Here is a 72,089-nt window from a genome sequence, read left to right on the forward strand (position 1 = left end):
AGGTCCGAATTTACCTCAGTTCGATGTCGGGGCTCGGAATAGTCTGTAGACGACTTCCGTTCCTGGCGGGGTGTTGTGCTCGGTAGAGCAGCGTCGTGCTGCGATCTGTTGAGACTCAGCCCTACGCCAGGTGATTCGTCCGAGGACGATGTCGTTTGTGCGTCTGTTACACGCACACAATATGTGTTGTGTACAGTGTTTAGTTTTTGTTTCTAGTATAATACACGAACGGGGCGCTATAAACCGGTAGTTCTGGCGAATCGCGCACACGTTTATGACGCGTCCAGCCCGACGCAAGTCGACGTCGTTACGCCAGCAGGAAAGTTTTTGTGAAATAGTCAAAAAAAACTATAAGCGCAACAAATTTAATAATGTGTGCAACAATAACAGAAGCCGCACAACTAATCTATACTTATAATAAATCTGTAGAGAGGTCAATTCTGTACATCCAAACTAATATTATAAATGCGAAAGTAACTCTGTCTGTCTGTCTGTCTGTCTGTCTGTCTGTCTGTCTGTCTGTCTGTCTTTTCTTCACGCCTAAACTACTGAACCGATTTGTGTGAAATTTGGTACAGACATAGTTTGAAATTTGAGAAAGGACATAGGATAGTTTTTATTACAAAAAAAAAAAAAATTATTCCGGACATATAGCGCCATCTATTGGTCAAATCAAAAATCTGCTGGTAGTCACTATTCCACGCGAACGAAGTTGCGGGCAAAAGCTAGTTGAATATATTTCCAAAATAACTATTAGGGGGTGATTAGTGATCGATACTGATGCCAAAAATGCAATCAGAAAAATTTTTGTCTGTCTGTCTGTCTGTCAGTCTGTATGTTCGTTATGGAAACAAAAACTACTTGACGGATTTCAATGAAACTTGGTACAATGATTCTTCATACTCCTGGTCAGGTTATAGGATACTTTGCATCACGCTACGATCAATAGGAGCAGAGCAGTGAAGGTAAATGTTGGGAAAACGGGAGAAGTTACTCCATTTTTTAAGATTCCGTCGCGTGTGCAACCCTAATGGTTACAGCTACACAGAAACCATGTATGACGGAAATGTTCTTCATAAAATTATGTAAAAAATATCCCATGACAGTATATATCTATCTTTTATGGTTGACTCACAATAACACGTAAAACTCTCTCGGTAGCTTAGCAGTTCGGAGTTTTCTGATTATATTTGTCTACTATTACGTTTATAACACTCTCACTCACACGAATTAAAAATAGTTAATAGTATTACCTATTCATTAAAAAAAGATTCATATAAATCGGTGAAGAAACACCAAAGTTATACACGAAAAACGGATAAGCCATCGCGCGTGAATACTGAATCACGCTATAAGGATCATTTTTGGGCATCTGTCGCCGCGCTCGACGCGGCTCGCGGCGCGGTGGCTGCGCGAGTTTCATACAATATTTAGCTCTTGGTGCGATTGATGCGAATAGGCGTTCAGTGTGTTCAACCTTATTGCGCGACTTTTAGGTTTTAAATAATTTATTTTTAACTTTCTTTTGTTGTTATTTTATAAAATAGGTTGGTACCTATTAGTTATTTTGGTAGTGTTTAAATATTCGTTCAAATTACAAATTATTAATAGTTTACATTTTATTTCTTAAAGTAGTAGTAGGTACGCATAGATTTAGATAATTGGAGGGGCTGGTGTTTATTATTTCTTTCTCTCTTTGCACGAAGTCCGACTCTAACGCGGACGAAGTCGCTGGCAGAAGCTAGTTATCTATAAGATTAAAATGACCATTTTCGACAACATCTGGCCTGAGTAACGCACACATAATTTTGAGATATTATTGCGAAACGTAGTTGTCATCAACAATAAAAAAAATTAAAATGGGGTGTAACAATGAAATAAATGGAGAAAAGAAAGTGTCCCGAGAGATTTTGAATACAATTTGTCGAGAAATCTGGTTTTCTTGAACCAAACCACTTAAAGGGCTCGCAATGTTTTTTTTTTAACCTTTGCATTTTGGTGAAGGTATAGAAACGAAATAGATATAACGCCGATATCATTTCCTTGGGAACATTTATTTTATTTCAAGAAGAAAATACACACACAAAGTGATTAAGAATAATTTTTATTTAAATAAGAATATCTACACTATATTTACCTTAAACCTAAACTACTCTACTAAAAAAAAAATACTATATACAAAACAATAAACATATATTAGGCGAAGAACATTGAATTTGCATAAAAGAACATTGACGAGGCGTCTAAGTATTCCTCCGCAGCAGGTAGTAATTAAGTGATTATTATTAATGTTGTTTTCAGATAGATTTTTAGCCTTATTTCATGCTTAAACTGAGTTTTTTAATGATTACTCATTTAATTTTATATTTACATGCGCGCCATTTTCTTGCATTTAATAATTTACTCGATGAAGTGGGATGAAAAGTTACGTGTTGCACTCGAGTGTAAAGATTTTTCACTTTGTGCTCTTTTGATTCTCAAGCTATCGCTCAGGATTTGTTTTCTTCATGATTCTTATACTAAAAGCAACTTTACACTCTTGTGCAACAAATAACTATTATTGTACACTATTAAGACAAAACAATATTTGCAGATAGGTCAATATGAACAAATATGGCAAATCAGAAAATAGTAAAGAAAGAAAGGAAATACAATACAGAATCAATCAAAATGTAAAAATAAAATAATATACATATTTACAACAATGCAATATTATAACACTACAAATACTAGCAATTACAATTTTACAAATATATTACTAAAGAAATAGTGTTCAACAAAATATGGGCGATACAGGCAGCTACTTCACTCAGTCATTAGTGACTACCATTGTAATCATTATGGATTCTACAACAAGACTTACGTTACGAATACAATAATGTTAGACAGGCAATCTGTCAGTGAGACAATTATTGTAGCAAAAAGTTAATATTTAGATGTTTGTCATCATCAGCCTATTTTATGTTCAGCCACTGTTGGCTGCCTATGTTTAGAAGACAGTGAAAGCAAAACTTGTAAATATTCGACAACGTAATTTCTCTTCTCCTATGTGTCTGTGGTGATGAGGCATTTGAATATTTTATGCTATACTCACTAGGAACACATAATCAGGAATGTGTGTAACGTGAAAAGTAGAAGTACGCCCCCTCACCTTCTCACGGCCTTTCTAACAATTTTACTTTAGCTCCTTGCTGCGTCGTAAGGAAATCGTGAGTGAACGTGGACCTATCAGGCGTGACGCGCATGATACATGGACGAGATTGCAACTCAAGAAGGCGACGACGCTACGTATATATAGTCATAGGGTCGCCGTTCGTGGATAATCTCAGGGACCGTTAGCGTTAGAAAGCAGAAAAGAGAATGACCAAAAGTCGTCTAGCAGTGTTTCCATGTTGCAAAACTAAAATAATACATTAATTATGGTCATATAATTTAGAAGCTATTTTTTTAAGCAAAGGAGAACTATTGCTATGTATATTTCGATTAAATTGTCGAATTAAAAATATTGGCTACGAATAATGTACTTTTGGGTTTAATTTACGTAATAATTGTTTGTCTGAAAATTCGTAGTTTAAAGATGGTGTCGATCATATATTTGGCCGAATCGCGCTATAGTTTCTTTATTATTTTTTCCACCAGTTAAGATTTAGAATTGTAAATTACATATTTGCTACTGGAATTTCACCTTATATCGATCTGCAGATGTCCTTCAACTTAGACCTCAGGATGTATTTATTAAACCTTTTAGTAAAAAATCGTAGCTTTAAACAAAGCAAACGCAGTATAGATTGCTGATTACATAAACAAGGCTAACCGAGGGTTGTCACGTCTTTTGCGCGAAAAAGGAAATAAAAGTGTTAAAGACTCATTACGAATAAGATCCAACATGTTCATAACTAGTATTTCTGTTCAAGAGGCAATTTTATGTTCTGAACGATTTACCGCTGTCACGTGCTAAAGAAGCAGAAAAGTACATTAACACTGGTTTGCCACAAGAGCGGGTACATATTAAAAAAAAATACCTTGAATTGCAGAGGCTCGACTAATATAATCCAAAAAGGTATTATTGATACCTACTACTCAAAACATCCACTAAAATTAGAAAACGTAAGTCTCCTATTTTGCAGTATAATTAAACCTATAAAAAAAATTGATCAATAGAAACTCTCAACGATAGTTCTTAGGTTAAGATTATTAACAAACATATGATTTAAGGGTTCGCAAAAGAAAAGGGATTAAGAGACATTTTTAAATACAATAAGAAAAAAACCAAAACCAAAAAAGGCGCGCGTGGCGTTTCCGCCTGCCCTATGAACCCTTGCCGAAAGCAATATTGCACGGGCACAGCGGGACCAGAAGCTGTGATGTAGTGCAAGGCGGAGGAACTGCAGGTGCTGTCCGACCTACGCTAGTGGATAGATCATACGTTTCATTCTATTAATCGAAATCAACTGTTAAATCTCTTAAGGGGGCAGGGTGCAGGACCTCCCCGCCTGAGTTAATTTGCAGCTATCTTATGTGCCCACCGTGTGAGCTGCTTGACTCGAGGAACTCTACGAGAACCTCCTGAGTGACCCCCAGGTATCGCAACCTAAGCATAAGCAGGTAGCGAAATGCCTCGTCATGTAATTAGTGACGCGCTTGAATGGATTAACAAATTTCCCTTACACTTAGACCTGTTACCCTCCTCCCGATTTTGGATAAGATACTGGAACACGTAATAATTGCGTGCGCTTCCTGCCTTTACCGCGGTATTTCAGTCACAACACGGTTTTGTCGAGGGGTAAGTCAACGGTCACAGCGTTGAACGCGATTCAGGAACGGGTGGCCAACTCTTCGGAGAAATACGTTCAGGTTATACTGTTAGATATCTCGGGGGCATTTGCTGCTCTGCTCTTTAACATGGCGATGGACGCTATTCTCGCATCCCTGCCGCAGGGAGTCGGTTATGGGCTGGAGTCTGAGCGTGTCTCAGATTGGCTTATGCTGATGACCTGTTCGTGCTTGCGGGGTCAAAGGTTGGGATGCAGATGTCCATAAACAGTGTGTGGAGCACTGGCAGGACGATGGGGCTCTTCGTCAGTCATGCGAAAAGCGCTGTCTTGTCGATGGTGCCTGATGGGAAGCGCAAGAAGCTGCATTACCTTAGCGACCGCACTTTTAAGGTGGGGAAGCGATGGTTGAGGCAGGTGACCTGCGTGGAACGATGGCGCTATCTTGGTGTGGATTTCCGGGCGTCTGGATGCGTGACGTTAGAGCATGACATCAAAAATGCCTTGAACAACATCAAAAAGGCACCCCTCAAGCCGCAGCAGCGGCTAGAAATCGTGAGGGCACACCTGATTCCGCGTTTCCTGCATGGTCTGGTGCTGGGAAACATTACGGATGAGAGGTTGAAATTGCTCGACGTCCAGATCCGGAGTGCAGTGAGGGAGTGGTTGAGGCTCCCGAAGGATGTGCCTGTTGGGTACTTCCACGCAGGGACCAAGGACGGCGGCTTGGCGATCCCATCGTTGAGGACGTGCGTACCGGATCTCATTATTAAGAGGTTCGGTCGCTTGAACTCGTCGCGGTGGTCAGTGGCCAGAGCCGCCGCCAGATCCGAAAGGATCCAGAGGAAACTGAGGTGGGCCGATAGGCAGTTCCTCAAATTCAGCAAGGAAAGCCCCAAGTCTGGGGAGCGGACGACCGCGATGTATTGGCGTGAAACCCTGCATGCATCGGTGGATGGCTTCGAATTAAGGGAGTCTCCACGTGTGGCCGCGTCCACGAAGTGGATGCGGGAGCGATGCACGCAGTATACGGGCCGCGATTTCGTGCAGTTCGTGCACACCCATGTGAATGCGCTCCCGTATCGGGTGCGTAACTCGCGCGGGCGCAGGGAGGGTATGCTGTCGGAGTTGAACTGACGTGCAGGTTGCACGGTTAGGGAGACGACGGCACATACCATCCAGCAGTGTCACAGAACGCACGGTGGACGTATAGAGCGCCATAATTGCATTGTGGACGTCGTCAGCTCTGCCATGGTGGACAAAGGGTGGAACGTGCTGAAGGAGCCTCATATCAGGACCTCATTGGGCCTGAGAAAGCCTGACATTGTTGCGTCTAGGAATGGGGTGGGCGTGATAGTGGATGCACAGGTAGTCTCTGGGCAGCGGCCTCTTGATGAGCTTCATCGTGAGAAACGTAGTAAATACGGGAATCATGATGAACTTGTTGAGAAGGTAGCTGCCTTGTTGGATTTGCCTTGTAAACAGAGCGTCCGTGCCACGTCATGCACTATTTCCTGGCGTGGCGTTTGGAGCCTCGGCTCTTATAAAGAACTGAAGAGCTTGGTCGGGCTTGATGAAGGTGTTTTCTCCGGCATCCCGTCATTGGTGCTAAGAGGTTCTCACATGAACTGGACGAGGTTTAAACGCATGACCACCCGAATTGAGTAGGGCAGGGAGCGAGTGTTCGGGTTCCTGTGGTGTAGGGGCGACGCCGGGCCCATGACATGGTCAAAAGCTCCCATAGTCTTGACCCGTTAATTTGTGTAACATCAAGACCAGGTCGCCTTACGATCCCACCGGCGCAATGTCTATTGCTTGGTGGCGGTATGGGGACGGTGGGAGTCCCGCCCGCCACAACAATCCATGATGATTATGTAAGTAGTCACTAGGGACGCTGGCAAGTGAATAGGTGTTAAAAGGCGCTAGCCAAATGCCTCGTCATCTAATTAGTGACGCGCATGAAAGGATTAACGAGATTCCCACTCTCCCTATCTACTTGGCTGCCGTCGCCACAACTGTTGTGACGAGCGGTCGTGCGTGGAGCTCCGTGCGCGTGTATTCGTCGATGTCGAAAATCGGCCCCTCTCTTACTATCTTGTGGCAAGTCCCTCGACAGTGACACCTAGCGTGTAGTGCGAGAAGCATCTGTGACAGTAGCACTCCATCAGTGCGAGAGTGGCGTTTAATAGGGTTAGTGTGACAGTGACACTTCGCAACGCGGTGGCGTTTTACTGCGCTGAAAAGGCTGCAGAATTTGAGGGCAATCACAGCCACAAGTAACTCTCAAGGATCAGTGTCTGGACCTGTCGCCACAACGCACAGTAGATCGACGCCATACAAGCGTTGGGACATAGGATATTTAAATATCCAAATGTCAATTTTTGAAAAACGAGTTATGCCATCGTATTTGTCTTCTTATTAGCTGTTAAAAATGTTACTAGCATTTTCTGATTGGACTCTTACATCGAGAGCTATAGCGCAAAATGTGATTTAAATGTATGGGAAGTGACTTAAAAACTGATGTATCTCGAGATTCCCTTCGCCTTTCGACTTGATTTTTTTATATGGTAATAAGACATATATTTGGCACATTTTCTTCAAACAAACATGGTGCGATAAATGTGCCCGTTTTAAGATACAAGTATAGACCGATTTTTGCAATATCATCTACATATTTATTTATAAGTTTCACATATTTTATCTCTGAATCTCACTTCAGTGGTGACTCACTGATATGGTCAGGCCATAACTCATTGGTGCACCGATAATATAATCTCTGGAAATAATTATATACTACTAATGAGGTAATTTGTTAATTTTTGGTAATTTGTTATTACCTAAATTTTAATGAGGTGACTAGCTATTTTTTTGGAAAATTAGCTAATTACTTATAAAAGACCTTTTTATTGTTTACAATAAGAACTCGAATCGATTTTTAACATACCTACCCTCATAAGTGCCAATTTTGGAAACCATATAAATAGGCGCATGGTTGACTGAAATTAAATTAAATAAAAGCAGTCGTTTTTTATGAAAAACAAAAAAATATTTTATTGTCACGCTTAGTTACTAAAAAAATAATAAATTACAAATAATAAAATATGTAAAAACATCAAAATATACCTACAATTCTATTACTAAGATATTTATTGAAGTACTTAACTACAATTTACTAATAACTAATTTCATAATGATAAAGTAAGGACAAAATTTTAAATTGGTTGACACTAATATTTAGACATGATAAAAACAGTAAAAACAAATATTCAATACTAGTTGTTGCCCGCGACTTCGTCTGCGTGGGCAATATAGAATTTTATATAGCCTATGGAATGTCATTATCACAAAGGATCACCAAAGATAGAAGGATGCATTCATAGATATCGTAACTCGTAACACGTGCTCTGAAATGCGACAGGATGGATTGACATATTAGTTGGTTGTCAAATCTAATGTCAAATATTATGATTGCGTTCAGAAATTTAACTTAAGATTTATAATTTAATTTCTGACAAAACTTAAGATTTATCTTTCGATTTCTATATAGTCTTATTAAAAAAATAATCGGACAGATTAACAACTGAAGTTAGTTAAAATTGAGTTTCTCGAAGCCGACCACTATTTAGAGAGAGACTATGCAATTTTGTCGCGTTTGTTGAGTTTCAGAACGCGATATTAGATCCTCCAACGCGCACGCGAATTTGAACTTTATGCAGCGGTAATAAATTACAAATTGACTCTCCATTTTATTTAGAAAATGTTTGTATGGGAAATAGAAAAATGCTGTTTTGAAGATTTTCCCGGCAATTATTAGAATTTTTCTCACCTTTTAAACCTTCCCTGGACCTCCACAAACATTTTAAAAACAAAATCAGCTCAATCGGCCCAGCCGTTCTCGAGTTTTAGCGAGACTAACGAACAGCAATTCATTTTTATATATATAGAGATAACAAACAAAACGAAGAACAGCATCATAAAGCATCATAAAAATCAATAGTCTAAAAGAAAGTGTTAGTCACAGAAAATATCATCATCAGATTCTATTTCAGATTCTTCAGAATCGCTATCAGATATTAAATTCATCCCACCAAAAACATTAAATGTAAAAAAAGCCAATCCTCTACGCAATTCCTCCACCGTAAAAAGTTTTGAGATTGCATAGAAGCCAAGTCCTGTTCAACTTTATTTGTAATAATAAATCAATATTTTGTAACCATATCAATAGTTTCGTTCACTTTACAATAATATTGACTTGGCCATGAGCACAATAAACTACAAATATAATACAGCATATCTTGGAGAGGTGAAAGTCAATCATGAAGTTTAATATCACAGAATTAAATACTTTTAGTTTTTTCAATTGTTACTAAATGACCGACAGTCAGTATCATCCAAAATCATGAACTGCACATTTACTATGGAGCATGTTTGGTCCATGGTGATCTCAAATTCCAATCAGTCCAATCGTAAAATCATGTCCATATAGAATGTATCAATTCAATGGTATTTACACATTATTTCAGGGAGCCACTATTAACTTGTGCTCATGGCCAAGACAATATTATTGTAATGTGAACAAAACTATTGATATAGTCACAAAATATTGATTTATTATTACAAATAAAGTTGAACAGGACTTGGCTTCTATGCAATCTCAAAACTTTTTACGGTGGAGGAATTGCGTAGAGGATTGGCTTTTTTTACATTTAATGTTTTTGGTGGGATCTAATTTATTTTTTGTAGGTCTCCTTCTTCTCTAAGTATATAATAAATTAAATTAACTTACATGCAACTAACTAAATATATAACAAACTAAATATGTAGACCTAAACTAGCACGTAAACAACATTTTTTTTAAATAAATTAAACAATTTCGAAATTGTCGAATTTTTTAATCGAATATCTTTTAGAATAAAAGAGATTTATTTCAGAGGTAGATGGCACTATCACATGAAATTGTTTTTTTTTTAACTAAAAACCGTAGCGCGATTTAGACCAGGACAACGCCATCTATCGAGAGAGCATGCAGTATTTATCGCACTGCATTAATATGAAAGATTTTATCATTATTCATTTTATTTTAACCTAGCTTTTTTATTCATATGTATGTATATATAATACATAATAACAATATACCACACTACGTAACAATAAAACAAATAGTAACATTTTGTACATAAATAAATAACAAAGTTATCAATGCAGTCAAAATTCATACACAATGTTCTTGAAAAACCGCAAATATAAATTTGTTTCCTATTTTTTTATTAAGTTTTAAGGTTTTTATAATTTTCCCTTTATATGTAGCTAATAACCTATCTTGGTGCCAAATTTGAAGGTTCTAAGTTTGCTAGAAGTAACTAAGGGATTGTTCACACCAAACGTATTGTCCGCCGCTGACTGTGAGTATACTCACTGTCTGCCCCAGTGTGAACGTCGACTCAATCTGCAGTACGCGTTCTCACCAAGCCGACAATAGGCTATAGCGTACGATGCGCTACATGTGTGAACAAAAGAATAGGCTCGTGTAGGTTCACACTAGATGCGTACGCTGAGCGGCTGACTATTCTACACATAAAATGGCTCAGTCAATTTCATACTTTATATTTCGAATATAGACTTTATCCAAATAAGTTCAAGAAATATTTTCGTATGACAGTAAAACATTAGATGAGTTACTATCTTTAATACGTTTAAGTTTATATAAAAGGGACACTAATTATCGACGTGCTGTACCGAGGCGCGGCGGTGCGTACGCGGCGGAGCGGCGCTATTCGGCAACTGCGTCCGCGTAGCCAATCCGCGTCCGCCGTGCATAGTCGCGTAGTAAAATAATCGGCCACTGAGAGTCAGCTACAACAGACGACGTAACAGCGTATAGTCGGTTCGGTGTGAACGACAATTTCAATATATATGGAAAAGCAATAAACTGCGTAACGCGCGCTTACAGTCAGCGGCCGACGATACGTTTGGTCTGAACGATGCCTTAGACTTTTGATGATCGGTCAGTGAGTGAGTCAGTGACAAAATGGTGTAACTTTGATGGCTCATAACTCGTAAACTATTTATTCAAATGTCTTGTAATTTTGAGACTGAGCATGTTCTAATACTTACTCTTGATCATCGAAAACCTTAACTCCAAGCTTTGTTCACATGGAAGATACAGGGGGCTGAAATAGCCGCGAAACGCTTCGAGAAAAGATGGTACGGCCGTGCCCGCTTTGCTCGAGTCTTGGCTGGGGCACTGCCGTGCCCTCAGATAACGTCACAAAATTCTACTTGATTTTCTTCTGTGACTATCATTTCATAAACTTCTTTAAACATATTTCTCTTTACGTTACGATCCAATTTTGGTCGTATGGTTGTCAAAAAAGGATCTGAAGTGAGAAGCAGGTTATGAAGTACATCTTCATTACAATTAATACTACTACTTTTTCTCGAGTGAGACTCTCTAAATTTACGAAAATCTTTGTTTCACGCTTCAGATGCTTCTTCTGACAAAAAACCGATTGGCACTATAGACAAATGCTCAATTATATGAGCTCCATGAATAAGCAACTTATGAATACTCACAGGCATATAATACCATGGATAAAGATTGGTAAACATTTTTGCAGTATCTATACAGAATTCATTAAATTTGTTTACAATAATTTTTTCACCAGAAGAAATACATTCTAGGATCACACCAAGTCTTTGCACTAAAGCAACGTCTAGTCCAGTTATATCAGCAGTTTTGGCTGGATCTTGAAAGAACCTTCTAGCTGAGTTTCCGTTGTTTGTCGTCCCACTGCCTTGTTTTACAACGTCTAATAATAAACCAGTTTCTTTTCTGAATCTGTCTTGAATGTTCTTTTTTCTTTCATCTACAAATTTTTTGGCATCGTCTCCTCTTGATTGCCAAGATTTAATGTCTAATCTATATGCTATATGAAGCAAACATTCCATGGCACGGATCCATGCATGAAGACTGCTTAATCCATATTTATACATATCTTCGTCCACTGGTTTTTTCTGAACCAATTCTATATTGTTCATTTCCTTCGGACGCGCCTTACACAAATCGCAAACTGCTGTAGAAGTGCCAGAGATATAGGATGCCACTTTTCCATCTATCATTGTCAAGAGCAATTTATGCTTGATACTCGTAGTTGCATTTTCACATTTCGTTGGATTTAAACTTTCTATTTCTGTTTCTATATTAGTCATTTCGTTTTTAACATTAAACTCCGTTTCTTTCATGAACTTCCACATAATGGGTCGGCAGAAAGACGTTGATGAAGGCCGTTGGTTTTGCCAAATAATACATCCATCTTGAGTTGTGAGCTTCAATGGCACAAGACTCGCCATGAACACGCTTTGTAGTTCTTGATTTGAACAATCCGACTTTTGTTGATGTACACTTTGATTTGAGGCTCCATCAAACCCCCATTTGCTTATTAGCAGGAGTTCATCTTTGTCAAGACTTATGTCCAAACACTGAATAAGTCTATTTACAGTTAAATCTAACAGAGCTTGAAGTTTAATCTTAACAGAAGTTTCTGTTATTGTTACAGCACTGTTGTCAGGGTACCACTTTTTCTTCTCTTCTTGAAGTTTATAATAACTAGGGTATTTACAAATTCCTTCCTTTTCACTGAAATCTCTTAGTGTTATGTATCGAAACTTTGATAGTCTTAAAGTGACATATAATGCCAAAGCTTTTTGGGATGATATTTCTTTCATTTCTCCAAATTGAATAAACTGCTTTACTTTAGAGACTTGCTCTGGATTTTCTAAAAGGTACTGCAGGATTTCAGCCACATCTTTTTTTCCAGATGATTTGAGGCTCGTTTGAGCAGAGAAGACCAAAAAAACTAAAAGTATTTAATTCTGTGATATTAAACTTCATGATTGACTTTCACCTCTCCGAGATATGCTGTATTATATTTGTAGTTTATTGTGCTCATGGCCAAGTCAATATTATTGTAAAGTGAACGAAACTATTGCTATGGTCACAAAATATTGATTTATTATTACAAATAAAGTTGAACAGGACTTGGCTTCTATGCGATCTCAAAACTTTTTACGGTAGAGGAATTGCGTAGAGGATTGGCTTTTTTTACATTTAATGTTTTTGGTGGGATCACATTTTGCGCTATAGCTCTCGATGCAAGAGTCCAATCAGAAAATGCTAGTAACATTTTTAACAGCTAATAAGAAGACAAATACGATGGCATAACTCGTTTTTCAAAAATTGACATTTGGATATTTAAATATCCTATGTCCCAACGCTTGTATGGCGTCGATCTACTGTGCGGCGGATACTCTCAGTCTCGAGACGCAAGGAGGTACCGCCTATTGGGGGTCTGATTGTCGGTCCATCACCAGCGCCGGCCACCCCTCAGGACACTGCCCCCCATCAGGACCAGGCCAGCAAAGTCGCGCCGCTAAATGACCTAGTCAATGCCTCTGTGGAGTGCCTGGCTGGTACTGGCGTACCCAAGGCATCATGGAGGCTGTCCGGAGCAAGTCCAGCAAATTAAACAAGGACGACATCGCTTCAATAGGCGTCTACACCGAGCGACTGTCAGCAGTTATCACGCACCTGACAGTACGTCTGGCCTCCGCTGAGAGTGCAGCGCGGCGCCCAGTAGCAGTCCACGAGGTTATGCCTCCTGCCGGCCCAGTAACGCACACACTGTCCTGCGACGTGGCAACACCAAATTACGCGGCCGTATTAAAGATGCCAAAGGGTAGGCCACTTGTCGCCTTAGAAAAGAAGGGTCCGGCGGTAATCTTTTACCCAAACACAGAGAAGATCAGCTCGTCCGAGGAGACGCTTAAAAGACTGCGGGAAAAGATAAAGCCCGGCCCAGAAGGCATTAAGGTGCAGGCGGTGCGCCGAGTCGGAAACGCAGGGGTGGTCGTAGAGACTACCTCCAAAGAGGCAGCCACAAAATTGAAACAAGCGGCTCCAGCAACATTAAGAACGGCTGACCCCAAAGCACGCAGGCCACTTGTGGCCCTCCGAAATTTAAGCGGCAACCCAGAGGTGGAAGCAGTTCTCGAAGATCTGCACAGGGTCAACCTAGCTGAGGACAGCAAATGGCCCAGGGATCGCTTACTGAAGGAGGCTAAGTTCGCCTTCAAAAAAGGACGCCAGGGAGGCAGGACTACAACAGTAGTCTTAAGCTTTGGTTTCCTAGGAAAGCGGTGCCGTCATGTAGCGGCCGTAATACAGCGGTAAATGACGTCACTAGAACGTTGTCTATGTAAACAAAGTGGGGCGGTTTCCTAGAGAGCGGTAACTGACGCCGTAACTTCAAAAAGCGGTGCCGCCATTTGCATGACGGCCGTCTTGACGGTGTCGGATAGTTTGGTGAACGTTTTATTGAAAGCGGTGAAGTTTTTTTAATACGTATTTGTGTTTTTTTTCTGAATAACGTCAAATATGAGTTCCAACTCTTGGAGCAGCGAGGACGACGAAATTTTAATAGATTTCGTTCGTAACCACGAAGCAATAAATAATATAAAAAGTAAAGATTATAGAAAAAGTCAACTAAAACAGAATTGGTGTCGTGAAATTTGAGAAATATTAAATAAAATAGGTTAGTAAGTATAACACAACTAACAAAAAGATTATGACGGTGTGTTAAAACGGCCGTGGAACTTTCCACATGTCATCACCGTAAAGACGACCGTCTATTTGCGTCCGTCATATTACGGCCGCTATATGACGGCACCGCTTTCCTAGGAAACCCAAGCTTTAGAATGCTCGCCGCTACTGCGCGACAAACTGGTTAGCTTGGGACGGGTATACATAGGATGGGACGCTGTCGAGGTCTGTGACTTCGTCAGGATCACCTGCTACTCGAAATGCCAACAGTATGGGCACCCTGAAAAGAACTGCAGAGCCACAGACACTACGTGCGGCAAATGTGGTAAGGCCGGGCATAGGAAGGACTGCAAGGCCAAGACTAGCTGCTGCGCGACCTGCAAGAGGTTCAAGCGGCCTGAAGCTAACGGCCATAAGACAGCGGCACCTGAGTGCCCAGCTAGGATGCACGCAGAAAAGCAGTCCGTCGGCATGACCCAATATGCCTAGGAACGTTATTAGAATAGGACAGCTGAACCTCTGAAGGCTCTGAAGCGGCCACTTTAGAATTGCCGGTGATAGGGCGCACCTTGGGATTAGACTGGTCCAGGAGCGGTATTGAACAGCCACAGGGCGTCGGCACGCCATTAAGCGAACAGCCCCCTCTCCATTGGACGAGCACCTTCCCCAGCCAGGGGACAAGCGGAGCGCTGTGCTGACTTCGCCAGAGGACGTGCAGGCGCCCGTGCGACGCAGAGTCAATGAGCGTAGGGTGGCGCGTGATGGCGTGCCCCCCATCGGCGGCCTCTTCTCTCGGCCAATCGGTCCCAAGGAAACCCCCACCTCTTCAGCAAGTTCGTGCAAAGACGGCCAAGGAGTCTCGGACGAGCTGGCGGTCGCCCCCATTGAAAAGCTTGCAGGACTCGCAACCGCCTCGTCCAAAGGTATCATGGAAGCAGTGAGGTCAAAGTCCTCAAAACTAAACAAGGACGAGATGGCGGCTATCGGGGTAACACACTGAGCGACTGTTGGCTGTGGTCACCCACCTTAGGCTCCGTCTAGCGGTCGCCGAAAAGGCTACACTGTCCCTGCTCCCCTGACTTCGTCGCCTGCACTCGAGGCGAGCGGACGTGTGCGGTGCTCCGTGCGCGAATATATATTTTCTGGCTGTCTCATTGGTCGACACCGAAAATCGGCCCCTCTCGTACTATCTGGGGGCATTTCGTATATAAGCCCGCGGCCATCTTGGTGAGTGAGCGAGCGCGAAATCTATGGGCGGAGCGTGGTGACATACCCTTCCCCCTAACCGCGACGCGTAGTGATGTGCGATAGCAACGTTTCCGTGACAGTGACACTTGTGTTGTGTGCTCAAGATTGTGACAGCTCGAGTTTTACATGGATTGTGACAGTGACACTTGTCATTTGAGCCAGGTTTGCTTTCTTATTGTTGTTTCTTATTTTTCTTCAAACTTTAATCGCTGCACTAATTTATTAATTAATACATGAACAAATTGCTTACTTATTGGACATGGCCGAGTCGAACCCTGCTCAGCTGGAGCAGGAATTAATAGAGGCCGAGATGGAGAGGAAGGCGGAGGAGCTCCAAGCTTTATCGGAGCTTCGGAGGGCAGGCGGCTTTGCACCCCGGACATCACTGGCACGCACTCCGCCACAGGGCTTCGCAACGCCTATGAGCGAGCATTTACTAGATCAGCCTATTTCGTCGCCGTCGGACGAGCTCTTTCCCCAGCCAGGCGACAAGCGATCCGCAATGCTGACTTCGCCGGAAGACGTCCAGGCTGCAGTGCGGCGGAGGGTCAACGAGCGTAAGGTGGCGCGTGACGGCATGCCCCCCATCGGCGGCCTCCTCTCTCGGCCAGCCAGCCCAGCTGCTACCCCACGCCAGCCCCAAGCCCAGGTCGACCAGCTCGCGGATGCCCCCCTGGAGCAACTGGCCGGAATGGCAACGGCCAGCACACAGGGGATAATGGAAGCAGTGCGAAGTAAGAGCAGCAAGCTGAAAGAAGATGTGATTGCCGCCATTGGCTCGCACACCGAGCGCCTGTCTGCGGTGGTGACGCACCTGGCGCAACGACTGGCTGCAGCAGAGAAGAGGAGCGTTCGACTAGAAAACCAGCCTAGGACGTGCGCAACACTAGACGCGACGCCTACCTACGCCTCGGCCTTGAAGCTACCACGCCGCCAGGAAACCATCCACATGGTGCCCAACCCTGGCCAAATGCTGGCGGTGTACCCAGCGGAGGAGTGCTGAGCTGAAGACGGCCGAAGACACTAAGGCGGCGCTCAAGAAGGCGGTCGATCCGACCAAACTCTGGGTCCAGGTGGCCAAGGTGCGTAAGTTGGGCAACGCTGGCGTACAGGTGCAGACCACCAGCCAGGCGGCTGCCAGCCGACTAAAGGAAGCCATACCACTCACGCTGCGCGTCGCGGAGCCGAAACGGAAGCAGCCCCTCATCTGCCTCAACAGGCTGGAGGGCAACCCAACGTATGAGGAAGTACTAACTGCCCTGCACGAGCAAAATATGAAGGACCACAAGAAATGGCCCCTGGACAGAGTGCTCAGAGAGGCGAAGGGGCTATCCAAGAAGACCAGGTCGCAGGGTGCGGCCATCGCGGCCGTGTTTTCGTGTACGACGGAGCTGCGGGAGGAGCTGCTGCAGCGCGGGACTGTCTACATTGGCTGGCAGGCGGTAGAGGTCACTGACTACGTGGACGTCACCTGCTGTAACAGATGCCAGCAGTTTGGGCATCCAGAAAAATACTGTCGAGCTGCGGAAGTGACGTGCTCACGCTGCGGCATCACGGGCCATAAGAGCGACGCCTGCCAGTCAACTTCGGCCTGCTGCGCCACCTGCAAGCGGTTTGGCAGAAAGGAGGCGGCCTCACACCACACAGCGGCGCGCGACTGCCCGGCCCGAGTATACGCGGAGAAAAGGAGCGTGGCCATGACCAATTATGGCATCTAAGAAATTTATCAGATTTGGCCAGATAAACCTGGCGGGGTCCGCACTGGCCACAACGGAAACCCCGGCATTGCTCAGCGAGCACGGGCTGGATGTCCTGCTAGTCCAGGAGCAATATGCGCTAGCAGGGCACATCATACAAAAGGGCCCAGATGCCAAGGCGGGCATCGTCATGAGGCGCAGTGGCGCCGCTTGTGTGGTACTGGACCACCTCAGCAATACCCACTGCATGGTTGTCCACCTGGAGGAATGCAACATGCACGTGGTGAGCGCATACTTCCAGTTCGGCGAGCCCATCGACCAGCACCTGCACCACCTCGACATCCTATTGGAGGCTCTGCGAGGGAGGCGCGTCCTAATCTGCGCGGACGTGAACGCCCACTCACCGCTCTGGCACAGCGATCCCCGACACTACACAGGAAGAGGACACGACGCGCTCCACCGCAGAACAAGCCTGGAGGCTTTCATCTCCGCGCATAACCTCGCCGTTCACAACGTGGAGGGCCAACCCTTCACATTCAGTGGCCCGAACGGCGAGTCCATGATTGATGTCACCCTTACCACCAGGAACGTCGCGGTGGATGAATGGTCTGTCCGAGTGGGAGTCAGATCCAGTGATCACAGACTCATCTCGTTCCGGGCGCTGTCGGGGAGTCGAGACACCAGAGCAGCCTCAACCCCTGGGTCAAGCGGGGCGCCGGTTCGTTTTCGCGATCAAGGCGTGGACTGGCCGCGCTTTCGACGAGCTATCCATGCGCAAATGGGTCAAATAAATTTTGACAAACAAGCGTCCCTTGTCTGTAGGGATTTTACGAAAGTGATAAGTGAGACGGCTGCATCGTGTTTGGGTATAAAAGGACCACCAAAGGACGTAGGGTATGAATGGTGGAATCCGGAGCTGGAGAAGCTCCGGAAGTCACACTGCAAGGCTAGGTGTAAATGGCAAGGATCTAGAAGGGAAGGGGGACCGAGAGAGGAGCGCCTGCGTGCGGAATTTCACTGCGTGAGAGGTAGGTACAGAAAGGCAATGGTGGAGGCGGAGCTGGAATACTTCCGCGGAATTGCCGAGTCGGGCAACGACGACCCGTGGGGGCTGGCTTATCGGGCTGCCAGTGGCAGACTCAGGCCTCCCCCCCGTGTCCTTAATGGCATCAGACTGGCGGAGGGCTTTGCATGCACTGTGGGTGATGCGGCGACTGGGCTGTTGTCCGTGTTATGCCCGGACGATGACTCGTCTCGGGACACACCATACCACGGGCAGGTCCGTCTCGCCGCCTCGCTCATCCCGCCAGGGCCGGCTGCGCTTCCACTGTCTCGTGATAGTCTGGGGGTAATAGTTAGGAGTTTGCCCAACACTGCTCCGGGGATGGACGGAATCAGCGCGCGAATAGTGAAGAATGTATGGGCTGTCGCACCTGCAGAATTTGCTGCAGTGTACGGCAAGTGTGTTATTGAGTGTTGTTATTGAGGGAATATTCCCAGACGTATGGAAGGAGGGCCGACTGCTTGTCCTGCCTAAGGGTAATGGTAAGCCGCTTACTGACCCTAAGGCGTACCGACCGATCACGCTGCTCCCTGTACTAGGCAAGATTTTAGAACGCGTCATTCTTAGACGCGCTCCCATGATTGGTAGCAGGATCTCCGTCGCAGCACGGATTCTCTCCGGGAAGGTCTACAGTAACAGCACTCCAGGACATAATGCGCGGGTCCACAGAGAGTAGCTCTAAGTACGTTCAAGCGATATTCTTGGACATCTCCGGTGCTTTCGACAACGCCTGGTGGCCGATGATCCTGACTAAGGTTAAGCAGGCGGGTTGCCCGCCTAACATCTTCAAGATGTTGACGGACTACTTCGCTCGCCGCGGGGTGGGGTTATTCGTCGGCGACCGGGTGGTGTGGAAAACCTCCACTATGGGATGCCCACAGGGTTCGGTTTTGGGTCCATCGTTGTGGAACGTACTCATGGATGACCTGCTTCGGCTACCACTACCTGAGCACACGCGTATGGTGGCCTACGCGGATGACGTGACCATCCTGATCGAGGCCCAGTCCCGAGCCGGGATTGAGGCGGCAGCCAAGATTACAATGGACTTGGTTGCGGCATGGGGTGCCAGGAACAGGCTGGGGTTTTCCCCTGGGAAGTCATCAACGATGACTATCAGGGGAAGGCTACAGAGAGCCCCCATTGTCAGGCTGGCTGGGAATTCGGTCAGGAGTGTCGCGTCGGCTATGATCTTGGGTGTGGTACTCGACTCAAGCTTGTCCTTCGCGCAGCATGCGGTATCGATAGGGGAGCGTGCGGCCAAATGCTTCGGGAAGATGGCGAGAGTCTCGGCATCGTCCTGGGGCATTCGATATCCCGGACTGCGCGTTCTGTATAGGGGCACCTTCGTAGCCACGGTAACGTATGCTGCAGCGTGTTGGTATAGGCGGGCGACACTTCATGTCGTCCGCAGCTCGCTCCTTAGGAGCCAGAGGCCTAGTCTGGTGCTGCTGACGAAGGCGTACAGGTCTACCAGTACGTCGGCGCTAGCGGTTCTGGGTGGGGTACTCCCGGCCGACCTGGAGGTTATCCGTGCTGGGAGACTGGATGAGGAGCGTTTGAACGGGACCACTATGCAGGGAGATACGGGCTCCCGGAGGAGGGAGTTGGCTCGACGAAGGAAAGAGATCTGGAATGAAACGATTGATGCATGGCAGAAAAGATGGATGCATGACGAGAAAGGAAGGGAGCTATTTCGCTTCTTCCCGGACGTGGCGGCTCGACTTAAGTCGCACTGGGTAGCCCCAGACTATCAGCTGTCCCAGATTCTCACGGGTCATGGATGTTTCAGGAAAAGACTGTTCGATATGAAGTTATGTGAGGTGAGCGAATGCTACTGCGGCATGGAAGAGGAAGACCTACACCATGCGCTGTGGGTCTGCCCCCTGTATGAGGAGATGAGGCGTAAGATGATGGATGGGATTAGTCGTGAGGAGGCCGGCCCGATCTATTACGGCGATCTAGTTAGCACACCGGCGAACTTTGCAAGGCTCAGGGAGTTTGCACATACGTGGCACAAAAGGAGGAGCGCACTGGAGCGATGCGCGGAACCGGAACCCGAACCAGCAAACAACACCACCAGCAACAACAACAACAACATCGCAGCCACAACACCACTAGCATAAGGACGTCGTCGCGGCGAACACACCAGAAACGCGGCTACTAACAACACCAGCGCAGCCCGGCGACGAAGTACTGTTTCTTTGTGCTGTCAGCAGACCCAATTTTGGGAAGAGTGCTAAAGGGACACACATGGTCAACTTGTAGAGATCAAGCAGCGCCTGCGGACGCAACCAAAATAGATTGCCAAGAGAGCTGGATGTCCGCAGCCGCCTCACGTTTCGGCCCGTATAACGCTGAGCGTTGGAAGGGCCATGGGAAGGTGGAGGGAGTGTCCCTATCTACTGGACAGCGACTGCTCAGCTCGCCGGAAGAAGTTCAGGAGGCGGTACGACGGCGGATACTATCAGTCTCGAGACGCAAAGAGGTACCGCCTATTGGGGGTCTGATGGTCGGTCCATCACCAGCGCCGGCCACCCGTCAGGACACTGCCCCCCATCAGGACCAGGCCAGCAAAGTCGCGCCGCTAAATGACCTAGTCAATGCCTCTGTGGAGTGCCTGGCTGGGCTGGCCACTGCCAGTACCCAAGGCATCATGGAGGCTGTCCGGAGCAAGTCCAGCAAATTAAACAAGGACGACATCGCGTCAATAGGCGCCTACACCGAGAGACTGTCAGCAGTTATCACGCACCTGACAGTACGTCTGGCCTCCGCTGAGAGTGCAGCGCGGCGCCCAGTAGCAGTCCACGAGGTTATGCCTCCTGCCGGCCCAGTAACGCAGACACTGTCCTGCGACGTGGCAACACCAAATTACGCACCTCACTGCATCGCGGGACTGTCCTGCCCGGATACACGCCGAACAAAGACTGATCGCCGCAACAAATTACTCCAACCATGACTAACAGGCGACCGGTGCAGAGACTTCGCGTGGGGCAGCTAAACCTACAGGGGTCTGCAGTGGCTACTGCCGAATTGCCGCGACTAGCCGAAGAAGAAGCCCTGGACGTCATTCTGGTCCAGGAGCCATACGTCGCGGTGTGCGGCTCCCCTGCCGCGCTTCAACAGCTGCTGCTGCCGGAGGGGCCCTGCCCAAAGGCGGGCATGTATCTAGCCCACACGGAGGTGGCATGTGCGGTGCTGCAGCACCTGACCAAAACCCGCACTGCATCGTGTGCCACCTAGTCTGGAGGGATGCGTCAGTCCACCTAGCCAGCGCCTACTTCCAGTACTCGGCCAACATTGACACCCACCTAGAACACTTCGGGAGAGTGCTGAAAGACCTCAGAGGACACCGTGTGCTGCTGGGGGCTGACGTCAATACGCACTCATCCCTCTGGCATTCTGCGCCGCGCCACTATATTGGGAGAGGTCATGAAGTTACCCGGAGGCGGGAACTAATGGAGGGCTTTCTGCTGGCGCACGACCTTCATACACACAACGTGGAAGGACAGCCGTGGACATTCTGCACTGCGAATGGGGAGTCGAAAATTGACGTGACCATCACGACGCGCGGTGTAGACGTCGCCGACGCGACGTACCATCGACTCGTCACCTTGAACCTGCACGGCACGAGTGCTCCCCCCGCAGAGCAGTCGGTCGTGCCAAAGAGGTTTCGGGAGCGTAGTGGGAACTGGGGCCAATTCCAGGCTAGGATTCAGGAGCGTGTGGGGAGGTTAGCAGCCTCCCCCCTCCAAGATTTTATGGTTGCTTTTGATTCATATATGGAAATGTATGGTCGAGCCTCCGGCCTCCCACAGGAGCCGGAGGTAGCGACCCTTAAATCTTTAAGCCCGGACGCTCGATCTCCGTCTCCCTCGAGACGGGGGGAAAGCGGGTATCCTTGTAGTTTGTGTAACAGGACTTTTGGCACGAAAATAGGGTTGGGTGTGCACAAGCGGCGCGCTCACCCTATGACGGTCAATACTGACGCAGCGCCGCCGCAGTTAAAGCGGAGGTGGAGCTCCTAGCCCGGACGCGATAGTGGCGCCACTTGCAGCATTGCAACAGCACCATCTGTAGTGTAGTGTAGTGCGACAGTGACGCTTCCGTGACAGTGACACTTGTAGTTAGGATTGTGACAGTGCGATTGTACTGTATTAATTAATAACGAACTGTTTAGCTTTTGGTTTCGTGGAACATAGGGGATAAGAAAGATTCATTAATTTAAAAAAAGGAGGTTATGCTTAGGGGGTGGGTGTGTAATGTGTGTATAGAAGTAAAGACATTGGGTGGGACTGATGACGCTATTAATCAGGAAGGGCTCGGCGTGTCCGCCTGCCCGCTGCCAGCACAGTCATGGCCGAGACGGATCCAGCTCAGCTGGAACAGGACCTTATTGAGGTCGAAATGGAGAGGAAGGCGGAGGAGCTCCAAGCTCTATCGGAGCTTCGGATGGCGAGCGGCTTTGCCCCCCGCACATCACTGGCACGCACTCCACCACAGGGCTTCGCGACGCCTATGAGTGAGCTTTACTGGATCAGCCTATTTCGTCGCCATCGGACGAGCTCTTTCCCCAGCCAGGCGACAAGCGGTCCGCAATGCTGACTTCGCCAGAAGACGTCCAGGCTGCAGTGCGGCGGAGGGTCAACGAGCGTAGGGTGGCGCGTGACGGCGTGCCCCCCATCGGCGGCCTCCTCTCTCGGCCAATCGGCCCCAAAGAAACCCCCACCTCTTCGGGAAGTTCGTGCAAGGACGGCCAGGGAGTCTCGGAAGAGCTGGCGGTCGCCCCCGTGGAAAAGCTTGCAGGACTCGCAACCGCCTCGTCCACAGGTATCAGTGGAAGCAGTGAGGTCAAAGTCGTCAAAACTTAACAAGGAGGAGATGGCGGCTATCGGGGTAACACACTGAGCGACTGTTGGCTGTGGTCACCCACCTCACGCTCCGCCTGGCGGCCGCCGAAAAGGCTGCACTGTGCCTGCCCCCCCCTCCTGCCCCCCCAACAACCTGCCGTAGTGACCCCCGCTCGACCAACGTTCGCCAACGCTCTGAGGCTCGGCAGTAAAACTGCGCCGGTCCCAATTCCCCCCTCAGGACCAGCGGTCGCAATTTACCCGGCAGAGGACCAACGGGAGACCTTAAGAACTGCAGACGAAACGAAGAAGGCTCTTCGCGCGGCCATCAACTCGGCGCAGCTAGGGTTTAAATCCACAGCGTCCGGAAGATGGGCAATGCGGGGCTGCTGGTAAGTACCACCTCGCCGGCAGCTGCAGCGGCCCTTAAAAGCGCGGTGCCGGCTACCCTTAGAGCGGCCGAGCCCGCCGTGCGCGAGCCGCTGGTCACCCTCACCGGCCTGGACGGCGCATCGCAGGTAGATCAGGTCGTCAGGGATATTAAGTCCCAAAACACGCGGGAGCTCGAAGACTGGACGGAAGACCGCATTAAGGGGGACCTGCGGGTCCTATTCAAGAGGGACCGTTACGGTGGCCGCTAGAAGTGGGTCTGCCAGTGCTCCCGGGACTTGCGCAGCATCCTCGTAACTAAGGGGAAACTTTATATAGGATGGGACGTGTTCGAGGTCACCGACCATGTATCCCTTACCTGTTGTAACCGGTGCCAGCAATATGGTCACCCGGAGAAGTACTGCCGGGCTAAACACATGGTGTGCGGGAACTGTGGTGGAGACGGCCACAAGGCGACTGAGTGCCAAAGTGCCACGGCAAGCTGCGCTACCTGCAGGAAGTTTGGGCGCCCAGGACCCAGCTCGCACAGAACTGCGGCCAGGGACAGCCCGGCGCGCATTCACGCGGAGTCCCGCGCCATAGCCGGAACCAGCTACTCCACCGTCCATGGCTAGGGTAGCACAGCTAAACCTGCAAGGCTCAGCCCTGGCGACTACAGAGCTGCCGGTGATCGCAAAGGCCATGGGGGTTAACCTCGTGTTGGCACAGGAGCCCTACTGTGGAAGTTCAGCGCCTACACAAAATCAAAAATCTTCAAGCACCTGTAACTTCTAAAAAAGCCTAATTTGTTATCTCACTTTTAATATATATTTACGAATTATTTTATTATGAAAATATAATAAGTAAAATCCATGTGCAAAACAAAATTTTCAACATGTACAATAAATCAGCTTAATCGGTTGAAAATATCTTAAGAATTGAGTTCAAAGAATTCACCGTAACACACATACATATAAAGCAAGTTAAATAAAAGCTTTTAATAAAGAAATAAATAAGTAATGACGCAGCCACGACGCATACACACAAAAGTATAAGAAAACAAAAAAATGCGAACTAAATAAATTACAACATTAAACGTATATTAATGGAGAAAGTGAAGGAACTTTTTAGGAGTTTACATCCGCCTCGGAAGAAGGTTACGCATCCGGACTTACAGATTTAAGGGTCGCTTCCTCCGCCTATTGTGGGGGGCCGGCGCTCGACCGTACAGTTCATTATATTGATCAAAAGCAATCGATAAACCAGATGGGGGGCTAACCTCCCTCGTTCCGAGTTCATCCACAACTATCTTATGTGCCTACGTCCTATGATGGCTTTTGAACACTGCTGGAACGGGGACCACAAAGACATGAATAAATTGATAACGATTGATAACAAGTCCAAATCTGTATCGCTACCAAACGACGGGGGTAAGATGTTTTAATTCAGAGTGGGCGAGCTATACTTGTGTAAGCTATAAATGAACTTTCTTTGTATGTGTAACCTCAACAGCACTTAACAGTAGCAGACATATACAGACTATGTGTGCAATTTACACACGCAAGTTTGTCTCATCCACATAAGATAAAAATGGCCCCAAACATTTGCTCATCACCCGGTGACCCCCGGCATACCCAAGACTGACAGAACAGTGCATCAACACAAAGTAGGCTTATGATGATGACAAACAATAAATTGATTTAATTATGTCAAGTAATGCCTTCCACTAACGAATTAGATTTGCTTATAATACACATGAAAGTTAAGAAGTTAAAATTACCTTAAATTAAATATTCTTAAATTCTATAATATGCAGCCTAGTGTTCTATTTATTTAATTTAACACAAATCACTTTTACTAAATACTGGGCTAAGAATGAAATTATCAACCAAAGTCAGAATCATTCATTGAAACTTGGCTAATTGGATTAGCATATTTGAAGACGTTACAAATTGGAATAATAGATTTCAGATTGGAATAGTACACCATGAGTGTTTGTTTTTTGTGTTGACTGTTATATTCTGACTGTATTATGTGAAAACATAGAAATGTCTGGTGTCTCTCTACTGCTACCCGCTGGTAACACTTCATAGGGGTTGCTAGAATCACATGCATAGCCATGTTGAACAACAAATGTGACAACGGACGTCACCGTCCAAACCATACTTGTCCCCACAATCTATCTCACGTAATTCCGTCACGAACATAATAGTTGTGGTGTCGCAGTCAGCATTCTACACTACAGGATGTCAGCATACTGAAGTAACATGAAGGGAGTACCGTCACTCGTGCTCCGTGCGACACAGCTCGGCGCGGCACTCGCACGCGTGTGCCCGCCAGCTCTCTGCGCCGGCAGCGAGCACGCGGCAGAACACCCCTCACGCGCCCCCAACAACCCTGTAAGCGTACACACGTGCGCAGTTAGCGGTGCACTAGTCAAGCATATGTCAGGCTTTGTGTAGCTAGTCTTTAACTGTAGATGCATCTCATACAGTAACTGACAGCAACCCAGGAGTAGCACTAAGCGTTTCCCGGCTATGTCACCTCCCACCCTCGTGTATCATCGATGTGGACTAAGCTACAGGTTTAGGTTTTCGATGACTATAAGTAATAGAACAAGCTCAGTCTCAAAATTACATAACATTATGAGCGATCAAAGTTACACCATTTTTAACCGACTTCCCAAAAAGGAGGAGGACTTCCCAAAAAGCATTGATAAATGGAAAATTTTTGGTGATAATAGGTACTACAGCGGTAGGAAGCAGACCATCCTTTACAGGCGAGGTCCGCCAGTAAAACTAGCAATGGCCACATTGCTCATCTCACTTCTAGCATTGCTAGCACTTCTATCTCATTTCCGCGCCAAGCAGAACGGTATTGTGCCATTGCTGACTGTAGTGACACACACATACGTAGCTATGTAAGTGCACGTACATGATTAGGTATAGCAAGGTTTCGCGAGCATTATTCCCGATCCCATACTTCGGTCTGGTTGAGATCCTCGTTCCTAATTGTTGTTTCTAATTTACTATATAATTGGTCTGTAATTATATCATATTTTGGAGTACTTAAGCACAAAATACAACAGAAGTCAATCTCATGTATGTACTTCACTTTTCATGCCTGAACTCGGCGGTCGCGCTAGGGCTGTCAACTTTTTAAACGGTTTTATTTAGCACACCCCGTTTGTTTTATTTATTATTTATTCATTCTTGGGTCAAATTTAGTAATTCAAATTTCACCCTCTTCCTGTCAACCGATTAATCTGAAATTTTGTATACACCTTTAATTCCGATGACAATACAATATAGTAATATCAATAACATTGTAAATCCAATATGGCCGCCGGCACAAAATGGCGGATAACGTAGATTTTATCAATCCCATCAATATGGGTATCAAATGAAAGGGCTCAACAAGCAGAATACAATATACTATAAAAAATTGAAATCCAAGATGGCGGCCGCTACAAAATGGCGGATAACGTAGGTTTTATCAATCCCATCAACATGGGTATCAAATGAAAGGTCTCAACAAGTAGAATACAATTTACTATGCAAAATTGAAATCTAAGATGGCGGATAACGTAGGTTTTATCAATCCCATCAATATGGGTATCAAATGAAAGGGCTCAACAAGCAGAATACAATATACTATAAAAAATGAAATCCAAGATGGCGGCCGCTACAAAATGGCGGATAACGTAGGGTTTATCAATCCCATCAATATGGGTATCAAATGAAAGTTCCTAACCAGTAGAATACAATGTACTATATAAAATTAGAATCCAAGATGGCGGCCTCTACAAAATGGCGGATAACAATTTTTTATTAATCCCACCAATATGGGTATCAAATGAAAGAGCTTCACAAGTAGAAAACTGTCAGTAACTCCAGCGGGGCCCAACAGGGCCAAGGCCTGCCTGGGCTGAGAGATTGTTCGAAAGAGTTACCGCGGCCCTGGTACATAAAAGGCCTACGACGGAACAAAACGGTTTTTAGTCAAGAGACTGGCACTCCCTCACCGCTGCTGACCCACAGCCGGAGAGATTTTTGGGGTTGTTAAAAAAAAAAGTATCTGGAAGGGCTATGTATTGAGGAATTAGATTGTAATAAATTGTCAGGTAAGAGACCGTGTAATAATGATGCACTAAATGAATTAGATAGAATGAGGAATTATTCGGTAGGCATTTTCATTAAATACTAAAAACTAGAAAATAAAAAATCGGTAAAAATACTTTTAAGTTAAACGGTTTTATCTTATGTGCACTGAAAACTAGAAAATAAAAAAATTGTTACTTACCTGTCAACCTACGTAGGTGGTCCCGGTCATATTAAACTAAAATAAAAACGTGGGGCCCATTAACTATTGCTGTAGTACTTTCTTCTAGAGGTATAATAGGTGTGGATTGCATCGACTTACTATAATCGTAACTGGAGATTTTGACAATCAATAATCAGCCGTAGCGGCTTCACCAGCGAACGCCGAGCTCATGATCTACCAAAGTATAAAGATATGCTTTGCCATAGGTAGGATTTCACAGGGGCCCCACGTTTTTATTTTAGTCTAATATGACCGGGACCACCTACGTAGGTTGACAGGTAAGTAACAATTTTTTTATTTTCTAGTTTTCAGTGCACATAAGATAAAACCGTTTAACTTAAAGTATTTTTACCGATTTTTTTTTATAAAACTAACGTGGTAGTGGTAAACCAATACCTAATAATAAAATATTTAATGTGGCTTACAAGAGGTTAATAAACATTTTCAAAGGAAATTCGTTTGAACGAGATACCGAACTTTTTTAGAAACCGCAATTTATAATTTTGTTATTCATAAATATATACTTATCCTACTCTTTACTTGCGAAAAAAATATTTTTGTATGTAATGAAATCAAAAATCAAAATCACCACCATCACCTTGATGTGCGAGTTTTATTTCGTCTACCTTACAACATACTCTTGCCATGATCACAAAAATTATCAACTCCTACCAGTAATAATCTTTGAGGGTAGGTTGGGAGGTTCGCCTGGGTCGACACTAGCAAAACTTATTACGGCATTGGGCCAGAGGCCGCCGGGCCGCTTACCTACCCACCTAACTGTACCTACCAACTGCGTTTATTAAACGAACCATCGAAATATGAGAAAATAAGCAGGTACATACTATAGGTAATACGGAAGGCTAAAACAACGACTGTTCACTGTTTTAGTTGTATTAAAACAACCGTCCACTGAACAATTTAATACGACTTTTTTTGTTTCTCCATTATTACTTTTTCTTTTGTTATTAAAATTAAAAATATTACAGTCAAATTACAGTTAGTATCACAACGCGTGCACATTTATTTACCTTGTGTGTGGCGCGCGTATCTCAAGAAAACGACAGCCGCGCTCGCACTGTTTTGAGTTGTTTTGAGACAGCGCGTCTGTGAACGCGCTTTGTATGTAGATTGACTTCTGTACCTATGTATTTTGTGACTTAAGTGTCTGTAACAATTCCATAACCGATATGGACATGTAAAGTACAAAAAAATAAAACCGACTAGCAAAAACACTGAAAAGCAAAAAAAAAAATTCTCTTTTTGGTTTTAATTTTTTGGTAAAAGTTTTTTCTTTTTGGCTTTTCAGTGACAAGCATAGTTGTCACTATCCGCATTTGTGGAAAGTTCTCATCAATACGAATAATATAAGCCCAAACACGAGGTAATTTACATATACAGTTGTCGAGTTCCCTCGACCTTCTCCGGTCTCCATCATCAGGTCAGCTCCAAACCTTCACTGTTGCATAGTGTTATCAGACGTACACCTCATTGTCAAGTTTTAACCTATGCACGCCTACAATTTTCGAAAACTGTCTTCGATTTCTCAGGGTTTCCATCATCAGATCCTGACCTGGTGATTATGGGACCACCTGGAAGGTATACCCTATCAAACAAAAACAAAATTTGCAAATCAGTCTAGACCTTCTCCTTTTTGGGAAGTCGGTTAAAAATAAATAACTTTAGTGTTGTCAAGCATTTTATTGAATATCCATCCGGGCGAGCACACTGACAGTAAGCATTTCAAGCATAGCTTGCAATTGAAACCATGCGCAAGTAAACAAACAATTCATAACTTATGCTTTGTAACCAATTGACCTTTGTCAGTTTATTATAAACTAGCCGTTTTCCTGCGGTTTCACCCGCACCCCGTGGAAGCTACTGCCTGCACCGGGATAAAATACTGTTATTCGCAGATAATATAGCTTTCTAATGGTGAAAGAATATTTAAAACCAGTCCAGTATTTTTTGAGTTTATCCATTACAACCAAACAAAGTTTTCCTCTTTATAATATTAGTACAGATTTGACACACATGTATAATGTACTAGCCATTTTCCCGCAGTACCACCCGTGTCCCATGGGAGCTACTGCCCGCACCAGGTTAAAATATAGCCTATGTTACTCACACATAATGTAACTTTATAATGAGTATTGCAATACTTACAGGAGAATGTCAAACTTCACACTTCTGGAGTTCCGCTCGTGTAGTTTCACTCGCATTCTCCATGGCTGACTCTAAAGACAATAAAAATGATTGTTATTAACAGAATCACCTTTCCCAAGTAAATTGTTTACCATTATTGGACACCATGCTTCTACTTGAATTTTTAAACTTTGTAATGCCTAGTGGTGGCCTAGTGGGCAAAGAACAAAAGGTTCGATTCCGGGTCAGTTGTTACGGGTAGTCAGAAACCAGTAAGTCTGACACCAGTCTAACCAAGGGGTATCGGGTTGCCCGGGTAACTGGGTTGAGGAGGTCAGATAGGCAGTCACTTCTTGTAAAGCACTGGTACTCAGCTGAATACGGTTAGACTAGAAGCCGACCCCAACATAGTTTGGGAAAAGGCTCGGAGGATGAATGCTGATAAATGGACATTAGCACTTGCAACTAGAGACCTAAGATTTGTGGCAGCGCGTTTAGTGAATTTAGTTCAATTTAAGTAAATCAAGTTAATAATTATGATGATTAATAATCATTGGCTCATTATTATGTAATTTTTATACAACAAAAAAACATTATTTTTTTGGGGTATTTTATTTTTTTGTTTGTGCTAATTAACGTATTTAATTTAATGTGATTAGGTACGACGTACCCAATACCCGATACCAGAGAAGGTCGAGGCAACTCCACGACTGGATATGTTCACTTACTCATTCCTACATTATTCATACCAAAACAAAAATGTGAAAGACTGCCAAGTTCGATAATATGGGAACGCTTCGCCTATAAAAGAAGTGAGATCTGAATAAGTACCAAGTTCCATACACATACCTCAGTTAAAAATAGTTACTTTTTATTGATGCTACTTGGCAAGTTTTCACACACCTTGTTATAAACCTACTAAATGCAATGAATCAAGTATTTAATTTTCTATTAAAACTTGCCAAGTAACATCATTAAAAAGTAACTATTTTTAACTGAGGTATGTGTATGGAACTTGGTACTTATTCAGATCTCACTTCTTTTATAGGCGAAGCGTTCCCATATTATCGAACTTGGCAGTCTTTCACATTTTTGTTTTGGGTGGGATTTCATTTATTTTTGTAAGGTTGTTTATTTTATTTTTTTCATATGACTAAGTTAGTTAAGGAAATGACTCATTTATACTATCTTTCAGATTTTTTAATATGCACGCTTCTTACAAAGAAATGAACTAGATTTTCCAACTGACTGACATGACATGTTATCATATATGTTTGTGGATCAAAGTTACACATTCGTTATTTTCGAAAGTGACTCACACTTGGCCGTTTTCAGATTTTTACTTTACTTTGACTAAATACAAACCTTTGTAACGAATTTCAGATCGGTACGACCATTCGAAGATATAGTTAGTTAGTTAGTTACAGCCTTTTTATCGTCCCACTGCTGGGCACAGGCCTCCTCTCACACGGAGAAGGATATATTATATAAATATAGATAAATTTAGTTCGTTTTAGTTCCTTAGGGGTATAAAACATCTTCATTATTTTAAAACCGACTCACACTTGACCATTTTCAGATTTTTCCCTTTACCTTGACATAAAGACCTACCTCCATGCCAAATTTCAAGTCAATACGACCATTGGAAGTGGTCTAGGTTTTTGATGAGTGAGTCAGTCAGTCAGTCAGTGAGTGTATAGTAAAAATAGCGATTTTCTGACGTCAATATCTCAAGACTTACAATAGGTATATTAATGAAATTTTGTATTTTAGATAAGTGAGGGGGTCTCAACAGATACTTGAAATTTGATATGCGTAAATAAAATAGATTTTGAGTTATAGGGTGTTCGAATTTGGCCCGAAATGGTTCGTGTAATATAACCCACGGCCGGTGTGTTGCTTTTTTTGCTCGAACTTGGCGGACACACTGCCGTGTGTCTAGATTCATGAGAACTTTAGACTAATGCAGATAGTGACAACTATGCTTATCAATGAAAATCCAAAAATATACGACCCACTGACCAAATCTTTAAACAAAAAAATAAAACATCCCTACTCCGAGCCTTTTTCTGAACTATGTTGGGGTCGGCTTCCAGTCTAACTAAAACTAACTTACAAAAAATAAAACTTCCAAAAACACTAAATAGTCAAAATAACTAGAATTATGGTAAGGATTTCTCCCGGGACGCGGGTGAACCGCGGGCAACAGCTAGTGTCTAATAAGAAGCAAGGCAAGGAGACGTACCGTCAGTAACGCATCGCGCGCCACGACACTCAGCGGCAGCTCGCTCGCACAGCTCGGCGCGGCACTCGCACGCGTGTGCCCGCCAGCTCTCTGCGCCGGCAGCGAGCACGCGGCAGAACACCCCTCACGCGCCCCCAACAACCCTGTAAGCGTACACACGTGCGCAGTTAGCGGTGCACTAGTCAAGCGTGCCGCGTGCAAGCTCCCCGCAGCAGCAGCAGCGGCGAGAGCGCGGTCACGCCGCAACGCAATGCACATGCCTCACTCACTAGCTTATGTTATCTCACAGGCAGAAAACGCGAAATAATGTCGCAATCAACGTTCAATATGAGTACACACAGTTCCAGGATGCAATGAGAACTATTTGGTTGCGCAAATCATCCATATTCAGCCAAATAAATTAAATTTATTGTCTAACGAAGCCCACGTGGACGCCGGCCGGGCGTCAAGCGAATAGAACAGCAGCAACGATACTTGGATATTTATTGAAATGCAGAACTTACCCATGTTAAGAGTTTGCTTCAATGGTAAACGAAAATTCGATACAGATGTAGCATATTTTAACAACATAAAGCGAAAGAAACCGAAGGGCGAGGAATGGAGGAATGAAGATTTGTAAAATCAACTGTCAATCTGCAAATTGCAATGCAACTTATGCAACCCATAAACAGGATACAGTGTGGCCAATATTACACAGACTGATAAAGTACTGCTAAAATCTTCGTAACTTTATATAGAGTAAAGTGCATAAGCTTTGTCACCGCTATAACAATAAATATCTGAAACAAAATCAGACACATAAAAAACACTTGAAGGACACATAAATGTTCTTCGCTGTTGAGTAAAAAACTGGTTAAAAAAGTAGAAGGAAAATTAGATAGAATCGTAGAAATCTATCGTAAATGGTAACACTAGCATCAGAGACAAAATAATAGAGCATCAATTTCCGTGTCACAGACCACAAATATAACTGGAGTACAACCAAAAAATAAAAAATATTGTGCAATAAGGCGGCACATAGACGATCAATTAAATTACAGAATATTATGAAGTTCAAAAAATCAAATCAAAAAAATATATAAGTGTAAAGGGTCTTCAATGAAACTTGGGGTGAACTTCAAGGCAATTTATTTGCTTTTTACTCGTATGACTACACTACTCTATACGGATCGACGCGCGGTAAGGTCCCGGTCAGTTCGCGTCGTGACGTCACGAAACAAGCAGGATACCACGGGGCGAGCGGGCAGGGGCTCAGGCTAGGCGGGCTCTTCCAATGCGTGGATACAGCGGCGCGCTAGCAAAGAGACTGCCGATCGATTTTTTTTTTTTGGTATGGGATCACGCAGTTCAGCCTCGGAGGCCGTGTACTGCTTAACCGGACTTATCCCTGTGGATGCCTAGAATTTAAGGCCTCCAGCCAGTAGCCTTATTCGCTAACTCCACTGACAGCTCGCAGATATCATCAATTGGTAAAGTGTACATTAGTAAATTGTCAAACAGCTATTTTCTTATTCGCTAACGCCAGTTACCAAATGAGATGACGTCATCAGGCTGATATCCACCATGACTCATTTTGACAGCTGTTTCTGTATCGATAAACGTTATATTGCGATTCCGTAAGCCCAGTGGACATAATCCCACCCAAAACACAAATGTGAAAGGCTGCCAAGTTCGATAATATGGGAATGCTTCGTCTATAAAAGAAGTGAGATCTGAATAAGTACCAAGTTCCATAAACATACCTCAGTTAAAAATAGTTACTTTTTAATGATGTTACTTGGCAAGCTTTCACACACCTTGTTATAAACCTACTAAACGCAATGAATCAAGTATATCATTTTCTATTAAAACTTGCCAAGTAACATCATTAAAAAGTAACTATTTTTAACTGAGGTATGTTTATGGAACTTGGTACTTATTCAGATCTCACTTCTTTTATAGACGAAGCATTCCCATATTATCGAACTTGGCAGCCTTTCACATTTGTGTTTTGGGTGGGATTTCATTTATTTTTGTAAGGTTGTTTATTTTATTTTTTTCTTATCATTAAGTTAGTTAAGGAAATGTGTAATTTATACTATCTTTCAGATTTTTGAATATGCACTATGCTTCTTACAAAGAAATGAACTAGATTAACTAAATGGACTAGATTTACCAACTGACTGACATGACATATTATCATATATAATGTTCGTGGATCAAAGTTACACATTCGTTATTTTCGAAAGTGACTCACACTTGACCGTTTTCAGATTTTTACTTTACTTTGACTAAATACAAACCTTTGTAATGAATTTCAGATCGGTACGACCATTTGAAGATATATTATATAAGTATAGATAAATTTAGTTCGTTTTAGTTCCTTAGGGGTATAAAACACCTTCATTATTTTGAAACCGACTCACACTTGGGCATTTTCAGATTTTTCCCTTTACCTTAACATAAAGACCTACCTCCATGCCAAATTTCAAGTCAATACGACCATTGGAAGTGGTCTAGGTTTTTGATGAGTGAGTCAGTCAGTGAGTGTATAGTAAAAATAGCGATTTTCTGACGTCAATATCTCAAGACCTACTATAGGTATATTAATGAAATTTTGTATTTTAGATAAGTGAGGGGGTCTCAACAGATACTAGAAATTTGATATGCGTAAATAAAATAGATTTTGAGTTATAGGGGGGTCGAATTTGGCCCGAAATGGTTCGTGTAATATAACCCACGGCCGGTGTGTCGCTTTTTTTTGCTCGAACTTGGCGGACACACTGCCGTGTGTCTAGATGGATAATGGATAAAAAAATAGAGCTGTCAAATTGTCATCGTAGTTTTGGCGTCAGCAACCGTGTAACGATATCCACCGATATCCACTTCATGCGTACAGAATACCAATGTTTTGAACTTATCGGTTGACATCAAAGTTCCGATGACAACTGAGGCCAGTTGACATCTGAGAATTCGAAAGTTAGCGAATAAGCCAGCAGGCGCGTAAAACAACTTATAAACTAAGCGACTGCGCCCAGGGTACCCCCTGTGGGGTCGGACCTCGGCTTAGGGCGTCGCTAGGTGCCGATTGATGGCTCGGTGGCCCCTTATAAAGGTGGCGCGGAGAGCTAGTGTACGTCTGTGTCCCGTCCCGACACAGTGTGAGTGCGAACGCGCGCGCGGCGTGCCTTCGGTGGTGCTACATAAGTTTCTGAACTTCCATACACGTGAAAGAGTCAGTTTATTTTTGTTGATGAGGTGACTTTGGACTTATCTGTCTATCAAAGTCTGCCTTATTCTCCATACTCAACCTACAAGCCACCAGTTCAAGAATATTTCTACCATTCTGTCAGATTTCGCCCATGTCATTCGCAAGAAAATAAATACGCCCAATTCTTCCTGGCTTATGCGTCTTAAGTCCTGACAAGGTACAATACTAAATCATCGATATCGGTAATACGTTAAATTGAGAGCAGTAGCGCTTCACTACGTCTACGTGATCGCAGCAGCGCCAGGACCGACAAAAAAAAGACAAAGTGTTTCCATATTGAAGAGAAATTCCCCTTTTAATGGGAAATTAAAAATTAGGGTCAAGAGGGGAAAGACTATAAAAGGGGAAATAGGGTACTTTAAGGAAATTGAATAGTACCTTCGGAAGTAATGAGGGTTTTCGCGTATGATAAATGATGGCTCTAATTGCTACATGATGGGCGCATTTTCACATTATCTATCAATGACATGCCAAAAATATCCATTCGTGCAGCACTCGGACGGACCTCAAAAATCACGCTGCGTTTTACCATCTAGCGGATTCTTCATACGCGAAATTCCTTAGTATTTATGGACTCTACCGTGGACTAGTGTTACTGTATAAAAGAAACTGCGACAAGCGATTACACGATCAAGTGGCAAACACTCACCCAATTCTGTTTGAGGCTAAATTAAAACTGCAACGACAAAATTAAAATTGCGTTAAAATTTCACTAATTATCTGAATCAGATTAACAGGAATACCTGCATTTCAAAGTATATGTTTTACATTGTTAATTTTGTATCAATTGTGCGTTTAAAATAAGTGTCGACACGTTCAGGGATAACTTATTTAAAAAAAAACGATAGTTGATTTTGGTAACGAGTAACGCTAAGTTTCGGTTGTGCCACATTACTATTTAAGGCTTGCAAACAACTGACAACACTAGTAATGTCAGTTTAGTTTACTACAAGATTAAAAAACAGACTTTAAAAGGGGAAATCTTTGCCAAGATTAAAACAAAAAAAAAGGGTAAATCAGAGTTGGCGTGTGGGAAAAGGAAATCGTTCTAGTGGAAACACTGACCACGGCTGACTTCACTCCCCCCTCTACCCCTCAACAATGGACGGTTCGGTCGGTTGTGGTCGGAGGTTGGATTGGAAAGTGGAAAAGATCCTTGTGACTGTTCGTTAGAATTTTACTTAATATCTAATCTACAATTTTCGATAGCAAATATTATATCAGCACACCTCAATCATGGTAAGTTCTGCATTATTATTGCTCCTGTTGGCTTGACGCTCGCCTCCCGCCCGGCGTCCACGCCACGTGGCGTCGTTAGACTATACCGTTAATTTTTCTGAAATTGAATGCTTTTACGCAACCAAATAGTTCTCATTGCATCCTGGGACCGTGTGTACTCATATTGAACGCTGATTGCGACATTATTTCGCGTGTACTGCCTGTGAAATACATAAGCTGTTGAGTGAGGCATGTGCATTGCGGCGCGTCGTGACCGCGCTCTCGCCGGTGCTGCTGCTGCGACGAGCTTGCACGCGGCACGCTTGACTAGTGCACCGCTAACTGCGCACGTGTGTACGCTTACAGGGTTGTTGGGGGCGCGTGAGGGGTGTTCTGCCGCGTGCTCGCTGCCGGCGCAGAGAGCTGGCGGGCACACGCGTGCGAGTGCCGCGCCGAGCTGTGCGAGCGAGCTGCCGCTGAGTGACGTGGCGCGCGATGCGTTACTGACGGTACGTCTCCTTGATTCTTATTAGACTAGCAGTTTACCGTTGTTTCACCCACGTCCGCCCGTACCTGTATGGATGAACTAATAGCCTTTCATCATCATCATCCTCCGAGCCTTTTCCCAACTATGTTGGGGTCGGCTTCCAGTTTAACCGGATTCAGCTGAGTACCAGTGCTTTACAAGAAGCGACTGCCTATCTGACCTCCTCAACCCAGTTACCCGGGCAACCCGATACCTCTTGGTTAGACTGGTGTCAGACTTACCAGCTTCTGACTACCCGTAACGACTGCCACGGGTGTTCAATGACAGCTGGGACCTACAGTTTAACGTGCCATCCAAAACACAGTCATTGGTGTCTAAGATATACTTAGAAAGTACATACAAACTTAGAAAAGTTGCATTGGTACTTTACTCACCTGGAGTCGAACCCGCACCCTCATACTCGAGAGGTTGGTTCTTTGCCCACTAGGCCACCACTACTTTTAACCTTTACTTATAGCCTTGGTTACTCGAATATACCTAGTGTAGATTTCCAACAGTAAAAAAATATTTTGAAATGGGTTCAGTAGTTTTAGGGCCCTTATTATATGAATACTAGTGATTATTACTGTTAGTGGTGCTCCTCTGTTGCTTTCTCAGTGACTGTGTGAGGTGCAGCTACATTTAGACTCGCTACACAACTTTCCCAATTATGTTGGGGTCTACTTCCAGTCTCTCCGGATGCAGCTAGGTACCAGTGTTTTACATGGAGCAACTGCCTATTTGACCTCTTCAACACAGTTACCAGTTTATAACCTGTTTTGTAACAAAATAATGGGCTTTATAATGTAGTAACTACATATGTGTTTGTCATAAATCTTATAATTAACTCTGATTTTTGAAACTTAAACAAATTGTTACTGAGGAGATTATTGCACCGCGTCTCAGCAAAAGCACAGGGAGTGGTGAAGGGTGGCTGTTTCAGGGGCCTTTTGTTGTGCCTCAGGGTGTCATGTTCCCTCACACATAGTTTCTAGCTAAGTAGCAACATGATCTCGAAATCCACTCACTTGGTTGAACATTTTTAGTATCATTCATTGGTATGATTTGTATGAATGTATTGGTGATATTAAACCTATGGTGAGGTAGTAATTAGTAAACATATTGTTATCAGAATTCTCATTCATGTTTGGCATTGATTATGGACTGATTGGAATTTGAGATCACCATGGACTAAACATGCGCCATAGTACCTACATGTGCAGTTCAGTGATGTTGGATGATACTGACTGTCGGTCATTTAGTAACAATTGAATAAACTAAAAGTATTTAATTCTGTGATATTAAACTTCATGTTTGACTTTCACCTCTCCAAGATATGCTGTATTATATTTGTAGTTTATTGTGCTCATGGCCAAGTCAATTATTGTAAAGTGAACAAAACTATTGACATAGTCACAAAATATTGATTTATTATTACAAAAAAGGTTGAACAGGACTTGGCTTCTATGCGATCTCAAAACTTTTTACGGTGGAGGAATTGCGTAGAGGATTAGCTTTTTTTTACATTTTATGTTTTTGGTGGGATAAAATAAGTAGGAGTAGGATATAGTAGGAAGTAGGATATAAGTAGAATGTGAAAGTTTGTGAGAATGTATGTTTATAATCATGATGATGTGTTATCTAATCTATGTTACCATGGCAACTCACATTAACAACGCCGCTCCGCCCCCTGCTGCTGACTGCTCCCGTGTGTCTCACTGCGCGTTATCTCACAGGGTTGTCCTGCCGCGCGCTGCCTGCAGGCGAGCACTGCCCTGCTGCCTCGCTCCGAGTGACGAGTGCCTCGCTCCGAAGTGCCTCGCGCCCTGTGCCTCGCTCCGAGTGCTTCGTGCCCTGTGCCTCGTGCCTCGCTCCGAAGTGCCTCGCGCCCTGTGCCTCGTGCCCCGTGCCTCGCTCCGAGTGCCTCGCGCCGTGTTCCTCGCCTCGCTTGTCTCGCGGCGTATTATGTATTTCCACCAGGATTTCTTCTTGCAGTGAGACGCTACATTACACTATTATAGCTAAGTGCTAAATGATTATTAATAACAAACTTCTTTTATGATTGCGGTTAAACAATATTGAGCACTTATGACAAAAACTTTACAAATGAGCTTATTATGTAGAAGGATTGATGTACCTAAACCTTTTGAATGTTTATCAAACTACATTGTTTTAATAATTATTGATTTGCTTATAACAAGTAATGAGGCAGGAGAAGTCGGACATATCATACATATTATATCATACATATCATCGGAGTATCTCAATACTTACAGGAAACACTTTCACTTATGTTTGCAATACACGCGGCCGTCCTGACAGTTGTCTACATCGGAGAGTTTTGTGTCACCGCTAATGTTGCACTTTGCGCGTGATTTTTTCTTTTTAACAATTTTCAATCATTTGCCAGTCGTTAGGGGCTACCATTGTAATCGTTATGGGTTGTTGTGGCGCGGCTCCCGCTGTCCTCATTTTCGTGTCAACGGTTCTGTTACATGACGGACACGGGTAGACGCCTTCCTCCCGTCTCGAGGGAGACGGAGATCGAGCGTTCGGGCTTAAAGATTTAAGGGTCGCTACCTTCGGCTCCTGTAGGAGGCTAGAGGCTCTACCATACGTTTCTTTGTATTGATCGAAAGCAACCATTAAATCTCTTGGGGGCCAGTATCTTTCTTATCCCCTATGTTCCACGAAACCAAAAGCTAAACAGTTCGTTATTAATTAATACAGTACAATCGCACTGTCACAATCCTAACTACAAAGTGTCACTGTCGCACTACACTACACTACAGATGGCGCTGTTGCAATGCTGCAAGTGGCGCCACTATCGCGTCCGGGCTAGGAGCTCCACCTCCGCTTTAACTGCGGAGCTGCGTCAGCATTGACCGTTATAGGGTGAGCGCGCCGCTTGTGCACACCCAACCCTATTTTCGTGCCAAAGGTCCTGTTACACAAACAACAAGGGTAAACGCTTTCCCCCCGTCTCGAGGGAGACGGAGATCGAGCGTCCGGGCTTAAAGATTTAAGGGTCGCTACCTCCGGCTCCTGTGGGAGGCCAGAGGCTCGACCATACATTTCCATATACGAATCGAAAGCAACCATAAATCTTGGAGGGGGGAGGCTGCTAACCTCCCCCCCAAGTTCGTCCACAACTATGTTATGTCCCCACCGTATGAGCTGCTGGACTTGAGGAACTCTTCACCCCAAGGAGTGTTGCATCGCTGTGTCCACATTCTCTGCAAATCCTTCCGCAAGTCTGGTCCCGTTAATGATATTGCCTGGTGGCCTGAACCTGCCACTGGCTGTACGGTATGCCAACCCCCAGGGGTCTTGGTTGCCTGATTCCGCTTGCTTGCGGAAGAATTCGAGCTGCGCCTCCTCCATCGCTTTCCTGTACTTACTGCGGACCATGCAACACTCCTCTCGTGCATCATCTGCCATTCGCCCCGGTCGTTTTTTGGCCTTCTGCCAATGTTTTCGTGCCCTGTTGTAGCTCCTGCGCATGGATTCCAGCGCAGGGTTTCACCATTCATACCCTCTTTCATTCCGATTCCCTACCATACCAAGACAATCTTTCGCAGTCCGCGCGATGACTCGCGTGAACTCCTCGCACACTAGGACGATAGGCCTCTCCCATTTCAACTTACCTATCCGAGACTGTACCGCACACTGGAATTGCTACCAGTCCACGCCGCGGTCTCGGAATCTCGCAGGCTCTCCTGGTGAGGGCTGGCCCCGTGTGTGAGTGGGGGATGGCCGACGACGCGTTGTTCACCAAGCTCAAAGGTGATGAGCTGGTGGTCGCTCGAGCTGGCTCCCTCGTGGACTCGCCAGTTATCCACCCGGACGCCACGTGTGGACAGGGTGACGTCTATATTGGATTCCCCATTGACCGTGGCGAATGTTGGCGGTTGGTTGCCGACATTGTGGAGAATGAGGTCATGCGACATGATAAAGTCCTCCATCGCCTCTCTTCGCCGGGTCGTCTCGCCCCCCCTGCCGATGTAGTGCCGCTGCTCGCTGTGCCACAGCGGAGAGTGCGTGTTGGTGTCAGCGCCTACCAGAACTCGGCATCCTCTTAGTTTGTTTAGTACCCGCGCCAGATGTTCTAGATGCGGCGAGATATCTTCGGAGTACTGGAAGTAGGCGCTGACCATGTACATGGATAGACCTCCGATGAGGATGTGGCAGACCAGGCAGTGGGGGGTGCTTAGGTGTTGAAGCACCGCACACGTGGTTGTTCTATCCGCCACGTAGATCCCCACTTTTGGGGCGGAGCATTCTGGTAGTGTAAGTGAAGGCGCTGAACTTCCACAGTAGGACTCCTGTGCCAGCACGATGTGCACACCAATGGCCTTTACGATCACCGGCAGCTCTGTAGTCGCCAGGGCTGAGCCTTGCAGGTGCAGCTGCGCTATCTTAGCCATGGACGGTGGAGTAGCTGGTTCCAGCTATGGCGCGGGACTCCGCGCGAATGCGCGCCGGACAGTTCCTGGCTGCCGTTCTATGTGAGCTGGCTCCTGGGCGCCCAAACTTCTTGCAGGTAGCGCAGCTTACTGTGGCACTTTGGCACTCAGTCGCCTTGTGGCCGTCTTCACCGCAGTTCCCGCACACCATGTTTTTAACCCGGCAGTACTTTTCCGGGTGACCATACTGCTGGCACCGATTACAGCAGGTCACGATATCGTCGTGGTGGCCTAGTGGGTAAAGAACCAACCTCTCGAGTATGAGGGCGTGGGTTCGATTCCAGGTCAGGCAAGTACCAATGCAACTTTTCTAAGTTTGTATGTACTTTCTAAGTATATCTTAGACACCAATGGCTGATAAAAAGGTGAAGGAAAACATCTTGAGGAAACCTGGACTATAAAGTCTGAAATCACCAACCCGCATTGAGCAAGCGTGGTGATTATTGCTCAATCCTTCTCTGTGTGAGAGGAGGCCTGTGCCCAGCAGTGGGACGATAAAAAGGCTGTTACAGTACAGTACAGATACGTGGTCGGTGACCTCGACCACGTCCCATCCTATATAAAGTTTCCCCTTTGTGATTAATTTTTGGCGTAGCTCCTGCGACACCTGGCGCACCCATCTGGTTCGATTACCGTGCCGGTTTTTTTTGAATATAAGCCGCAGTTCTTTCCCAATTCTCTCCAGAGTCCACTCGGGCTCCTCCTGTAGGTTCTGCTCCTTGATGTCGTCCAGGACCTCGTCTAAGGAGGTGTCCTTATCGACACCCATCAAAGCAATCAACGGCTGCCGCTCCGATGGCTCCGCCGTAGCGTCGGCGGAACAGCCTTCCTAAGTGTGTCCGCGGCGGCGGCGGAGGCAGTCTGGATGATGTGTTGCCCACCTTGCGAACCCCCGCGATTTGGAGGCCCAGCCGCCCAGGGTGCACCGCGTCCAATAGTGTGCGCCGAGTGTCATTAACTGTCTTAATAACGCCGCGTAGATTGCAACCGCTGGCCCAGGAGGGGGAACGATTGGTACCGGAGCGGTTGTCTTACCCAATCTAAGGGCGTTCGCGAAGGAGAGGGGGGTAGGTGCAGCAGGCTCGGCGACGGGAAGGCGCTGCGCGGCACGCTCAGCTGCGGCAAGGCGCAGCGTGAGGTGCGTCACCACTGCAGACAGGCGCTCGGTGTGCGAGCCAATGGCGGCAATTTCATCTTTATTGAGCTTGCTGCTCTTGCTGCGCACTGCTTCCATTATCCCCTGTGTGCTGGCCGTTGCCATCCCGGCCAGTTGCTCCAGGGGGGCGTCCGCGAGCTGGTCGCCCTGGGCTTGGGGCTGGCGTGGGGTAGCAGCTGGGCTGGCTGGCCGAGAGAGGAGGCCGCCGATGGGGGGCACGCCGTCACGCGCCACCCTACGCTCGTTGACCCTCCGCCGCACTGCAGCCTGGACGTCTTCCGGCGAAGTCAGCATTGCGGACCGCTTGTCGCCTGGCTGGGGAAAGAGCTCGTCCGACGGCGACGAAATAGGCTGATCTAGTAAATGCTCGCTCATAGGCGTTGCGAAGCCCTGTGGCGGAGTGCGTGCCAGTGATGTCCGGGGGGCAAAGCCGCTCGCCCTCCGAAGCTCCGATAAAGCTTGGAGCTCCTCCGCCTTCCTCTCCATCTCGGCCTCTATTAATTCCTGCTCCAGCTGTGCAATTTGTTCATGTAATATTTAATAAATTAGTACAGCGATTAAAGTTTGAAGAAAAATAAGAAACAACAATAAGAAAGCAAACTGGGCTCAAATGACAAGTGTCACTGTCACAATCCATGTAAAACTCGAGCTGTCACAATCTTGAGCACACAACACAAGTGTCACTGTCACGGAAACGCCGCTATCGCACTGTCACAACCCAACTATAAAGTGTCACTGTCACAACCCAACTATAAAGTGTCACTGTCACAAAGCGTCACTGTCGCACATCACTACGCGTCGCGGTTAGGGGGGAGGGTATGTCACCACGCTCCGCCCACTAGATTTCGCGCTCGCTCACTCACCAAGATGGCCGCGGGCTTATATACGAAATGCCCCCAGATAGTACGAGAGGGGCCGATTTTCGGTGTCGACCAATGAGACAGCCAGAAAATATATATTCGCGCACGGAGCACCGCACACGTCCGCTCGCCTCGAGTGCATACGACGAAGTAGGTAAGGCGGTATGGGGACAGTGGGAGTCCCGCCACAACCATACAGTTGGCACCGGCTGCAACATGACTGCAGATGGCAACCGCTGGCCCAGGAGGGGGAACGATTGGTACCGGAGCGGTTGTCTTACCCAATCTAAGGGCGTTCGCGAAGGAGAGGGGGGTAGGTGCAGCAGGCTCGGCGACGGGAAGGCGCTGCGCGGCACGCTCAGCTGCGGCAAGGCGCAGCGTGAGGTGCGTCACCACTGCAGACAGGCGCTCGGTGTGCGAGCCAATGGCGGCAATTTCATCTTTATTGAGCTTGCTGCTCTTGCTGCGCACTGCTTCCATTATCCCCTGTGTGCTGGCCGTTGCCATCCCGGCCAGTTGCTCCAGGGGGGCGTCCGCGAGCTGGTCGCCCTGGGCTTGGGGCTGGCGTGGGGTAGCAGCTGGGCTGGCCGTCTGCCCGAGCAGAAGGCCCCCAATCGGTGGGACTTCCTTACACCTTTTCCCTTGTATTCTGCGGCGCACCGCCTCCTGCACCTCTTCTGGTGAGCTTAGGTGCCGCTTCTCGCCCGGCTGTGGCAGCGTTCCAGCTACTGCCGCTGGTCCCTTAGCCGGTGTTACTTCCTTGGGGGGCACGGAGTTGTCCAGTAGATCTTCCGGAGAGGCATGCACGCATGCTAGACCTTGGGGGGGTGTACGCGCTAGCGATTGCCGGGGTATGAATGCCCCAGCTCCCTCTTGTTGCGTTTAACTCCTCTTCCTTCTCTCGTAGCGCAGCTTCTACCAGGGTCTGCTGCTGTCGTCGGCATTCTTCGTCCTCGTCCATGCCGTCAGTAATCTCCAATACACGAACAGGTCCGCCCCCGCTCTATTATCAATATGGCGCCGGCGCTATATGGCACTTACCACAAGATAATACGAGAGGCACCGATATTTGGCATCAGCCAATAGCAGAGCCGGAATAAAAATAATCGCGCACAGAGCTCTACGCACGACCGCTCGCCACAACTGTCGGCAGCGAAGTAGATAGGGACAGTGGGAATCTCGTTAATCCATTCATGCGCGTCACTAATTAGATGACAAGGCATTTGGCTATTTTACCGCCTATTCACTTGCCAGAGTCCTTAGAGACTACTTTCGTAATCATCATGGATTGTTGTGGCGGGACTCCCACTGTCCCCGTACCGCCACCAAGCGAAAGACATTGCGCCGGTGGGATCGTAAGGCGACATGGTCTAGATTTTACATAAATTAACGGGTCAAGACTATGGGCGCTTTCGACCATGTCATGGGCCCGGCGTCGCCCCTGCACCACAGGAACCCGAACACTCGCTCCCCGCCCTACTCAATTCGGGTGGTCATGGGGTTAAACCTCGTCCAGTTCATGCGAGAACCTCTTAGCACCAATGACGGGATGCCGGAGAAAACACCTTCATCAAGCCCGACCAGGCTCTTCAGTTCTTTATATGAACTGAGGCTCCAAACGCCACGCCAGGAAATAGTGCATGACGTGGCACGGACGCTCTGTTTACATGGCAAATCCAACAAGGCAGCCTTCTCAACAAGTTCATCATGATTCCCGTATTTACTACGTTTCTCACGATGAAGCTCATCGAGGGGCCGCTGCCCAGAGACTACCTGTGCATCCACTATCACGCCAAACCCATTCCTAGACGCAACAATGTCAGGCTTTCTCAGGCCCAATGAGGTCCTGATATGAGGCTCCTTCAGCACGTTCCACCCTTTGTCCACCATGGCAGAGCTGACGACGTCCACAATGCAGTTATGGCGCTCTATACGGCCACCGTGCGTTCTGTGGCACTGCTGGATGGTATGTACCGTCGTCTCCCTAACCATGCAACCTGCACGGCAGTTCAACTCCGACAGCATACCCTCCCTGCGCCCACGCGAGTTGCGCACCCGAGACGGGAGCGCATTCACGTGGGTGTGCACGAACTGCACGAAATCGCGGCCCGTATACTGCGTGCATCGCTCCCGCATCACTTCGTGGATGCGGCCACACGTGGAGACTCCCTTAATTCGAAGCCATCCACCGATGCATTCATGCCAATACATCGCGGTCGTCCGCTTCCCAGACTTGGGGCTTTCCTTGCTGAATTTGAGGAACTGCCTATCGGCCCACCTCAGTTTCCTCTGGATCCTTTCGGATCTGGCGGCGGCTCTGGCCACTGACCACCGCGACGAGTTCAAGCGACCAAACCTCTTAATAGTGAGATCCGGTACGCACGTCCTCAATGATGGGATCCCCAAGCCGCCGTCCTTGGTCCCTGCGTGGAAGTACCCAACAGGCACATCCTTCGGGAGCCTCAACCACTCCCTCACTACACCCCGGATCTGGACGTCGAGCAATTTCAACCTCTCATCCGTAATGTTTCCCAGCACCAGACCATGCAGGAAACGCGGAATCCGGTGTGCCCTCACGATTTCTAGCCGCTGCTGCGGCTTGAGGGGTGCCTTTTTGATGTTGTTCAAGGCATTTTTGATGTCATGCTCTAACGTCACGCATCCAGACGCCCGGAAATCTACACCAAGATAGCGCCATCGTTCCACGCAGGTCACTTGCCTCAACCATCGCTTCCCCACCTTAAAAGTGCGGTCGCTAAGGTAATGCAGCTTCTTGCGCTTCCCATCAGGCACCATCGACAAGACAGCGCTTTTCGCGTGACTGACGAAGAGCCCCATCGTCCTCCCAGTGCTCCACACACTGTCTATGGACGTCTGCATCCCAACCTTTGACCCCGCAAGCAGGAACAGGTCAGCATAAGCCAGAGCTGAAACACGCTCACACTCCAAACCATAACCGACTCCCTGCGACAGGGATGCGAGAATGGCGTCCATCGCCATGTTAAAGAGCAGAGGTGACAACGGGTCTCCCTGGCGAACTCCCTGTCCGACTCTTCCTGTTTCCAGCATGGTCTGGTGCACTGGAGAGCGTCACAGGGTCTTGCAGGGTCGCAGAAGTAGGACCGTCTTCAGAAGCGTCTCCCACCCTTCCGGAAGGCCGCTCTGGCATCGTGCCTTCGACAGCGCTGTTGCTGGGGGTGCCCCTTATCGGCGATTCCGCCGCCCCCTGTGGTACCTGAGAAGAAGCCATCTCGGTCATGTACGCTCGTACTCGACTCTTATATGACTCCTTCCTCCGGTACCCTTTTATGGCCTCGAGGGAGCGCCCCAAAGAAGGCAACTCCCTCATAAGCTCACTGTTCATGGCGCTGCCTCCACCACTAGCCAGACGCGCCTCCGTCCGGGCTAGGAGCTCCACCTCCTCCTCGGCCCACCTCCGCTTTACCTGCGGCGGCGCTGCGTCCGCATTGACCGTCATAGGGTGGGCGCGCCGCTTGTGCACACCCAACCCTATTTTGGTGCCAAAGGTCCTGGTACATAAACAACAAGGCCACCCGCTTTCCCCCCGTCTCGAGGGAGACGGAGATCGAGCGCTCGGGCTTAAAGATTTAAGGGTCGCTACCTCCGGCTCCTGTGGGAGGCAGGAGGCTCGACCATACATTTCCTTATATTGATCGAAAGCAACCGTAAATCTTATGGGGGGGAGGCTGCTAACCTCCCCCCCAAGTTCGTCCACAACTATCTTATGTCCCCACCTTATGAGCTGCTGGACTTGAGGAACTCTTCGAGAACCTTCAGAGGGACCCCCGGGTATCTCAACCTGGGCAACCTGATCTTCACCCCAAGGGGTGTTGCGCACCATTCGCTAGATCGAAAATCCAGGCCTATCGATTGAAGGCCGGAGACTCGACTATACATTTCCTTTGGAAACATACATTCATATCCACTTTCCATGGTCATGTTGAACAACAAATGTGACAACGGATCTCGGTGGCGAGCTCCCTGTCAAACGCAGGCGTTACAGGCTCCACTCGCGTCCACTACAGTGTCAAACGTGGCGTACAGACTCGTCCCGCAAGTACGACAGTGCAGCGTGAGACACCCTGGCGACTGTGACACATTCGGTGTACTGTACGAAGCGGGTTTAAGGTCGGTGTTACAGGCGTCATCGTTGCCGATAGCTATGTGGAACTTGTTTCTGCCTATTTTTAATGCAATCAGGATATTTCGTTTTAATATTAAATGATTGACTTCCCGTGTATTGCAAATGAAAGTAAGAAATTTTTGATTTGCTATTTATGCTTTACCGTATCGGATTTCTCTGTCCTCTGATGTGATATAGGCAAATGACCATGGTTGGTAACATAGGCACTAGGTAACAAAGTGTGATTGATTGCAACAATTGGTTTAACTTAATGTGAAATGCTGTTAGGTACATTATATGTTTACTTCTTTAATACACACATACCTCTGTCTCTTTCTTTGACAAGATATAAATGTTAGCAATAGATTTATTGAAGCTTTAATTTTAATGGACCTTTGAGCAACTGACGGTTTAGAAGACTTACAGCTATATACAAACTTCAAAATAGAAAGAAGTCATGAACGTAGTTTTCATTGGTATTGTTTAACGTATCTGTAGGTATTATTTTACCTATTAGCCAAACTAATTTTGTAGTTATGTATATACAGCAAATCTAAATATGTGTTGCTGGGCATTTATAAAAGTGTGTTTTTCTAGTGTTTCAATGTATGTATGTACAATTCCTGCATTCTTTGTTTTGTCCTAATTATCACAAAAGATTTGATCCTGAATTATATTGTAGTGGTTTTAAACAGGAAATGAATCTAAGCATTGGCAGATTATTCAGTAATAGAATGTAACTGAATTTTAACCATATGTCGATATCCTTATTACAATTATAGCTTTACATTATTAAGAACACAGTGGTTTGTTTCTGATATTGTTTTGTTAAATATCTTTTAGCGATGTGTGTGAATATTGTCAAAAGCAAAGCTACGTAATTTGCATTGTATTCTACGAATAGTGTGCATGTCTGTAACTTATTTGCGTAAGAGAAAATGTCGTGTAATTTCAGGTGGAACAATAACTGTAGATAGATAGTTGGTGTGCCTTGTAATAAATAAATAAATCTGTGCGTCAATCGATGTAAATGGAGTGTATTGTTTTATTTGTGTCCCCAACCATTCTCAAACTGTGGTCACATATAACAAACGAGTAGTTACAGTAAGGGTCAGTTCACACCGAGACGCGACGCTGCGCGCACATTTTTCACAGAGCGACTCAGAATATACTTTATTCACTACACGAAAAGATACACATTACATTGTGAGAATTCAGATTACGTTGCACCACGCAGCGCTGCGCCTCGCGGCGCAGCGCAAAATCATTGGCCTCTTTGAGTATCGTCGCGTCGCGTCGCGTCTCGGTGTGAACTGACCCTAAGGGTCAATTCCCACTGAAAGAGCAGCGGCCGTAAGAGCACGGATAATGTATGAGCGCGGCGCCGCGCGTCCCGCCGCGCTCGCGCTCATACAAAGAGCAGCGGCCGTAAATGCAAGCGATTGAGCGCGAGCGCGGCGGGCCGCGCCGCGCCGCGCTGGGCCGCGCCGCGCCGCGCTCTTACATTGTCCGTGCTCTTACGGCCGCTGCTCTTTCAGTGGGAATTGACCCTTATACCTACTATGTAAACCATTATAAGAATTATATTTTGTGAAATAAAACTATATATTATTTATTTAACAGTTTATGTACACACACAGAATACAGACAAAATAGAAAAGATAGTACAAAGGCACAGCTTATTTCATAAGAAATCTCTTCCAGCTGGCCCATTATGAGAGAGTTAGAATAGAAAGAGATGCAGATAGAGTGCGTAGAAAGAAAAGAAGCTATAACTAAAATACAATAATCACTAACTTAACCTAAATATATATATGTATAAAAAATATATATCAAAATATATATGTATAAAAATATTACTGGCATTTAGAACTTTTATTTTAAAACCTACAATCCTACTTACAGTTAGGTTTTATTTGTAAAAGATAATTATACAAAGCAGCCTGGAATCTGGTGAAAACATATAACTTAAGTACAGTCCCAGATGTTACAATACGAGGAATCATTGTTACAATAATTAAAAGCTGGGACATTATACACGTTTTTGCAAATAAATCTATCTTTATCTTTATAGGCACACATTTAAAACGCTCCCTAGACTGCACAACATAATTTCCTAATATTACTTTATTGAGCACAATTAACGCTAAAACTATAAAATTTTTACAACACAATGTATGCGCATTTATATTGACCATCTAGAGAGCGCGAATTTATAAACAGATTCAATATTGCAAACAGCGCCATCTATTGACAAACAGCAGTATTGTAATATTTCACCAATAAGTGGTGGAAGGGTGGGCGTTTTTGGGGCTGTCTCTGTCTCTGAGTGATTACTGGGAAGAAGTGGCGCAAGAAACTCCCCAGCAAGCCAGCAACACATGCCTTTCTGATAAAATTCATGTAATGTTCATCTAATGGACCATTAGGGTTCTTCATTGTCGCGGAGTGTCTCCCGGCAGCGGTAGGTCGCTGTATGTGACATGCATGCTGCGTGTCAGGGCGTTAGACTGTCTCCGCGCCGAAACTAAGTACGTCGACCTGATCCAGTCCTCCAGTAGAATGGTCTGCTTCTGAAATGAGAAAGATATTAATTATTCATCTGTGAAAATTTAAGCAGAATACCTATTTTTGATTTTGAGGGGGCGATTTATCAATTAGTATTACGGGTAAGTCAGAAGCAAATAAGTCTGACAGCATTCTAACCAACAGGAATTGGGTTTACTGGGTAACTGGGTTGAGGTCAGATAGGCAGTCGGTCCTTGTAAAACACTGGTATTCAGCTGCATCCGGTTAGACTGAAAGTGACCCCAACATAGTTGGGAAAAGGCTCGGGAGATGATGACGCGGGTGAAAATAAGACTAGTGGATACAGAAAGCATGCTAGTAATATGGATAGCAGTGGTGTACTCGCCTGGAATGTTAGCAGATCACGCGACCAACTGTGAGGAACCATCAGGCAAGCCGCTACGTATTGCGAGCGATGTCACGGTCTACTACTATGCTACTGCATCTATCTGAAGCTATACATATTCTTACACGACAGTTTTTTACAATTAAATAAAAATACACACATAGACAATACAAAAAAATATGGATGAGAACAACATGAATGGCGAAACAGAAAATAGAAGAGAAAGAAGAAAAGAAAATACAATACAGATATAATTAAATATAAAAACTAAATAAAAGAAATATTTACAACAATTCGATATTATAACACTACAAACAAGTAATTACAACTTTACAAATAAACTCTTTTGCAAAAAAAAACGGGCACCTATGCGAAATCTTAGTTTTATGGACTTTACGTGTATTTCAAAGGGTTTTAATGATTGTAGTATGTTTCTAGCATCAAAAGAGTTAGCCGAGTATGCGTGAGAGTGTATTCTACATTTGAATTTTGTACAATGACTAAGAAATTGGTTAAACCTTGTTTTGGTGTAATTGCTGGCAGAAAGTTCGTCGGTGTTTCGAAAAGTTTTTGAAGTGATTTTCAGGAAAATGATAATGCAGTTTTAATTAATGATTAATGTACTTTTTTGTTACATCAAAAGATTTTTCAAAAACTATGCGTATTTGTCAAAATTTTCACCTGCTCTAAATGGGCTATACTGATGGTTGATGGCAATGTTAAGAGTTTCGGTATTTTAGTGTAAAGCGTTCTGTTGTTTAGATATTGTACTCACGTGTTTTGAAATATCGCTTTTTCATAATTAAACACTATTTAGAAGAGTATCAGTACCTTTGGCTGCGACAAAACCAATTTAAAGTAAGCAGTGCCCATCACAACTCCTCTCCTATCGGACTTTGACATTTTTAAAAGCCTTGAATTCTACAAAATACAGAAAATAGCGCATACATTGTGAGCACGAGGTCTTAAGGTCTCGTAATCACTGATTTTTAAACAACCTCGTCTCTTGGGAAACTCCGTAGACCTCTGAAAATCTATGAGTCTGAGCGTTCAAATAGCGTGTTTTCATCCCACGGACATTTTATTAAATAAACTTGCCTATACCGAGATTTTCTGGCATCTACAGCACTTTCCTGCTTAAATCATAACAATAATTGGCTATCTGCTCATTTCTTAAGAAACATACGTTTGGCCACTAATTTTGAATATTTGACTCCCTTTCAGCTAAATCGTCGTTTAGTAACCCGGTACCTATGGAGTTATCGAGAGCTTCAACGCGGCAATAATTTGACTTTTTAGATAGCTTTAACCCTCCTCATCATTTTTCGTGTGGTTCATTTTAACATTTATCACAAAATTTGGTATTTTTTAAATGTCAAAGTCCGATAGGAGACGGGTTGTGATGGGCACTCCTTACTTTAAATTGGTTTTGTCGCAGCCAAAGGTACTGATACTCTTCTAAATAGTGTTTAATTATGAAAAAGCGATATTTCAAAACACGTGAGTACAATATCTAAACAACAGAACGCTTTACACTAAAATACCGAAACTCTTAACATTGCCATCAACCATCAGTATAGCCCATTTAGAGCAGGTGAAAATTTTGTCAAATACGCATAGTTTTTCAAAAATCTTTTGATGTAACAAAAAAGTACATTAATCATTAATTAAAACTGCATTATCATTTTCCTGAAAATCACTTCAAAAACTTTTCAAAACACCGACGAACTTTCTGCCAGCAATTAGTCCAAAACAAGGTTTAACCAATTTCTTAGCAATTGTACAAAATTCAAATTTAGAATACACTCTCACGCATGCTCGGCTAACTCTTTTGATGCTAGAAACATACTACAATCATTAAAACCCTTTGAAATACACGTAAAGTCCTTAAAACTAAGAATTCGCATAGGTGCCCGTTTTTTTTGCAAAAGAGTGTATATTACAAAAGAAATAGTGTTCAACAAAATATGGGCGATACAGGCAGCTACTTCACTCAGTCATTAGTGACTACCATTGTAATCATTATGGTGTAGAATCCAAAGACTTACGTTACGAATACAATAATGTTAGACAGGCAATTCGTCAGTGAGACAATTATTGTAGCAAAAAGTTAATATTTAGATCTGCTTGTCATCATCAGCCTATTTCATATTCAGCCACTGTTGGCCGCCTATGTTTAGAAGACAGAGATAGCAAAACTTGTAAATATCCAACAACGTAATTTCTCCTCTCCTATGTGTCTGTGATGATAAGACATTTGACCCTGCGCCTACTCAAATCGCTGTAATAGATAGATCACCGCGAGCCTAGATACGAACTCGCACAAGATAGTATGAGAGGAGGAGAGGAGTCGTGTCACGGAGGATGCCAGACAGGATGTAAGGTGTTACCACCGCTGAAGGCACTTGTGTAAGGCAATTACCGCTATCTCGTCCTTATTGAGCTACTTCTCACAGCCTCCCTGATATACACTGCGGGCTGCGAGGTGAGTTGAGCGGTTCCCTGTGTGTCCCCACACATTCTAGAGCGGCACTGCGACCCAAGCCCGATTGGGAAGACGACACGAAAAACGCCTTCGCTGCCCGACCTATCCTTACCTAACTCGTCCATAGCGATTCGCGCCTTGTGCCATTTGTGCGCGAAGTTCTGGAGAAACCGGAAATTTGCTTCAGACGCAACTAAGTCGTTGTGCCAGCCACTTGTGAGCAAAGGTTTTCAGTCTCCGAAATCCTTCAACACTTGCTACGAGTTCTCTGTGATAAATCGGTCCAGCTTCCTCCCTGTTCCAGTCTGCCAACATTTCCGTTCGCTCTTCGACGTACAGAGTGCAATCCCACAGGACATGATCCCGAGTTTCATCCGCCTGCCCACAATAGCATTTAGCAGTGTCGCATAACGACATTCCGTGTAGGCGGCTCCTGAAGCTCCCGTGTCCCGTTAGGATCTATGTCGTCACATATTCTGGTTCCACCCAACCGTACGATAGTCGGTCCATAACGTCTGGAAAGAATAAATACAACTCCCTACCGTTAAGTGAATGTTGCCATCGTTCCTGACATTGAGCAATAACCTCCGCCCTAACGTTTCTAATTGCCACCCGACGCTCCCTACTGTCCAATGCGGAACACTCCTGCGCAATTCGTCCCGCCCTACAGACCTCCAGGTCGGCCGGAAGTACGCCCGCCAGCACAGGTAACGCTGCGGTACTGACCGACCTGTAAGCCTTTGACAATAAAATGAGTTCTGGGCATTGCATATCTTTGTGTACTCCGCCACCATACGGCCGCAGCATAAGTAATAATCGCCACATAAGTCCCTGAAAACAGGACTCGTAGGGCCCGATACCTGATGCCCCAGGAAGAAGCGGATACTCTCGACATCTTCCCGAATGCGTTCACAGCCCGTTGGCCGGCCAAATTCGCATGCGGCACGTAGGAGCCTGCTTCATAGATAGATAGATATACTTTATTAGGTACACCAATTTTACAATTTTGATCTAAATCTAGTTAAGGTAGGTGACATAATGGGCGGTCTTATCGCTAAGAGCGATCTATTACAACGCCCAGCAACTTGGCCTGTGCAACGTGTGCGATTGAGGCGCCGTCCATGCGTACTGTGGGGGGACGTTTAAATTTCCCCTTCAAGGTCAAAAGGTTCAAAAGATAGACGGTTCCGAGTCCCCCAGGCGGACACCATCTCGAGCGACGTGTGCGCATTGCGCTCGATCGCCGCCCGATTCGGCGCCTCGATCATAACAGTTATATCGTCCGCGTAAGCGACTACAGTAACGCCTGCTGGCAGCGGCAGCCTGAGGATATCATCTAGCAGGAGATTCCAAAGTGTTGGCCCTAATACTGATCCCTGAGGGCAGCCCATAGTGGACCGCTTCCACACCGCCTGGTCCCCCATGAATAGTCCGACGCGCCTATCTGTGAAATAACTCACCAAGATCCTATAAATGTTTGGCGGACATCCGCCCTGTTTTGCCTTCGTTAGGACCATGGGCCACCATGCATTGTCAAATGCCCCCGAGATATCTAACAGTATAACCTGAACGTATTTCTCCGAAGAGTTTGCCACCCGTTCCTGAATCGCGTTCAACGCCGTGACCGTTGACTTACCCCTCGTGAATCCGTGTTGTGTGTGATTCCGAAATACCGCGGTATAAGCAGGGAGCGCACGCAATTATTAAGCGTTCCAGTATCTTGCCCAAAATCGGGAGAAGTGTAACCGGTCTATACGCGTTGGGATCCGAGAGCGGCCGATCATTACCCTTTGGCAGGACGACCAACTTGCCTATCTTCCAGATGTCAGGAAACACACCCTCCCTCAGACACGCGGAGTACATAAGTAGCATCTCCACTGCGCTAACTCTCCACGCGTGCCTGATGATCCTGGCAGTGAGTCCGTCAAGTCCAGGGGCCGTATTTGGTAGATCTTTTATAATACGTGCGAGTATCGCACGATTGGGTGGTTCCGAGTCCCGGCCCGAAGGGGCACACGCAGCTGCGATTCGCACTTGCCGGTGGTACGGTGTATCTTTGGTTGGGTCGTCATCTGGGCATAAAGCCTTTAGTAGGCCGTTTGCAGAGCCTTCTGCTGTTGTACAGAACCCTTCCGCAAGTCTAATGCCGTGCATGACATTGGGGCACTCTGCCCGACGCGGCTCTGTATGCGAGCCCCCATGGGTCGTCGTTCCCTGACTCCGCAATGCCACGAAAGTATGCAACTTCGGCTTCCCTCATTGCAGTCTTGTATGAAGTCCTCACTGTACGCAGGGCTTCTAGTAGTTCTCCCTGATTGGGTTTCTTGCTCCTGCGGGCATGTTGCCAAGCTCTACGCGCATTGTAGACTGCGTGGCGTTTCTTGTCTAATTCTGGTGTCCACCATTCGTACCCGCCAGTATCCTTCTTCCCGCGTCTTCCCAAACAGGTTTCCGCGGCGTCCGTGACTATTTCGGTGTACTGCTTGCAGATTTCTTGTGCCGGCTTCTTTGTCTGGAGCCTACCCATCCTACCGTGGAGCACGTTGCGAAACCGATCATAGTCCACGCCTTTCTCGCGGAAGGATACTGACGTTGTCGTCGCTTCTGTCTTTGTCGTAGTCGTCGAGGCGGGCCCCGCGCATGTTCCCACCTCAAAGGTGATTTAGCTGATGATCGCTAAGGCTGGCACCTTCATGAACTTTCCACCGTGACACTGGGACTCCTCTGTTGGTGAGGGTCAGGTCCACATTTGAGTAGCCGTTGGGTCCGTGGAATGTCGGCGGTTCGCCTTCCACATTGTGAATGACCAGTCCGCGTACTAGGATCAATCCTTCCATTTGGGTCTTGCAATATTCGGTGTCTGGTCCTCGACCTACATATTGTCTACTTTCACAGTGCCACAGTGGAGAGTGAGCATTGCTGTCCATAGCCACGAGTATGCGTTGCCCTGCCAGTTGGTCCAGTACCTGTGTCAGGTGTTCCAAGTGGATCGATATGTCTTGGCTGTACTGGCAGTAAACGGAGACCACGTAAATGTCTATCCTCGAGGTATGATCACTGATGTGTGCCACCGCGCAGTGGTTGTTACTAAGGTGGTCCAGAAATGTAACAGCTATCCCAAGGTTCAGCACCAATATGCCCGCCTTTGAGTCCGGCCCGCACTGAATGTGGACCAGTGCTAGGTCTAATCCCAAGGTTCGCCCTATCACCGGCAATTCTAAAGTGGCCGCTTCAGAGCCTTGGAGATTCACCACACTTGCCGCACGTAGTGTCGGTTGCTCTGCAGTGCTTTTCCGGGTGCCCGTACTGCTGGCATTTCGAGTAGCAGGTGATCCTGACGAAGTCACAGACCTCGACAGCGTCCCATCCTATGTATACCCGTCCCAAGCTAACCAGTTTGTCGCGCAGTAGCGGCGAGCATTCTAAGACTACTGTTGTAGTCCTGCCTCCCTGGCGTCCTTTTTTGAAGGCGAACTTAGCCTCCTTCAGTAAGCGATCCCTGGGCCATTTGCTGTCCTCAGCTAGGTTGACCCTATGCAGATCTTCGAGAACTGCTTCCACCTCTGGGTTGCCGCTTAAATTTCGGAGGGCCACAAGTGGCCTGCGTGCTTTGGGGTCAGCCGTTCTTAATGTTGCTGGAGCCGCTTGTTTCAATTTTGTGGCTGCCTCTTTGGAGGTAGTCTCTACGACCACCAGTGCGTTTCCGACTCGGCGCACCGCCTGCACCTTAATGCCTTCTGGGCCGGGCTTTCTTTTCCCGCAGTTCTTTAAGCGTCTCTTCGGACGAGCTGATCTTCTCTGTGTTTGGGTAAAAGATTACCGCCGGACCCTTCTTTTCTAAGGCGACAAGTGGCCTACCCTTTGGCATCTTTAATACGGCCGCGTAATTTGGTGCTGCCACGTCGCAGGACAGTGTCTGCGTTACTGGGCCGGCAGGAGGCATAACCTCGTGGACTGCTACTGGGCGCCGCGCTGCACTCTCAGCGGAGGCCAGACGTACTGTCAGGTGCGTGATAACTGCTGACAGTCGCTCGGTGTAGGCGCCTATTGACGCGATGTCGTCCTTGTTTAATTTGCTGGACTTGCTCCGGACAGCCTCCATGATGCCTTGGGTACTGGCAGTGGCCAGCCCAGCAAGGCACTCCACAGAGGCATTGACGAGGTCTGTAAGCGGGGCGACTTTGCCGGCCTGGTCCTGATGGGGGGCAGTGTCCTGAGGGGTGGCCGGCGCTGGTGATGGACCGACAATCAGACCCCCAATAGGCGGTACCTCCTTGCGTCTCGAGACTGATAGTATCCGCCGTCGTACCGCCTCCTGCACTTCCTCCGGCGAGCTGAGCAGCCGCTTCTCACCAGCATTTGGCAAGAGTTCGCCTGCTGAGGTGCGCTCCGGACATGACTCGGGGATTGGCGTCACGTTTTGCTGACTCTGGGGGGGTGTACGGGCCAATGACTGCCTAGGGGTGAACGGGGCTACTTCGCGGCTAAGTTCCCGCAGCGCCTCCAGCTCCACAGCGTTTTCTGCCAATGCCGCATCCAGTAGCGCTCGCTGGCGTCGCTCAGCCTCACTGTCCTCGTCCATCCCTACTTGTATGCTGGCTAGTCTATGTAAATCTAGTGGGTGTTAATCAACAAATAAAGCCTTCAATATAATAAAATTAAAAATAAAATAAAAATTAAAAATCACCTATCATGCGACAGTGACAGTGACAGTCCCAACCCTCGCCGCCACACGCCAGCGCCAAACGTCAGTGTCAGGTCTGACAGTGACACTGACACCTGTCAGTGCCAGCCGTCAAAGTGACAAGGACAGCTGTCAAACGTAAATGACACTGGCAGATGACACGTCAAACCGACAGTGACACTGACACCTGTCAATGCCAGCCGTCCAAGTGACAATGACATTGACAGCTGTCACCCGAGCGACAGATGACAACGACGTACGTCAAAAAGGCTTGACACCGACACCCGTCACTCACACACGACACTGACAGCAGTTTGGCATCACGACGTGCTTCTCATTTCACTCGTCAGTGGCAGAATGGTTGACATCGGCATCGACAATTTGCCATAACCAAAAATAGAATAGAATAGACACTGACAGCACTCCACATGATCAACCGCGCTGACGGAGCGCCACGCAATTGGCAGCACGATTTTAATTGAAATATACTTTAATTAATTACACAAGCACATATCTATATTAGTCCAACGCTCAGAGCCTTAATTAAGTTGGTATTACTCACGTGGCCGGCACAAGGTGCACGCCACGCGGTTAACCTTTGTCTGACCTAATATGCTGCACGTGGTCTGATCCTGCTTTTAATAAAGGAATTTAATTAATAATTAATTGCATAAGCCACAGCACTTAGTTATACGATCAATTGCACAGTACCTCAGTTTAATACGGCTACTTATACCTCTCGTGGCCGCCACACGGTCCAACCTCGCAGCCTCGTGGAACACACACTTTCGCTATATTGCACCAATTTTCACTGATTATTTTTTACTGAAATTCAGCACACTCTTGAAACAGCAAATTATATATTTAAAATATTTAAAAATATATATTTCTGTAGAGCGCACAAAGCACGTCCGTCCACTCTCGTAGTCGGCCGCGCAGTCTCGTAGTCGGGGGGCAGGGACAATCCCTCCACCTTCCCTTGGCCCTTCCAACGCTCAGCATTATACGGGCCGAAACGTGAGGCGGCTGCGGACATCCAGCTCTCTTGGCAATCTATGTTGGTTTCGTCCGCAGGCGCTGCTTGATCTCTACAAGTTAGCCATGTGTGTCCCTGTAGCACTCTTCCCAAAATTGGGTCTGCTGACAGCACAAAAGAAACAGGACTTCGTCGCCGGGCTGCGCTGGTGTTGTTAGTAGCCGCGTTCCTGGTGTGTTCGCCGCGACGCCGTCCTTATGCTGGTGGTGTTGTGACAGCGATGTTGTTGTTGCTGGTGGTGTTGTTTGCTGGTTCGGGTTCTGGTTCCGCGCAACGCTCCAGTGCGCTCCTCTTCTTGTGCCAGGTATGTGCAAACTCCCTGAGCCTTGCAAAGTTCGCCGGTGTGCTGACTAGATCGCCGTAATAGATCGGGCCGGCCTCCTCACGACTAATCTCATCCATCATCTTTCGCCTCATCTCCTCATACAGGGGGCAGACCCACAGCGCATGTTGTAGGTCTTCCTCTTCCATGCCGTAGTAGCATTCGCCCACCTCGCATAACTTCATATCGAACAGTCTTTTCCTGAAACATCCATGACCCGTGAGAATCTGGGACAACTGATAGTCCGGAGCTACCCAGTGTGACTTAAGTCGAGCCGCCACGTCCGGGAGGAAGCGAAATAGCTCCCGTTCCTTTCTCCTCGTGCTTCCATCTATCCTGCCATGCATCGATCGTTTCATTCCAAATCTCTTTCCTTCGTCGAGCCAACTCCCTCCTCCGGGCGCCCGTATCTCCCTGCATAGTGGTCCCGTTCAAACGCTCCTCATCCAGTCTCCCAGCACGGATAACCTCCAGGTCGGCCGGGAGTACCCCACCCAGAACTGCCAACGTGTTCTGCGGTGGAGCGCGTCGTGTCCTCTTCCTGTGTAGTGTCGGGGATCGCTGTGCCAGAGCGGTGAGTGGGCGTTCACGTCCGCGCAGATTAGGACGCGCCTCCCTCGCAGAGCCTCCAGTACGATGTCGAGGTGGTGCAGGTGCTGGTCGATGGGCTCGCTGAACTGGAAGTATGCGCTCACCACGTGCATGTTGCATTCCTCCAGGTGGACAACCATGCAGTGGGTATTGCTGAGGTGGTCCAGTACCACACAAGCGGCGCCACTGCGCCTCATGACGATGCCCGCCTTGGCATCTGGGCTCTTCTGTATAATGTGCCCTGCTATATATAGCACCTACACTAGCAGGACATCCAGCCCCTGCTCGCTGAGCAATGCCGGGATCTCCATCGTGGCCAGTGTTGACCCCGCTAGTTTTATGTGCAAAGCGGACAAATTTCTCATATGCCATAGTTGGTCATGGCCACGCTCCTTCTCTCCTGGCGGGCAGTCGCGCGCAACTGTACTGTGTGAGGCCGCTTCCTTCCTGCCGAATCGCTTACAGGTGGCGCAGCACGCCGCAGTTGACTGGCAGGCGTCGCTCTTATAGCCCGTGATGCCGCAGCGTGAGCACGTCACCGCCGCACCTCGGCAGTACTTTACGGGATGCCCAAACTGCTGGCATCTGTTGCAGCAGGTGACGTCTACGTAGTCCGTGACCTCTTGTCTGCCTGCCAGCCAATGTAGACTGTGCCGCGCTGCAGCAGCTCCTCCCGCAGCTCCGTCGAGCATGAGAACACGGCCGCGATGGCCGCACCCTTCGACCTGGTCTTCTTGAAGAGACCCTTCGCCTCTCTGAGCACTCTGTCCAGGTGCCATTTCTCCTGGTCCTTCATATTCTGCTCGTGCAGGGCCATTTATATATCCTGATAAATTGGGTTGCTTCTTCCAGTATACTTCTATTGCATCAAATAACAAATCAAATATATATTACTTAAGCTGGACTGGATTGGAACATAAAAAATATTTAAAAAGTCAACGCAAAATGCCCACCCTTCATCACTTTCTGTTTTTGCTGGGAAGAAGTGGTGCAACAAACTCCCCAGCAACACAGTCTGTCTGAAGGTTAGAAGAACCTTTCAACAATGTTTTATATATAAAACTTTGTATGTGTAACCGCAAGAGCACTTATCAGTAGCAGAAATACGCAGACTATGTGTGCAATTTACACACGCAAGTTTGTCTCATCCACATAAGATAAAAATGGCCCCAAACATTTGCTCATCACCCGGTGACTCCCGGCATACCCAGGACTGACAGAACAGTGGATAAACACAAAGTAGGCTTACGATGATGTCAAACAATACATAACGCTCAATTACACCTCGTCCAGTTCATGTGAGAACCTCTCAGCACTAACGACGGGATGCCGGAGAATACACCTTCATCAAGCCCGACCAGCCTCTTTAGCTCATTATATTTTATGAACCTAGGCTCTAAACAGAAATAGTGCAGGGAATACTGATTTAATCATCCACTAACGAATTAGATTTGCTTATAATACAGATGAAAGCTTATAAGTTAAAATTACCTTAAATTAAATATGCTTAAATACTATAATATACAACCTTCTTTCTAATTATTCATTTCAATACAATAATTCACTTTCAAAAGCTAAGTACTTCACTAAGCATGATATTATCAACCATTCAGAATCACATATTGAAACTTGGCTAATTAGATTAGCACTATACCTACACATACTTGGATAATATTAGAACTTCAACAGACTATCCAGACATTACATAGTATTTCTCAAATTAGAATAATAGTACATGGTAATAGTACACATACTTTATCTGGTGTCTCTCTACTGCTACGCGCTGGTAACACTTCATAGGGGTTGCTAGAATCACATGCATAGCCATGTTGAACAACAAATGTGACAACGGACGTCACCGTCCAAACCATACTTGTCCTCACAATCTATCTCACGTAATTCCGTCACGAACATAATAGTTGTGGTGTCGCAGTCAGCATTCTACACTACAGGATGTCAGCATACTGAAGTAACATGAAGGGAGTACCGTCACTCGTGCTCCGTGCGACACAGCTCGGCGCGGCACTCGCACGAGCGCCACTCGCACGCGTGTGCCCGCCAGCTCTCTGCGCCGGCAGCGAGCACGCGGCAGAACACCCCTCACGCGCCCCCAACAACCCTGTAAGCGTACACACGTGCGCAGTTAGCGGTGCACTAGTCAAGCGTGCCGCGTGCAAGCTCCCCGCAGCAGCAGCAGCGGCGAGAGCGCGGTCACGCCGCAACGCAATGCACATGCCTCACTCACTAGCTTATGTTATCTCACAGGCAGAAAACGGTAAATAACGTCGCAATCAACGTTCAATATGAGTACACACGGTCTCAGGATGCAATGAGTTAAACGCCCGGTTGCATAAAGCATCCAAATGCGGCATAAAGTAATGCTTGTGTGCTACGATGCCCGCATGGACGCCGGCCGGGCGTCAACCGAATAGAACAGCAGCAACGATACTTGGATATTTATTGAAATGCAGTTCTTACCCATGTTTAGAGTACGCTTCATATGATATTAGCGAACATTAGATCTAAATGTAGCATAATTACAATTACACAATATAGAGCGAAAATAGATAGCGAAGATTTGTAGTGATTTGTAGAATCTACTGTCAGTGTCAAGTCAATCCATTGCCGGAAATTCGGAAACAGTGTGACCAACATAGATGTAATATATTACGTCTATGGCACGGTCATCGATATATAATGTACAACGTAATTACAACGCTTGTATATCATACTTTTCATTTATAATTCAATTTTACAAATATGCATTAATTTGTTCCCGCCCGCCATCTTAAATTATGGATTAAGAAAATTGTGCAGAAACAGATGTGCCATAAAACTGGCAGTAGGTAAAATATCAATCAAAACAGACTTCACTTTGTCATGGTATCATCGATATATATGTACTACGTACTAGATAGAACGTTCCGAACAAAAAGCTTACCACACTGAACTGCAGTGCAGACTATGCATTGCCCAAAATGGCAAATCAGAGCGATTTTGACACCTGCGTCAGATGGATGTCTATGAAACGACAATTATAAAATAGAAAATACATATCAAGGTATAAACTTACACATATAAACTATTCGAGAGTCAAGTTAGTAAAATTACACGCTGTTCATGCTATTACAACGCTTGTATATCATACTTTTCATTTATAATTCAATTTTACAAATATGCATTAATTTGTTCCCGCCCGCCATCTTAAATTATGGATTAAGAAAATCGTGCAGAAACAGATGTGCCATAAAACTGGCAGTAGGTAAAATATCAATGAAAACAGACTTCACTTTGTCATAGTATGTTCTTACTTTCAAGAAAGAATAATTAAATTCGCGAAAATTTATGATAGCCCTCTTAAGAAAAAAAATATCGTAATTCATATTAAAAACCCTAAAAATAAGTTCCTGGTTTTAATATATGACATGATTTTGCATTCAATCTACTATATAAAAATAAGTCCGGTTTTCCTCCCTGACGCTATAACTCCAGAACGCACGAACCGATTTCCACGGTTTTGCATTCGTTGGAAAGGTCTCGGGCTCCGTGAGGTTTATAGTAAAGAAAATTCAGGAATAATCAGGAATAATTCAACAGAAAAGTGGGAAAATCGTTTTTCACATACAGCGCCATCTCTGATACATAGCATGTACTACAAACCAATATCCAACACTTCAAGTAGATGGCGCCGAGTGTTTGACAGCTACTCATTGTCTCTGCTCAGTTAATTTCATTCAAGCTCAGTGTAAATTATGTGGATCGTGCATTTGAGGTTAAATTCAACACTCTGTCCATTGTCCAAAATGCCTAGACAACGACGTGCGAGCATCGGCCGCCGCACAAGACATGCAAGCCAGCAACAAGTGTATTCAAGGAACTTAAGCGAAGAAAGACAAAATATAATAAGAGAAAATGACCGATTGAGACATCGCGTGAGCACACGAAGATCATTGGCATCATACAATCGCTTGGCATTCCAATATGATCCCACTGCAAACTACAGTGATGATGAAAATTTAGATATTGGACGAATGACGACTATATGCCGATATTGCAATGCGTTAAAGTTCAAAAGAGAAACGGCTGGATTGTGCTGCGCAAGTGGAAAAGTCAAACTGGATCCATTACTTACACCACCACAGCCACTGAAAACATTGTTCGATGGAAAAATGTGGTTTACCAAAGAGCACTACAATGAAACGGATAATTTGCGGACACGTATAACGCTTCGATTCAGTATTTACTTTGGATTTGTAGCGATATCAAAGAGTAACTTTCATTTACTTAGGGAAGTTCAACTAAATAACACTTCATTTTAGTAGGTAATCGAAATGTATTTATTACTGTTGTGAAATGAAATAAATATTTTCCTTTTCAAATATATAATAAAAATTTTTTTTTTCTTTATCTTTTAATCACCAAACGAAATGTTACATAAAACGAATCTGGTGGCGAAACGGAGTTCGCCGGGTCTGCTAGTTAGATATAAATAAACTTTTTGATATATTACATGATTTTGAATTCACTTAGATATAAACTTTTTGAGTACTGAAAAATGTAGGTAAAATACGAGCGATACTTCTGCAATTAACATCAATGAGGATGACTACGTGTCACAATACGTCAACGAGATGTCAACCGACGACATAAGCGGGTAAATTACTTGTATGGATGTTCTTGTCTATCGCTAGAATATATGTCAATGCATGGTATGTACTTTCAAGAAAAAATAATATAACCTCCTATGTATTTCGCTACTGTAAAAACACTACAACACTCTTTCCGAGTTTCGGGCAATGGATCATAGAGTATAGAAGAAACTACTATGTATCAATCAATGGATTGACATTGACATTTGACATTTGATGAGATTCTACAGTTTATTACAAATCCGTTACTTCTACTACCTTTTTAGGGTTCCGTAGCCAAAATGGCAAAAACGGAACCCTTATAGTTTCGTCATGTCCGTCTGTCCGTCTGTCCGTCTGTCCGTCTGTCCGTCTGTCCGTCTGTCCGTCTGTCACAGCCGATTTACTCGGAAACTATAAGTACTACAGTGATGAAATTTGATGGGAATATGTGTTGTATGAACCGCTACAAAAATATGACACTAAATAGTAAAAAAAAGAATTGGGGGTGGGGCCCCCCATACATGTAACTGAGGGATGAAATTTTTTTTTTCGATGTACATACCCGTGTGGGGTATCAATGGAAAGGTCTTTTAAAATGATATAAAGTTTTCTAAAAAACATTTTTCTTAAAGTGAACGGTTTTTGAGATATCAGCTCTCAAAGTCGTAAAAAGTATGTCCCCCCCCCTCTATTTTTATAACTACGGGGTATAAAATTCTAAAAAAAATAGAGGTGATGCATGCTAATTAACTCTTTCAACGATTTTTGGTTTGATCAAAGTATCTCTTATAGTTTTTGAGATAGGTTGATTTAACTGTAATTTACGGAACCCTTCGTGCACGAGTCCGACTCGCACTTGGCCGGTTTTTTCGCTTTAGATTCTGTAATATAATTATACTATATTTAGATCTAATGTTCGTTAACCAATATCATTTGAAGCAAACTCTAAATATGGGTAAGTTCATTTCAATAAATATCCAAGTATCGTTGCTGCCGTTCTATTAGCTTGACGCCCGGCCGGCGTCCACGTGGGCTTCGTTAGACAATACCTTCAAGTTATTTGGCTGAATATGGATGATTTGCGCAACCAAATAGTTCTCATTGCATCCTGGAACTGTGTGTACTCATATTGAACGTTGATTGCGACGTTATTTACCGTTTTCTGCCTGTGAGATAACATAAGCTAGTGAGTGAGGCATGTGCATTGCGTTGCGGCGTGACCGCGCTCTCGCCGCTGCTGCTGCTGCGGGGAGCTTGCACGCGGCACGCTTGACTAGTGCACCGCTAACTGCGCACGTGTGTACGCTTACAGGGTTGTTGGGGGCGCGTGAGGGGTGTTCTGCCGCGTGCTCGCTGCCGGCGCAGAGAGCTGGCGGGCACACGCGTGCGAGTGGCGCTCGTGCGAGTGCCGCGCCGAGCTGTGTCGCACGGAGCACGAGTGACGGTACTCCCTTCATGTTACTTCAGTATGCTGACATCCCGTAGTGTAGAATGCTGACTGCGACATCACAACTATTATGTTCGTGACGGAATTACGTGAGATAGATTGTGAGGACAAGTATGGTTTGGACGGTGACGTCCGTTGTCACATTTGTTGTTCAACATGGCTATGCATGTGATTCTAGCAACCCCTATGAAGTGTTACCAGCGCGTAGCAGTAGAGAGACACCAGATAAAGTATGTGTACTATTACCGTGTACTATTATTCTAATTTGAGAAATACTATGTAATGTCTGGATAGTCTGTTGAAGTTCTAATATTATCCAAGTATGTGTAGGTATAGTGCTAATCTAATAAGCCAAGTTTCAATACATGATTCTGAATGGTTGATAATATCATGCTTAGTGAAGTAGTTAGCTTAACTATTGGAAGTGAATTATTGTATTCAATTGAATAATTAGAAAGAAGGTTGTATAATATTATTATAGTATTCTTAGCTTTCATCTGTATTATAAGCAAATCTAATTCGTTAGTGGAAGGCATTACTTGACATGATTAAATCAATGTATTGTTTGACATCATCATAAGCCTACTTTGTGTTGATCCACTGTTCTGTCAGTTCTGGGTATGCCGGGAGTCACCGGGTGATGAGCATATATTTGGGGCTATTTTTATCTTACTAAAGTGGATGTCTGTATATTTCTGCTACTGTTAAGTGCTCTTGAGGTTACACATACAAAATATAAAACATTGTGCAGACAGACTGTGTTGCTGGGAGTTTGTTGCACCTCTTCTTCCCAGCAAAAACAGGAAGTGATGAAGGGTGGGCATTTTGGGGGCTGACTTTTTAAATATTTTTTATGTTTGAAAAGTTCTCTTGCAGCCAAGTTTGAATAATAGATATTTGATTTGTTATTAGATAGATAAAAAAAAAAAAGTTCGTATTATATTAATAGGTACACAAGTGATAGCACACACACTCTTCAAATGAAACATCTTTAGCCACATTGTTTGGCAACTAAAGTGAGACAGGGACTTCTTCTCTTCTTCTTTTTGTTTATATTAAAATTCTGTTTCTATAAAAAAATCTACAGATAGCTATATCCGACCGATAGATGAGACTGACAGATAGTCTAGCAGCTGATACGCTGAGGTCATACGATGCCTGTCAACTTAGGGGGAAAAGGGAGGGGGGTAAGCACCCTTCCCCCAACGAGATTTAAATGTCTGCCTCTGCCTCACAGGAGCAGGAGGTAGCAACCCTTAAATCTTTAAGCCCGGACGTGCATTATTCTTTTGTGTTAAGTAGTACATTATAAGGTCATTTTTAGTAGATATTGTTAGGTTAGTTTTTAGTGGTATGTTTTATTTAATTAATATTTTTTTGTTTATTTTTACTATTGTGTTGGTTTAGGTTTTCTTCTTCGAATTTTGATTTTAGGCTAAGGATATAGGTTAGGCGACCACAGGAGCCCGAAGTAGTGACCCTTAAATCGTTAAGTCCGGACATGGGGGGGGGATTAAGGGGGAAAGGCGGGGGTACGGGGAAAAGGGAGGGTGTTAAGGGGACATGCTGGGGGTACGGGGAAATGGGGGATAACGGGGAAGGCTGGGGGTACGGGGAAAAGGGGGGATAACGGGGGAAGGCGGGGAGGCGGATTTAAGACTTTTTCTGCACAAGACGGGGATTGAAAAATCAGATGAATAAAAAAAAGGTTTTAAGGGTTTTTTGTACCCCTGCACGACATCGGCACATACCATCCAGCGGTTACAGAACACTCGCCGCCTGTATTTAAGGCCGCAATGGATCATATACACCGTCCGAGGTGCTGCGCTAGGTTCAATCAACAACACGTACTGTTGCACGTGTCGGGCACGCATTCTGCTTTAAAAGAATTTCATGACCACCCGAATCGTGTCAATGCCGCAGCCGCGAGAAAAGCGGCTTCCTGAGTTCGCCAGAGGACGTGCACGAAGCGGTGCGACGCGGCTTATCCGGCGAGCGAAGCAGGGAAGTACCTGCGATAAGGAGTTGGATGCGCCTCGACTCATCTACGAACACATTGGCTACCGCACCCCACCGTCAAGCGCCTTGTTGGTATATCATGGAGGCTGTGAGGAGCAGCGAGCGCAATAAAGACGAGATCGCGGCTATCGCCTCATACAACACAGGTAACACCTTACGCTTTGCCTATCGTCCGCCGCGACACAACGCCTCTATCTGTTACTGCCTTTCTTACTATGTTGTCTGAATTCGTATCTAGGCTCGCGGCAATCTATCTATGATGTCTATCCAGGCGTCGCCCGAGAGCGAGTACGATTTGAGTGGGCGGACACTCACGTCAACACCCCTCCCCCCCGCGACGTGACAGTGACATTTAGGTTAAGTTTGTGACAGTGACGCGGAGCAGATGTCCGCGATGCATTGGCGTGAAGCCCTGCATGCGTCGGTGGATGGCTTCGAAATAAGGGAGTCTCCACGAGTGGCCGCGTCTACAAAGAGGATGCGAGAGCGATGCACGCAGTATACGGGCCGCGATTCAATATCCAATCATTCTTAGTAGATATTATTAGGCTAGTTTTTAGTGTTATATTTTATTTAATTCGTAATTTTATGTTTATTTGTACTATAGTGTTGGTTTTGGTTTTCTTCTAATTTCGTCCTATTCACTCGCAAGCGCTTCGTAGGACGCCAAAAGTGGGTGTGCCAGCTGTATAAGCTACACACATGTCGACACAACGACTGTGGCGAAGATGGCAATAACGCGGCAGATTGCCAGAATGCCACAGCAACATGCGCTGCGAAAAGATAGTAAAGTAGATTTGAAGGCGCCTGGATGAGTGAAAATTCCTTGAACAACATCAAAAAGGAACCCCTCAAGCCGCAGCAGCGAATTGAAACGTTAGGGGAATTGAAATGCCCGATCCCGCGTGACCTTCATGGTCTTGTGCTGGGGAACGTTACTGATGGGAGGTTGAAATTGCTCGGCGTTCAGGCTCGGCGGTCGCGCTTTAACTCCCCCCCCACTCTCAAATCCGCGCCGGTACCCATAGCCCTCCCCCGGCATAGCAGTAGCAATTTCCCAGGCTGAAGACCAGGTGGAGCGTCGCTCGACGACCGACGAAACAAAGCTCTTCGCGCTGCCCTCAAACGCACGGAGTAGGTCTCCGCGTCAGAATAGAATAGAATAATAGTTCTGTATAGCTCGGATCTCCGTCTTCTTGCGACGGGGAAGGAGGGTTCGGTTCGGAGGTAGGTACAGGGTCTACCCGTGTAGTTTGTGTAACAGGAACATTTGGCATAAAATAGTGATTAAGAGGAGATTGAGGTCCTAGCCTGGACCGGTTGGAGGTAGCGCTACGAACGAACGAGTGCAATAGAAGTATACCGGTAGAAGGAGTTCTCTAAGAGCCGTGTACAAGTGTCAGGGGGGCGGCAAATTTGTTGATAATAATCGGCACCCCCATTCGGCTGTACTGGAAGACTGCATTAGCAAGTGGAGGGAATGGGGCAGCTCGGGAATTTGCAAACTCTTCTTTAGTCACGCTAAGAACCACTTGCTTCGGTACGATGGGGAGCGAGTGTCCGGGTTCCTGTGGTTCCATCCCACCGGCGCAATGTCTATTGCTTGGTGGCGGTATAGGGACATATTCCCACCACCCTCCGCTGTAGGTCCTGCCCGCCTTGCGGCATACGGACCTGGAGACACTCCTGGTAACTGTGTTGCTAGGATGGTATTTTTTTAGCGTACTCTACCAGGAAGTGCTTTGTCAACTCCAAATTCTATGTCCTGTCCCTTTCTCTGTCACTTCTCCCCTTTCTGGGGCGTGCTACACCACAATTACAGTACTGCGCGACCGAGCTGCTCGGTTTCCTTGTTTCAGTTCTGTTGTTCGATCTCTTTCCTCCTTTTGTGCCACTATGGCGGTATAGGGACAGTGGGAGTCCCGCCACAACAATCCATGATGATTATGTAAGTAGTCACTAAGGACACTGGCAAGTGAATAGGTGTTAAAAGGCGCTAGCCATTCCCTCGTCATCTAATTAGTGACGCTCATGAATGGATTAATGAGATTCCCACTGTCCCTATCTACTTCTTCCCTATCTTGACTTTTCCCGACTTTGTCGCCTGCACTCGATGCGAACGTACGTGTGCGGTGCTCCGTGCGCGAATATATATTTTCTGGCTGTCTCATTGGTCGACACCAAAAATCGGCCCCTCTCTTACTATCTTGGGGCATTTCGTATATAAGCCCGCGGCCATCTTGGTGAGTGAGCGAGCGCGAAATCTAGTGGGCGGAGCGTGGTGACATACCCTCCCCCCTAACCGCGACGCGTAGTGTTGTGCGACAGTGACGCTTTGTGACAGTGACACTTTATAGTGGGGTTGTGACAGTGCGATAGCGGCGTTTCCGTGACAGTGACACTTGTGTTGTGTGCTCAAGATTGTGACAGCTCGAGTTTTACATGGATTGTGACAGTGACACCTGTCATTTGAGCCAGGTTTGCTTTCTTATTGTTGTTTCTTATTTTTCTTCAAACCTTAATCACTGTACTAATTTATTAATTAACTAGCTGTTGCCCGGGACTTCGTCTGCATTCTCGTGCATTTAATCGTTCATTGCTCATCCCCTGTAGGTGATAGCGTGATAATATATAGCCTATGTGTTGAACCGGCCCCCAGGTAATAGTCATGCAAAATTTGATTTAAATCCATGCAGTACTTTTTGAGTTTATCCGGGACAAACATACAGACAAACAGACATACAGACAAAAATTCTAAAAACTACATATTTGGGTTCAGAATCGATTATGGATCACCCCCCAAGTATTCTTTTAAAAAAATATTCAATGTACAGTTTTGACTTTCCTATCATTTTATTATATGTATATAGATACATGAACAAATTGCTTACTTATTGGACATGGCCGAATCGAACCCTGCTCAGCTGGAGCAGGAATTAATAGAGGCCGAGATGGAGAGGAAGGCGGAGGAGCTCCAAGCTTTATCGGAGCTTCGGAGGGCGAGCGGCTTTGCCCCCCGGACATCACTGGCACGCACTCCGCCACAGGGCTTCGCAACGCCTATGAGCGAGCATTTACTGGATCAGCCTATTTTGTCGCCGTCGGACGAGCTCTTTCCCCAGCCAGGCGACAAGCGGTCCGCAATGCTGACTTCGCCGGAAGACGTCCAGGCTGCAGTGCGGCGGAGGGTCAACGAGCGTAGGGTGGCGCGTGACGGCGTGCCCCCCATCAGCGGCCTCCTCTCTCGGCCAGCCAGCCCAGCTGCTACCCCACGCCAGCCCCAAGCCCAGGTCGACCAGCTCGCGGATGCCCCCCTGGAGCAACTGGCCGGAATGGCAACGGCCAGCACACAAGGGATAATGGAAGCAGTGCGAAGTAAGAGCAGCAAGCTGAATAAAGATGAGATTGCCGCCATTGGCTCGCACACCGAGCGCCTGTCTGCGGTGGTGACGCACCTGGCGCTCCGACTGGCTGCAGCAGAGAGGAGGAGCGTTCAAATCGAAAATCGGCCTAGGACGTCCGCAACACTGGACGCGACGTCTACCTACGCCTCGGCCTTGAAGCTACCACGCCGCCAGGAAACCATCCACATGGTGCCCAACCCTGGCCCAATGCTGGTGGTGTACCCAGCGGAAGAGAGTGCCGAGCTGAAGACGGCCGAAGACACTAAGGCGGCACTCAAGAAGGCGGTCGATCCCACAAAACTCTGGGTCCAGGTGGCCAAGGTGCGTAAAGTGGGCAACGCTGGCGTACTGGTGCAGACCACCAGCCAGGCGGCTGCCAGCCGACTAAAGGAAGCCATGCCACTGCCACTTTAGGAAGGCTGTTCCGCCGACGCTACGTACGGCGGAGCCATCGGAGCGGCAGCCGTTGATTGCTTTGACGGGTGTCGATAAGGACACCTCCTTAGATGAGGTCCTGGACGACATCAAGGAGCAGAACCTACAGGAGGAGCCCGAGTGGACTCGGGAGAGAATTGGGAAAGAACTGCGGCTTATATTAAAAAAAAACCGGCACGGTAATCGAACCAGAT

At 46.0% G+C, this 72,089-nt stretch overlaps 1 protein-coding gene, 1 long non-coding RNA gene and 1 pseudogene across 3 annotated transcripts; 2 read left to right on the plus strand and 1 right to left on the minus strand.

Moving 5' to 3' along the window:
* The window catches only part of LOC126056503 (large subunit ribosomal RNA), a 7,395-nt pseudogene extending 7,256 nt beyond the window's left edge, over positions 1-139 (plus strand).
* Positions 140-36,540: 36,401 nt separating this feature from the next.
* LOC135119238 (uncharacterized) lies at positions 36,541-43,633 on the plus strand. Of its 2 annotated transcripts, XR_010278069.1 has the most exons (4): positions 36,541-36,796; positions 37,142-37,284; positions 39,038-40,063; positions 43,602-43,633. It is a non-coding gene; the product is annotated as an uncharacterized LOC135119238 (long non-coding RNA). The 2 variants fall into 2 exon arrangements; XR_010278068.1 differs by lacking the exon at positions 43,602-43,633 and having other exon boundaries at positions 36,603-36,796; positions 39,038-42,268.
* Positions 43,634-53,535: 9,902 nt separating this feature from the next.
* LOC126054472 (uncharacterized) lies at positions 53,536-62,589 on the minus strand. Its single transcript, XM_064043444.1, has 2 exons — positions 62,438-62,589; positions 53,536-62,078 (listed from the first exon to the last, which is right to left on the minus strand). Exon 2 carries the CDS (start codon positions 57,906-57,908, stop codon positions 57,054-57,056), a length of 855 nt encoding a protein of 284 aa, XP_063899514.1. The 5' UTR covers positions 57,909-62,078; positions 62,438-62,589; the 3' UTR covers positions 53,536-57,053.
* Positions 62,590-72,089: the final 9,500 nt, after the last annotated feature.

This window comes from Helicoverpa armigera, chromosome 31 (assembly GCF_030705265.1).
Source record: "Helicoverpa armigera isolate CAAS_96S chromosome 31, ASM3070526v1, whole genome shotgun sequence".
NCBI lineage: Eukaryota > Metazoa > Arthropoda > Insecta > Lepidoptera > Noctuidae > Helicoverpa > Helicoverpa armigera.

Bases quoted from the DNA above. Each gene is read 5' to 3' on its own strand.
- LOC126054472 (XM_064043444.1), bottom strand. From the start codon at position 57,908: ATGGACGAGGACAGTGAGGCTGAGCGACGCCAGCGAGCGCTACTGGAT.